Below are 72,089 nucleotides of genomic sequence, written 5' to 3'. Positions count from 1 at the left end.
TCTTTTACAGGGAGTGCAGTGGAGGTGACGCTGAAATCATTAAGTATTTGGTTATATCATCGCTAGTCTCACTGAACTCTTCTGAACTCTATATGTCATGTGTGGTCTGGCGTCTCCTTACCAGCAACAGGTCCCAGGTTCAAACTGGTCAATTCCCTAAAAAAACACGCTCAGAGCGTCGTTGCACGAAAGTGGTAGGGAGACACGATATAGAACAAACAGACACCACGCAGAACGTTAGAGAATGGTGACCTGCCAGGATGGAAAAATACCATGACTGAAGGTCTACCACATGCCTAACTAGGTCAGAAAAGTATCCTGTTAAAAAATTTTTGTAATAAATTTTTTTTTCTTAAGGCATACATATTTGAAAACAGTAGCTGCAGCAATAAAAAGTGAGACATTCTAGCAGAGGCAATTGCATAATTAAGTTATGAATTTTAATATTGTTAGAATTAAGTTTTCTCCTCAATGCAAACGCACAGGTGGCGGATACATCGTTGAGAAGTTGGTTCTGACCCAACAAGTAAGTGAATGGATTGTCAAGTCGTGCGTGCAAAAAGTTTATGAAACGCGTGAGATAGTATGAGCGCATGTTGACGCGAAGTAGGGCGCGTGAATTGCTTTTAAAACAGAAAATAAGGGATTCGGAAAGATTAGCAATGGCAGATCGAGACCTTGACCGAATTGAGGTAGAGACCTAGCATTAAAACGGGCAGAGAATAGAGGACAGTAAAACAGACGATGCAGTATCGCGAGAAATAGGACATATAACCCACCATAACGAGGATAATGTACGTCAAGGTATAGAAAACGTAAGTCAGCATACGACAGAGGAGCAGGAAAGTAGAGAGACAGTCGATGAGCATTCTAACTTGCGTCTTGAATACGTAGAACCCATAGTACAAGTAATCAGAGGTCCCTCACCACACAGTACAAGGAATGCGAGCAGAAACGTGTCACAACACAGTTCAATGCAATCGGTTGCAAACCAACACTTGGGCGAAAACACAGAGCGTAGGACGTCGGAAGAAAACGCAATAGGACCCACCAATCTGGCAGAGTTATTACAACAAATTACGGAAACCATGACAAGGCAAAATAAAGACATAGCGAACCAAATTCAAATTCAGAATGCAGACACCACGAGACAAATGCGTGAGATTAAAGAACAAAACAAAAAAAAATTAGTTACACCTAAGTCATATTGAAGACGAGGCAAAAGAATCTCGAGAAGTGATAGGGAACTTAATAACAGGTCACAATCAATTGAGAACAGACATTGACAAGGTACAAGCGGACGTACAAACAATGCGTAATGACATTCAGGACGAGATCAAAACATTACGATAAACACCCAGCGAGAAGTCAAGAAACTAGAGAAACAGATAAACGAAATTACTAGACAAGGAGCAGGTACAGCGCGTGAAGTTGTTGAAAACAGTGTTTTACACAAACGTATCACAAAAGCAGCGCTGAAAAGATATGATAACCGCACAGTCAAAATAGAAGCGCAAACGAAGCGACAATTTCAGAAATTGCGAGCAGAGTTGTTGCAAACCATTGAAGAGCGTAGTGAACAGGATCGAACAAGCACAGAGTCTGCAACCACATCCGTATCTGTAACAGCACCGGAAAAACAAGCAATTAACGAAGATATACTGTATATTCCAATCACAGGCGGAAAGTAACATACGTGAAATCAGACAGCTGCACAGCAACAAACACATTTAGAAACTCTCGATGAACAAACGTCATCACAAACACACGCTGAACCACAATGTATGTTTCAAGACTGTTTGGATCGTGCAATGAAGCAGCAAGGTTAGCCAGAGGAGATACCGGTCCAATACCTGACAATGGAAAGCCAGGTCGCGAAAAGTACAGTGCAATGCATTCAGCTACACGTTCATAACCGATGGAATAAAATTATTGCGTACCACTCCAACGATACTACGCAAGGATAGGCGAAAGCTACAGTGGACAATATCCAATGGATCTACCACAACCGGGAAGAACGACGGGAGATATGATCAGAAACAAAAGTGGTGAAGAATCGCGAATTTCATATAGAACTATGACGAAGTACGACAACGATCATTTCCTCAGGGTCAGAAAATTTCAACACTTTCGAGAAGGAAACTCATTACATCCACGAACTTTTATTGATCAATTTCGAGTAGGATTACCAGAACACTGGACGCTAGCACACAAATTAGACTTTATATGTGCACACATGTCAGGAACAGTCGCAGAAACCATGCAGAATGTTGCAGCAACATGCCGATCGTACGAAGATTTCAGAGCAAAGTTTCTCTCACGACACTGGTCCATCGAAGCACAGAACAGAGTGAAGTACGAATTATTACAGAACCCATATTTTGAAAATTCAGGAGAGATGAATCCCGTGAAATATTTCGAATTAATGGCAAAGAAAAATCGATGCTCAGATGTACCATACAGTGACTGAGAGTTGATTAAATTATGCGCGATGAAGCTACCATTGAAATACCAGCAATCATTAGTAGGTCGCGGAGGCAATGACGTCGAAGCATTTAAAGGTATTCTAAGGGAACTAGAGTTCATATTTTCGGAAGATGACGCAAGGAAAAGACGAAGCGCACGTGAAAACGAAAGCAAAAAGCAGTGGAATCCACAAGACACAGTACGAAGAAACAATAATTACGAACCATGTGATAACGTCGCACCAAGAAACGACAACAGAATGCAACAAAGAACCGGTTTTGGATTTAGAAGAGAATATGGCAATAACTGTAATTCACCCAGGAACGGCAACAACTATTACAGAGGGAATAATGACAACCGGAACGGGTACTGGAGAACCAATAGACCGACAAATTATCAACAAAGAAACCACTATCAACAAGCTGAACAAGAAAAGAGAATACAGATAGAAGAGGTGAGGTAAGACCACCAAACCCCGATAAACGTTCGAATTGACAGCTAAGCGCCCATGCCAAAGAGAATGACGCACCGACCCAGGACAATTGCAGCACCTTGAACAGACAAGTAAAAATCTTATCACGAGAAGAGAAGAAGGAAGAAACAAATCCGCAGGGACCAGATGAAAATGAAGACAAGAAAATAACAATATCGTGTTGGGACGAAATTAATTGGGAGAATACTGACGAGGAAGATGAATTACCAGAGGCATGCACAACGAATGATGGAGGAAAGGACGAAGTAATGAGTATTGCAGAGCTATTTGAGATGGAAACCAGTGAAAGCGAATTCAATGAGGATAATGCGCAGTCGACAGAAGTTGAAAGTAAGTTACGAGTGGGCACATAACCCAACGTATATAATAAAGGAAGTTATGAAACGATAATTAGAGCATTTAGATGCGATTATGTGGAAGTAGCGACGAAGAAGGAGAAGGTAGACGAGGATGAGGAAAAAGTAGAGGATGTTGAAGAAAGCGTAAATGAAGGAAGAAATAGAGAAGAGGAAATAAAAGAGAGAGAAGTAGCAGTCGAAGCTTATCCTACAGAAATTTCGAATTCACAAGGGAAATTCCTAAAAAAGACTCATGTATGATTCAGTGGAGGATTCGTTGATGCAGGAAGAAGAAGAACAGAACCAACCCTTTCAAATTCAACCAATTGTGAAGGCCATGGTAAAGCATATCCCTGTCAATATTGTAACTGATAGCGGAAGTGAACTGACTGCGATCTCAGAAAATTTATTCATGAAGTGTAATGCCATTGAGGAATTGCCAGTTCTGAAAACATGTAAGATTAAAGTAAGAGGTCCTATTAGAAATAATGCTGCGGAAGTTACGAGACAAACAAGGTTAACTCTTTCGTGTCAAGGTCAAAAGATCGAAGCCAACTTCGTGATTATACCAAAACTAACTGTAGATTTGATTATAGGTGCAGATTTTTGAAATGAGAGACGAGCGATAATAGATATGTCGAAAGGTAGCGTAACATTCGGGAATGTCACACTTCTCTTTGAGCAAAAGCTAGAATTAGAAGAAATACCAGTTATAAACAAACAATTAAGAATGACACGAGATAAAGAGGATGAAGAATTAGAATGGTATGCACAAAAGGGGGAATCGCCTCAACTCATGTTAGAAGTCTATAAAGAAATTGACGAAAAATTGCAAGAAGTACAAGGTATTTCGGAACACAGTAAAACAGAATCAGAGGGTATTTTACGAGATAAAGCAGAGGTATTTTTACCCAAGACTGGCAGTATTAAACACTTTCAGTACAAGTTTGAAGATTAATTTTATTACTGGTAAATAATCAGCACAATATTTCAAGATTATGTTGCAGATAAGATCGTCAGGAGAAAGAAGAATGAAGAGAGAGTAAGGTGGGAAAAAGAAAGTAGTTTCAATAAAAACAAAAACAAAAATTACACCAATAGTACCATAGATTGAGGTGAAGGGATGAAATGTAGATAGTCTAACAGCATGAAATACTAAAATGCTATACACCACAACACTACACAAAAAATAAAAAAACGGATTTGAGGATTTTTGTAGAAGTTAAGACTTAAAATATCTTAGAATTGTAACATGGAAAGGGCACCGAAATTTGTGAAGCTTTTTAAGAAGGCGTAAAACAATGTAGGTACTAGACATATGTTAGATGATTATAAGTAAAACTTTTTGTAAGAACCATTGTAAAAACTCCATCAAAGACCAGATGCAATGACCCACAAGTTGCAATGAGAGAAGTATCAAGAAAGAAAAGGACGTAATTAGCAAGACACGATTCCTACAAGGCAGAAGTTTCGAGAAAAAGGAAAGGACAGCGAGACCAACAGAAGGCCCTTGTATCGGAAGTGGGCCGCAAATTTGCCCGCTAGGTGGAACCCTGCTGGGACAGAACATGGAACCCTGCAGAGACACGACAGGACACCGAACACCAGAAGGGACCGGTGTAGGGACTGACAAGCAAACACCGGACTTTCACCGCTCGTAAGCTCCGAACAACCCCACTCAGCGTAGCGAGCAAAAAACTGCCCGACGAGAAGACGGCTTGGGCAAGCCACCACTGGCAAAAAATATGTGTAAAAGTCACACTACTGCTATTAAACAGCACGCTGATGCATGAAACTGAAGAAAACTTCCACAAAGTAAAAATGACACGCCTAAACAATTTATCAAACTGTTACTAAGAGGAGAACTTCAAAGCGACTAGTTATCAATAAATATTTCCATATCCTGCCCAGAGAAGAACGAAGAAGCAAGTAAGAAGCAAAGAAAAAGTAGGAAGAACAGAAGTTGAAGAATCGCAAGATTGAGACCAAGAAAGAAGATGGGTGAAGAATAGACGACATAACTTCCCAAATCCCTATCCTATTGTAAACTAGTCATCTGCGAAGTATTGGAATGAAAAACGACCGATTTCAGCGACACATAACGATGACTTTCACGCATACGAAGCCAGTAAACCACGAGATTCTGCACTTACAGCTCCATTCCATTATGGGACCTCCACAGCAGCAACACACACTTGCAAAGCCAACAAGGAACGATGGACGAAGCTGTACATCAAATACTTGCCCACATCCATCCCGCTCAAGTCCATCACCTTCGTTTAAAAAACATTCGCCAACCTCATGCTTAAACATTCATAGGATTGTGTGAATGTGTGAAATCATATTATGTGATGTAGGAATTGTGCAAAAGAAACGGGTGAAAAACTAAATAAGTTAAGCACACCAGACAGCTAATAAACTAAAAAATTGCAGTCACTGAATATGGACTTAAGTAAATAGTAGACTATCGATAAAAATAAGTTATTAGTTCTGAAATGGACAGTATATAAACAACAAAAGTAAGTCGTAATAAACACTAAAACTATATGCCACTTATTTTCTCCTTATAAAAATAAAAGAATAACTGTATTTTAAGTCTTTTCTCCTTATAAGAACAAAGAATAAAAAATTATCTTGTTGGATGTTCTCCCTTTTTTTAGTATTTGTACCATTTGTTAGAATAATATCTCAATACTTGTGTTTGTATATTTCTTTGTCAAAGCAATTCTTGGAAATAATTCTTATTTGTTAGTGTAACAATGTTGAAATGAGTGTCTAGAAACAAAAACATTTTACTTGTACATGATATTTAGAAAATGTGTTAGGACTAGATTTCACTTCCAGAATGAGATTTTCACTCTGCAGCGGAGTGTGTGCTGATATGAAACTTCCTGGCAGATTAAAACTGTGTGCCCAACCGAGACTCGAACTCGGGACCTTTGCCTTTCGCGGGCAAGTGCTCTACCGTCTGAGCTACCGAAGCATGACTCACGCCCGGTACTCACAGCTTTACGTCTGCCGGTACCTCGTCTCCTACCTTCCAAACTTTACAGAAGCTCTCCTGCGAACCTAGCAGAACTAGCACTCCTGAAAGAAAGGATATTGCGGAGACATGGCTTAGCCACAGCCTGGGGGATGTTTCCAGAATGAGATTTACACTCTGCAGCGGAGTGTGCGCTGATATGAAACTTCCTGGCAGATTAAAACTGTGTGTCCGACCGAGACTCGAACTCGGGACCTTTGCCTTTCGCGGGCAAGTGCTCTACCATCTGAGCTACCGAAGCACGACTCACGCCCAGTACTCACAGCTTTACTTCTGCCAGTACCTCGTCTCCTACCTTCCAAACTTTACAGAAGCTCTCCTGCGAACGTAGCAGAACTAACACTCCTGAAAGAAAGGATATTGCAGAGACGTGGCTTAGCCACAGCCTGGGGAATGTTTCCAAAATGAGATTTTCACTCTGCAGCTGAGTGTGCGCTGATATGAAACTTCCTGGCAGATTAAAACTGAGTGCCCGACAGAGACTCGAACCTGGGACCTTTGCCTTTCGCGGGCAAGTGCTCTACCATCTGAGCTACCGAAGCACGACTCACAGTTTTAATCTGCCAGGAAGTTTCATATCAGCGCACACTCAGCTGCAGAGTGAAAATCTCATTCTGGAAACATCCCCCAGGCTGTGGCTAAGCCATGTATCCACAATACCATTTCTTTCAGGAGTGCTAGTTCTGCTAGGTTCGCAGGAGAGCTTATGTAAAGTTTGGAAGGTAGGAGACGAGGTACTGGCAGAAGTAAAGCTGTGAGTACCAGGCGTGAGTCGTGCTTCGGTAGCTCAGATGGTAGAGCACTTGCCCGCGAAAGGCCAAGGTCCCGAGTTCGAGTCTCGGTCGGGCACACAGTTTTAATCTGATAGGAAGTTTCATTTTAGATTTTACTTAATTACTACATTTATAAAAACAATATTTTTAAGAAAATCGATGTGCAGACTCCTCACTTTCGATAACAAACTTCTTAAAAAACAAACTTCAAAAATTAATTAAAGAAAGAAAATAATTTAAAAAAATAAATAATTATAAGAGAATAAAAATATTCTTCCCTTGTCAATATAAACACATTTTTGATAATAATGTGGAAGAATATAAAAATATAAAGTAATAATACAAACTAGCATAGAACAAAATAATGTGGCTAAACAGTAGGCAACAAAATTTAGAGAACGGAATAATGTTTAACAGTCTTAGACAACGATTCAATCATTGCCTAACTTCAGTACAAAAATTAAGTTCGAAGGATGGTGATATGTAAGGTGTCAGGCAAATCCAACACCTTCCATGAAAACCCTGTCATGATAAGCAAATCCAGTAGTAAGTCACATAGCTCCGAATAAATCGTGACATTATATTAACCAAAGTAATACGAGTAACGAGTGAGCAAATGAAATACCACAGACTAACTCAAGAATGCCTAAATGCATGTCATACCTTCCCAGCATGAGACAGGCGCAGTTCCGAGGGGTGAAACGAGAACAGAAGCCGAGAGCAGAACTGTGTTAAATGAGAAGGCCCTACGTTAAGGAAAGGACACCCACGACGTCAGCTAACCGCTAGGACCACCCCCCAGTGCATGTTAAGAGCTAGAGCCCTCCAGAAGAACAGTATAGATCTTACGATAACACTAAAAGGACCGCCCGCATCTCGTGGTCGTGCGGTAGCGTTCTCGCTTCCCACGCCCGGGTTCCCGGGTTCGATTCCCGGCGGGGTCAGGGATTTTCTCTGCCTCGTGATGGCTGGGTGTTGTGTGCTGTCCTTAGGTTAGTTAGGTTTAAGTAGTTCTAAGTTCTAGGGGACTGATGACCATAGATGTTAAGTCCCATAGTGCTCAGAGCCATTTTTGAACACTAAAAGGACCATCCCCGCCCCCCCTCACCCCAAGCTGAAAGTTTTAGCGTGAGACTTTTCCGCGTCTCTGTTACGTCAGGACCACCCCCAGCCCATGTTAAAAGCTAGAGCCCTCCAGAAGAACAGTATAGATCTTACGATAACACAAAAAGGCCACACCAGTTTTAAGTTTTAGCGTAAGACTTTTTCGTGTCTCTGTTACGTCAGGACCACCCCTCAGCCCATGTTAAAAGATAGAGCCCTCCAGAAGAACCGTATAGATCTTATGATAACGCTAAAAGGACCACACCTGCTGCAAGTTTTAGTGTTTGACTTTTTCGCATCTCTGTTACATTGCAAACTTTAAAAACTTTGCCCCACCACGAAAAGTATAATGTTTCTCATTGGATAGATAGAATTTTTGTAGGCGGAGCTTAAGGTTAACATTGAGACCCTGATTGGTCAAATGAAAACACAGCCAGATAGTTTTTGTAAACCAACTTCGGTAAATTGTAGTAAGGAGAAGTTAGGAGAGAGTTGCTTCCGAGACGGCGAGGTGAGCGGAGCTGTGCTGCCCGTCGCCCCCTGACGAACACCGACAAGGTAAAGAACGCACGCCATGCCGCGCAACAGCGCTAAAGACTTTACTCAGAACTGCAGAAGTGTCATCTGTTACATCCCTGTTTTGCATAATACTTGAGTCGATCGTCTATTAAAGTTGGTGTTGGTGTTCACATTTGCCGCTTGAAGTAAAATATCTGAAACACGATGATTTTCCTGTTATATAGTTATTGAGAAGCCACAAACGCCACTGTAATTTACGACAAGTTAGATAAGTAATTAAAGGTAATTGAGGGTCATTGTAGACCATTTTGATAGTTTTCTCTTTTGTGAAACTTAATTTAAACCTATATTATAGATGTGATATGGCACAGATCATCCTTCGATCCATTGTAGAACGTGGAAACCCATTCAGGGAATATTCGTTCACATTTTTGTTGAACGCAGTTGGTTTTTACCATCCTGTTTTAAAACATTTCCTTTTATCAATAGTGCAATTTATAAACAATATTTTGTGAGTAGAATAAAATTTCCAATGGTAAACTTAACTGCTTTTTCGACGTTATTTTACCAGCTAACTAAAAATAGGAAACCCTTCAACCCCTTCCACTAAATTTAGTTAGTATTAAGATTCTTTTACAGGGAGTGCAGAGAAGCTGACGCTGAAATCATTAAGTATTTGGTTATATCATCGCTAGTCTCATTGAACTCTTCTGAACTCTACATGTCATGTGTGGTCTGGCGTCTCCTTGCCAGCAACAGGTTCCAGGTTCAAACTAGTCAATTCCCTAATAAACACGCTCAGAGCGTCGTTGCGCGAAAGTGGTAGGGAGACACGATATAGAACAAACAGACACCACGCAGAATGTTATAAATTTAACAATTTTCTTAATAAAGAAGCATCCAGAGACGCCTTGTTTTGAACTTGTTCTGGAATATAATAAAATTGCTGGATGTACTTCACCCCAAAACGAGTGTGAAATTTAGAGCATGATCTTAACAAGTGCACATCACGCAGATGTGGTACTGTTTCTTTCTATGAAATTATTATGATTAAATACTATTGAAACAGCAGATATGTTTATAAATACAATTAAAATTTGTAGGTGGGGCAGTCTACTCTAATTTAGGCTGACAAAGTATGTCGAAACAAGAAATATGAATGCACATAGGAAAAATATTACATATTGGAGGCAGTACATTACATTTGTTTTCCCCACTTTTGTACAAAACAATGTTACGTATTTTAGTAGCCGAAACTAAGTAAACAAATTTCGCAGAAGTTATTCCGTAACCATAAACAACAAATTAACTTCAGTAGATCGTTTTTTATGGAAAGAAAAACAAGTGAAGCAAAAGAATCCAAAATCGGAGTGATGAGCAATGGAGTTTGAACAGAAAACGAAGCATTAGCAGACAACATATTATATTGTTGATAAGTAATGTTTACATTCCTGTCCTCTACCACAGTAGAAAATTAGGATGTTCACATGTTCTGCTGTATAGGATAAGTTAATAGAGGCTCAATGATACACGTGTGTGTACTATCGCATTCTCTGAGTAAACCTATTGAACTACGAAGAACTGTTAATTCACTTGAGTTCCGCCGGCAATATCTCGTGAAACGTATAATACCAGTGTATAACTCAGCGGAAAAATGCTCCCGTCAGAAAACACAAAAGGCGAATAGGTAATTGTTTAAAAGACTGTCAAGAAAGTGGGGAACGAGATGCCTTCCTTGGCATGTGAACATATTCCCGCTCTTTTAACACATAATATTCTAAGTCGTTTTACCCAGTTTCTCTTTCTAGTGAAGCCTTCATTCTCATCATCTCCCTTTCACTGTCGCTCTCTATGATTCTCTCATAGACTCATTTGTCTTCTTTTGATTTACAGTATATCCTACTGCTTCTGTCTAGTCTATCAGTTACACTGCATCCTTTCGTCTTTCTTTGCCACTGCAACTGTCTTCTCACTTCCTCAGCAGCTCAAAAATTTTGATGCAACCAAATTATTTTTTCCCCTATACCACCGTATTTAAAATTTTCGTCTGTCCCGAAATGCGTCCTCTCCTTCTCCTATAGCTACAGCTACGTGTTAAAGTTCGCTGGTCTAGGAGGGTCCAGATACCCCCCCCCACCCCCCACCCCGCCTCCTCACTCGCCCCACCAGCCAAGCCTGTGTGTGTTGTCCACCCGGCTCTGTTTTTTATTTATACTGTCTTCTCTCTCTTTCCCTCCCACTAATTCTGTGTTTGTGCACCTTTCTTCCTCTTTTACTGACAATCTGACTCATTAACCATAAACCATAAATATGTATCCCTTTTTCTTTTAAAGAAATTTCCGCCATTCGACTGTTAATTGTTCACTTGTTTTACACAGTCATCATTTCGGCTTTATACCCATTCTCAAGTTTATTTTGAAATGTTAAAATTTGTCTGACCTATCTGCACGTGCCGTCGTCGAAAAGACATATTTCTGGTCATATAAGATACGTTGTTACATTGCAGGGCATTAGAACATATCGAAGATACAATCATGAGTGACATTGTGCACAGTGAAAAACCATAGTTGGTCTATAAAACCAGAAATATATTTTCTCGACGATGACGAGTCACAGACATGTCAGATAATTTAAACGCTTCAACATGCTTTTTAGAATCCCTATCAAGCCGAAATTATTGTTTTGTAAAATAAATGAACAAACAAGCAAATAAGGGAAATTTTTTCAAAAAATTCTACATGAATGTGGCACCCCACAAAGAAAAGGTCATTGATATCTCCTCTCTCTTTTGCTACATCCATATCCCTTCCTCTTTCAATGACAGTTTCTCTCTCCCGCCATCACTCTCATCTTTCTTACGCCATCACTACCTCTCTGCTTTCAAGACAAAGAAAGCACAAATGTTTTCGCATGTCAAAATTTTTGGTAAGGTACGTGGTCTAAGGTAGCTTGTTCGCCAATTTTCGGTCCCTCTTTTCAAGAGGGACATATTGGCTTTCTTGTTCTCTGACAGGAGCATTTTCCACTGGTTCGCTTCTTTTGCTTGTTACAGTAGTGTATGAAGCTTGTATAAAACGAATCCGATACATCAGAGAAATTTTGAAAGACTAGTTACATACTTCGACACATTTATATTCTTTTACACTTATAAATAAGAAATAAGTACGCATAACATAAGGCTGACATACAATAGTTTGATTCATATTTTCACTCAATACTTGCTGATCGACTGCAATTCACCGAAAATACCCAGCTTATGATTTTTCTCATAAAAGATAAAAATGTAGTCCCAAATATTCAACAGAATTTTCAGTGTTTCCTGTTTTACATAACTTTAGGCTGTCATTCTCTTTCAGGTATATTAAGACTAGTTTTAGCCTATTTTTTGTTGCTGCAGTACCACTTTGGGCATATCTGTATAGGCGTGAAATACCCATGATATGGAGACAGCGAACTATAAAGTGTTATTGGTGAAAAAATACTTACTAAAAACATAGTCTGGTGACCTCAGAGTCCTTCGATGGTCCTAAGCTCCTTGTCATGCGCCCACAACGTCTACTGAAACTACATTTACGGTTATTGCTTGCATATTTTACAACAGCATCATAGTAATTGAAAAAAAAAATTCGACATTCCCCGAGCATATTATCTTAATAACGTATGGTAAAATTTTCGATCTCTATGAATAGGAACTGTAGAGGTGTCCATCCCAACAATGCGTACTTTCAAAAGGAATCGCACATGAGGAAATTGTGCTTTTATAGTCCACCTGAGGTCCACGCTAGACCACACCTAAACCAAACGATTGCAAAACTTCCCTGGCCTGGAGAAGACATGTAATATTTAAATTTTGACTCTGTGCTATAGGACAGCTACTGTATCGCATTTTTTTTCGGTTGGTATACAAGTTGTCGCTAAGCCGAGATATATCCGACACATTTGAGCCCTTGTTTCTGTGATCAATAGAACCCCAAGTATGACCCCCCGACAAATTGCAGTTTCAGTCGCGATTTTGAAACACATAAGTGCCGCGCACACATTGCTTGGATCGACGGTTTTATAAGAAATTATATTTATTCTACATTCTTTCTCAATGAATATTTGTTTGTGTGTCTTCAGTATTCCCCTGAATCGTGTTATGTTTAAATCATGTCAAACTTCCTTTAAAATAAAAATAAATTTGATTTACTATGTTTGGAAATGGGGTGCAGTCATACATTTTGCCCTGGGCCCAGTCCTGTCTCTCAGCGGCAGTGATTGAGGCTGTGGAATTGCTTTCTTAAAGAATCCCAAGCGGAGTCTCTACAGGTCAATCTTTTGAGTGTTCAGCTAATACAGAAAGTGGATCTGAAGTTGCATCCGTACACGGTACAGATCGTTCATCAACTTTAGTGTAATGCTCTGCTAATGCGTAGAGAATACGGTGAACGCTTGTTGACAAACCTGCACGATAACGACAACTTCATTAATCCTCAGTCGGTGTTGAGGGATATGAGGATATCCCCTCCAAAATTCCAATGCTCGTAACGTCAGAATGTTACGTACTGCGGACTTCCGCTTCTTGGTAGCTTTCATTCAGATTGTTATGAGCAATTGTACTGAGCAGTCATTGTTTTGAGGTGCTGTTATTTTGACTTGGTAAGTAGAATAACTTGCTTGGGGTATGACGCGACCCTACAAAAAAGTTTACGTGACCAACTCAGTAATTTTTAACACATCGCATTTCTTACAAATATATAGCTCAGCGGGGTTAACAAGCCCAGAGTGGGGGTTTCTGATGCAGATTTTCAGACTGTTATCACTCAGTTCTTACATTAGGTGGATGATATTGAATACATTGATGCTGAAAGGTTGCCAACGAAGGTGATCCTGACTACTGGACACCATTAACGTGGAAACCAAGTCGGCAGCTGGAAATGTTATAATGCCAAAGTTATACCGCGAAGCGTAGTTTAGCTGAAGAAGAATTGAGTGTAAAATACAAAATAAATATTATAGAAACATCTCCAGCTGTCTTATAGCGCAGAATATGCTGCTGAGGACTGAATGTATTAAAGACCTGATCATGGTGCTTGTGGAAAATATTTAATTAGAGTGCCAAATAAATCTTTCCTTAAGGAATGAGCAGATCATGAGTGTACGTTAGATGACGGGATTGATATATGCCAGAGAATGCTGGTGTGAAGTCTCATTAGAAAGCGGACACTGTCTACAGAGAAAAATCCGTTTGATTCAAAGAACTGATGTAAAGGAAACATTTGTTTAAACGAAGTAGTGTCAGATTATTTGGCCCGATTTAAAAAAAACGAAAAAATGGGGAAGGGTGTTTTTCGATAAGATTTTCAGAAGAATGTAGTATGTATTTTCTCGTTTTTATAAGCACCGTTTCCCCAAATTCCACATGATTTTAATACTGACAAGCCACTTTGCTTTTTGCGGATATTTTAACAGCATAAGAGCGAAACTTCTCTGAAGCCAGTTTAATCGAACGAAATTTTTCGCTTCAAGGCCTGTAAGGTGTCAGGCAAATCCTGACATGATAAGCAAATCCAATAGTATGTCACATAGCTCCTAATAAATCTTGACATTAAATTAACCAAAGTAAAACGAGTAACGAGTGAGCAAATGGAATACCACAGACTAAGACAAGAATGCCTAAATGCATGTCATACCTTCCCACCGTGAGACTGGTGCAGTTCCGAGTGGAGAAACGAGAACAGAAGCCGAGAGCAGAACCGTGTTAAGCTGGAAGGCCCTCCGATAAGGGACGGACACCCACGTCGCCAGCTAACAGCTAGGACCACACACCACCCGCAAGTTTTAGCGTGAGACTTTTTCGCGTCTCTGTTACGTCAGGACCACCCCCCAGCCCATGTTAAAAGATAGAGCCCTCCAGAAGAACAGTATAGATCTTACGATAACACTAAATGGACCACACCTGCTGCAAGTTTTAGCGTGAGACTTTTTCGCGTCTCTGTTACGTTGCAAACTTTAAAAACACTGCCCCACCACGAAAAGTATAACGTTTCTCATTGTATAGACAGAATTTTTGTAGGCAGAGCTTAAGGTTAACATTGAGACCCTGATTGGTCAGATGAAAACACAGCCAGATAGTTTTTGTAAACCAACTTCGGTAAATTGTAGTAAGGAGAAGTTAGGACAGAGTTGCTTCCGAGACGGTGAGGTAAGCGGAGCTGTGCTGCCTGCCGCCCCCTGACCAACACCGACAATGTAATGAACACACGCAATGCCGCATAACAGCGCATAAAGCTTCACTCAGAACTGCAGAAGTCTCGTCTGTTACAACCCCTTTTTGCGTAATACTAGTGTCGATCGTCAATTAAAGCTCATGGTGTTCACATTTGCCACTTGAAGTAAAAAATCTGAAACGCGATGATTTATCTGTTATATAGCTATTGAGAAGCCACATCAGTCACTGTAATTTACGACAAGTTAGATAAGTAATTAAAGATAATTGAGGGTCACTGTAGACCATTTTGATAGTTTTCTCTTTTGTGAAACTTAATTTAAACCTAGATTATAGATGTGATATGGCATAGGTCATCCTTCAAGCCATTGTAGAACTTGGAAACCCATTCAGGGAATATTCGTTCACATTTTTGTTGAACGCAGTTGGTTTTTACCACTCTGTATTAAAACATTTCCTTTTATCAATAGTGCAATTTATAAACTAGTCAATTCCCTAAACAAACACGCTCAGAGCGTCGTTGCGCGAAAGTGGTAGGGAGACACGATATAGAAAAAAACAGACACCACGCAGAATGTTAGAGGCCACCTGTCAAATTTAATACCATGGAAATATTTGAAACTGGTAGTTGGTTTGAGGCGTATTAAGCTATTCATCTGGTTTAAAGCAGAACCAGTTTAGTGTGTCGATAAAAATTTCATCATTATAATCCGACAGGAATAAAGGTGATCTCGCCTCTGGCAAATGACACTGTGCATAATCTCCTTTCCTTAAAGGATATATCCAGTTTTCTTTCCTCTCTCATGGTCAAGATCAACCATTTCTCTCTAAATTCAAGTAGTCATTAGTTATGCGTCTGTTGACATATACAAGGGAAAATAAATCCCAAAAACACGCACACAGAGTCTGAAGCTGTAAAGGCCAACAACAACCTGGCTTGTGTCGGACGGACTGTCAGCCAGGCTAGCGAATCGCTGTGCTGAAATGAGCGGCGGCGAGCTCCAAAGTGCTGACGAGAGAGGAGCCGGGTAATTCCCCGGCGCCGGCCATGAGTCAGCGGCCAGCGGGAGGTACCTGCGCCAACTTTACGCCGTCTGCCACCTGCTGCCTAATGGTCAACCGCCGGTGGGACGCGCGAGATAAATACAGCAGCACCTCGGCCGGCCTTATCTGCAGATAAACGGGTTAATGGGCTGAGGTCGGCGCAGATAGCGCGCAGTGCGCATGAGCGTTCTCCCCACACCGCCGGGCGCACAGTGTTCTGTAGCCGAGCAAGGGAAGGCGCGTGCTGCGGCATCAACAACGGCTTCTCAGCCTACGTAACTGGAGAGAGGACGCCTTAATGCGTCATCAGACAGGAACGAGACATCGAGCATGAAGAGTGACTGACGCATCTCCTCGTACTAGAGCAGAGAGTTTGAAAATCGTCGATACATGTTTGGTTTATACAGCCCTCCACGCTAGTCTATAGGATGCAAGACTCCTGTTTTCTGCGTAACAAGTACATACTGCATCCATTCAAACATGCTTTTTTTCATATTGCTTTGTGTCTTCCACTCTTGCTTTCTCTCTACAATTTTTCTCACCCATTCTGGTCTTACACTAATGGTTCGTAGAACAGTATTTCTTTCTTCTGAGAACTTTTCAAATTAAATGTTATTAAAACCATCTCATTTTCACTAGGAATGCGTAAACTAGATATTCGTTATCATTTCTGAGGTGACTTACGTGCCTCATATATATTCTAAAAACGTATGAATTACTGTTACTACTGTAGATTTTCTTGAAAACGATTTGAATAGATCAGCTACTATAAGAATGTTCTTATATTTGTTCTGAATTAGTAATTAACATTGTAATTTCAGGGGTGTCACTAATTTGTAACTAGTACTCTGCAGTCAATTATGGCAGTTTAATTACGGATTTCATTGGATTCGTCATTTGTGTGGTCATATTCTCTAGTTGCTTTACAATTTTTAGAGTCTTTTTGTTCCCTTTATACAACTACAAGAAAATCCTTGTTTTTCTCATCAGAAGACTTTACCTTTACTGAAGTAAAAATCGTCAGTGAATATATTTAAAGATATTTGCAATTTGATTTGTTTCCTAAATCGAAAAGCAGTTCGTCAACATGTTGTTGGGTTTTACTTACGTTACTTTCTACTTAGTTTTCCGCCTACATCAGGAAATTCCGTCAGCCAGCACGATTTTGGTTCCTTTCCTCGTTAGGCAATAGCTAATTCTGATCTAATTTTACGCTACTTTGCAGAACTATGCATGTTTCGTGCTTAACACGGCACAAATTCGTAAACCAGTGTTCACTGTTTTGTTGTATATTTCCAAGCGTGTATCGTATTTTGTAGTGTTGCCAACATTCCCACTAAAAAATGCGATACACACAAGTATACAAATAAATGGTAAACAGTGGTTTCCGTCATTGTGTTGTGATGAACGTCAAAATGCATAATTCTGCAGAGGAGCGTAAATTTAGATAACAATCGCCAGTACATAACGAAGAAAGGACATACAAACGTGAAAACAGACGGCATTTTCTCATGCAGGAGAAAAAAATCAGAAATTGAAGTAAGTAAAAACTAACACTTGTCAGCGATCTGTTTTTCGATCTAGGAAACAAATCAGGTTATAAATACCTTTAATTGCATATCACTGATGATACACTACGTCAATAAAGTGAAACGCGTCTGGGGGAGAAAATTAAGTTCTTTCTTGTAGTTGCAACGACGGAACAAATATGCACTCAGAAGTTTTTATTGGATTCGATGTTTATTAGCCAACTCTTAATTACGAGTCTGGTGTTTGCGAATGAATCATCATTAAGAATTTGCCACGGGGACAGTAATTTATAACTATTAAGTGAGCCCTAGACAAACACTCGTAAAATTTACGAGTGCAGTCGTGGTTCCCACCAATCTGGACACTTGAGCGACACGCGACACGTGCTCTTCAGTACCTTCATGATAAACATCGTTCTTACCGAAGACTAAATTATTTATTTTCTGACTCCAGTGGTTTGTTGGAATCTGTTTCACATTAAAGCAACGCTCTTCTTCCTTTAGTGCCCCATGGTTAAGTGTATTCTGAAATAAAATGCTCAATTACTATTGGCGAGCTCGATTTCTCACTTGTGATTATTTTATAAGCCTTAGATAACGCAACATCAAGCTGGCTCACCGAAAGTTAGACTTCATGGCACCTATGTATAATATTCAGTAGCTAACCTAAATTTATTTTTGTTAACAAAACAGATAAAATTGTCAGATAACTTGTTCCTTAATGTGTACTACTTGTTCTGGCGCGAATTGAATTTTCTCTCTTCTATGCATCCGTAACCGAACTGAAAATTCATTCATGCTTTAGCATCTGTCCAGTCAACCGATAGCTTCTTCTAATAGCGTTTCTCCTGAATTCCATTTGTATTTCTTCATTTGTTGTCCAATCTACCCAACTATTCTTCAGCATTTATCAGCGGTACCACAATTCAAAACCTTACATTATGTTCTCGTCTGAATTATATGTCGTCGACGTTTCATTTCTGTACACATGTGTAATCTTACCGCTGCTTACCGTAGATATCGATATCATTCTCCATTTCGTAGCATGAACGTAACTGTTGTTTTGAAACTTTTTTTATAGGCTACTTTTACGGTCTCTGGAGAAAAAATGTTAGTCAGTTACTGTTCAGTAACTCAACTTTATTGACGCGGTCAGAGTAATCTCATCTTCAGAATATCATAGGAGGTAGGGAGCTCCATAGACACAGTCCAGCTTCATGAACTAGTATCCAGTATCAGAGTAACAGCTGTGCTCGCTGCTGATATCATTAACAATAAAATCGGATCAGAACAGTGTAAGAAAGGACTCATGCCGAAATATCGGCTATATATATCCCAACTAGAACGAGTACATAAGCAGTTATATAAATGTTACCAACCTACAAATATCTGCGTAATGTGGCAGAGATTAACAGACGTGAGCGGGTTTCGACATTATGCACATAGTGTACATTAAAGAATTTAGGGTAACCTGTGGCACTGTCTAATCAGGGGCGGTTTAAGAACATTTTATTACTCTAGCGACATATTTTGTGCTCTCCCCACCTCATTTTCCCAGTAAAGCGACATATCATTTCTCGGACTCTTCGTAAGGCATTTAAAAGCAAATCTAAGTCTTGTAAGAACGGAAATGGGTTGTTCTAGCAACCCACCGTACAAATTCTGTGATAGTGTTGCCTCTTGCAATCCTCTTAACTTGATGCCTCTTGCGTCCACTTGTGTCGCTTGGGCCGTAAGCCAGTGTTATGTCTAGTAGAAGAAGAAAAAATCAATACGCTGTTTTAGCAAATTAATTTTATTTTTGTGGAGATTGAAAGGATGAAAAACAATACGATAACAATTTCTAAACATTGAAAGGAGCAGAGATGGCGTCCAAATCTTATACGTCCTAAGACCATATTATTACATAACAAAATACTATTTAGGAATAAGTTCCAAAGCATTGTGGACACCTTTGGTGCCGACCGGTGTGGCGGTGTGGCCGAGCGTTTCTAGGCGCTTCAGTCTGGAACCGCGCTACCGCTACCGTCGCATGTTCGAATCCTGCCTCGGGCATGGATGTGTGTGATGTCCTTAGGTTAGTTAGGTTTAAGCAGTTCTAAGTTCTAGGGGACTTATGACCTTGGAGGGCTTCACATATTAAACAAGAATAAAATATCTTATATTAATGTGACAGCGACGGCTAACTACCCCCAACTACTGAATCAAAAGCGATATTGTAAATAACTTGTATTTATTGTAAATTATCTCACGATAGAAATTAGATCATATTGAACAAATCATGAACGAAAACAAATTAAACAAATTGTACACTGTTCTTAGATATACTACACTGGTAAGTTTGGCCCTCAACTCTTAATGTTAAGTTGATGCGAAGTTAGATTTAATTATTCCCCTGGATAAGCAAATGGTAAATGCGATCTGACTGCGTTCCTATAATCTCTTTTGTGTCTGAAATAATACGTACTTCGGACACCACCACCAAGAAACAAACCAAACAATATGCAAAAAGACAAATAACCAATAACGAATCGTAAGCAAAACTGCACGGATGCTCAGTGGATGGCAAGAACACGATCCAACAACTACTTCTGAACTTTACTGCCGCTGCTGCAAGTTTTACAATACCGTCTACCAGTGTGCTGGCACCGTCCATACTGCTGGGGCGACGATTGCAGCTATGAAGTCGCTGAATTAGGATAAATCTCTCAAATATCTTGAGCAGAATAAACTACTCAGAAACTGCTAATATAACAAGAGCTATATTTCCTCTAAATGGTATACAACGCTTTCAAGACTGGCTCAACAACCTTTAAGGCACAGCCCAGTGTGTCTTGTACTAACGTGCAATACCAGTATGATAGCTCTGTGCACTGGTTGACTACGTTCAATGGTGACTGCCAGCTTATAAGGCGGAATCAACTGCAATTGTACTAGTAGTCAATGCAATGCCTATCGTGGACGCTGATGTCCTACTGTGCTGCAGACTCTAGATCACACACAGCACAGTCTTCAGAATCTAAGTCCCTATCTCAGAGCTACTGAACTTTGCGACTGTCCGCTTTCACGGCACAAGACGCTCTCCCACCTGTCGCTCTCTGCACGATGCTCTTGCGACATCTTGCCGCTGAACTCTAAATCAGCCAATCCCGACGCTACAAAGGCCTCCCACATCTCCCTTGCGGAGCGATACAATTTCTCCACCTATCCAAAATCTCTCTGTTCAAACAGCGGGCGTTGACTCTCAGCGTTTCCCGCACTTTCTTATGAACTGCCAAATCAGAGCTCAGCCCATTTGCCGTTAAAACAGCGTGCGACCGGGCGGCGCCAGCGCGTCCGTTGTACGCTCTTTGTCTGCTCGACATTTCCCCCCTCTCTCTGACCTAGCACCCGGCGGCGTTCCTTTTCATGCTTGCAGGTCAGTGGCCGCATCCCCTGGGACCCCCGGCCCATGCACAATGCTCGACGGCGCTCGCCGGCCTTCGCCTCCCCGGCTGTGCCCGACCACTCCTCGCCTCCACTGGCAAATTTACTTTACTTACACCTACAGCATGCAACTAAATATTATCATTACCAAAGCCCGTATTATTTCAGACATGTGTTTAATCATCACGTATCTCTCTTTCTAATCCACCTAATAAGACTAATTAACCATTATATGGGTGTATTTACTTCAAACGTGCAGAATAGTCTGCGAAATGAACGTCACCAATGAAAGCTACCTTTCAACCTCAGCTGCTAAGTCCCATAGTGCTCTGAGCCATTTGAATCATATGAACACCTTTGGTGACAAAGATAAACAGGAAAATATATGTAAAATCTCCAGTCGTCACAGGACTCTTAATGATATATCTAACAAAAATCATTACTTTCAAAAGTAGTATCTTGTTGAACTGTCGTGGAAAGTGAGAGGTGGCATGAGCCCCCTCTCATATTTCTATCTTACGATTTTCCTTTCTAATTGCATGTGGTGGAAAGTTGCTATTCCTTCACACGCGGACTTCCCATGCAGTGTCTCTCGTCACCCGGGTGGTCCGGTGACAAGCGGGCTCTGCTGATTTTGAAAGGGTAAGCCGACGGGTGTGAGGGAGTCGAGAGAATGCTTTCCAGACGCCGACATTGTCAAGAGACACGCCTGCAGATGCCTGAAGTAGCGGCTGGGCTAGAGGTTCCGTTACTTCGCAGAAACTTAGCGGAAACACTTTCTGGCGGGCTACCAGCGAGGCGTGGGAATGACTTGTGTACCCTGGCAGTTGTGGCGGGAAAATTCCCGTGCTTTCGGCAAAATCGTAACTGTGATTGGCTTACTCAGGGCATAGCTCCGTGACGTAGCAAAATCGGCGCAGAAATTGGCGCCAAGAATCTCCATTGGTGGAATGGTAGTGCTCCGGCAATAGAGTGGAATTTTCCGCCGGTTTTCGAGTTGCTGATTGGAACGGTTAACCACAACCACTGTCGTGGGGGCGGGAATGTTCTTTGTTCGGTTTGTATGGGTGCTCTTGTGGGGTAGTCGGCTCTCGCCTTTCGATCGGAGTAGGTTACAAGACTGAGCTCTCGCTGCTCTGGTCAGCCTGCTTCCGTTGGCTGTCTAATATACTGCTTGATGAAGTTGCTGAAGTTTCGACTTCAACGTAACTTTCCGAGTACAGTTGGAAATTGAGCGTTCTGCGTACAAGAGGCCTATGTTGTCTGTCTTGAGCAGTTTTGGCTAAAGTTGACTGTATTGGAGTTACTGTGTGACTTCGCTTGTTAAAATCAATCTCTGTACCGTCAGTGATTGTGTGGCGAGCCTTCTTCGTCTCCCTCAGAGGCGCATTTGTATTGCTAAGAAGTCTTTAGTCTGGAACAACCAGACCAGGACAATTTGTTTCGGGCTATACTCGCGACATTATCATCACCACGACGGGACGTCGAAGCAACCAGCGATCGCTTCCAGTACGCCAGATCGTGTCCTTGGAGCTAAGAAGACAGTTTGGTAATGTATGTCCGCAGCACCGGCAGATAGGGATTTTCCTAGGTGATAATCAGAGCTAAGCAGAGCGCGCCTGTTCGTCTTTCTCTAACTTTGTTCTGTCTTGGGTGTTCATCGTCTAAGTTCTCACTAATGTAGCAGCAATTAATGTTGGGTTAGCTGTGTGTCTCTCTTCAGATTTGAGTGGCAAGGAATTGGCTCCACATACCACTTCGTCATAATCCTCACAATCTAGTTTAGGGACAACTTCACCTTCATAGCGTTTGTTTGAGTATCCAATTTGAGCCAATTTGATGTATTGTAAATGTTTCATGTGTTTTTGTTTGTTATTTTGTGTTTAGTCTTAATAAATCATATTGTTATTTTGGACAGAACTTTCATTCTGTTAATCGGTAGAGCAACCCTATCATTTCTCACTACGTTAATGAAACCTTCCTTTATGTAAGTTATTTATCAAATTAAATTATTGCAGGTGCCAAACTCTTTTCTACTCCACTGGCAGGGTTGATTACAGTCAGTTCGCGTTTTTTTTTTTTAAATCCATGTGCAACAGCAATAGTCGGAGTTAGAATAGGGGGGGCTTAGAGCATCATTTACATATGTAGATTCTAGAAGAATTTAGTGTTAAATACACTGCTAGCCCCGGCACCTCGCATAAAATGGCGACCCTTAGCCTCGGATCTTTCCTGTCAATCGCTGATAAGCAAGTATTATTAGTAGTAGGGACACTCAGAATTTTTTTTGCTTAATTTTTAATTGATTAATACCCGAGTTTTTTTTTCTGGTAGTTCCACGTTTAGTTTTAAGTAGCGGCGCATGATTACAGTTTTTGTTTTCAGTGTATATATTCTTTTGTTCATTGTTTTTGTGTTCCTTTGTGGTGTGTCCGTATCACATCACACTTTGTCGGGTTTGTTTGCGGTTTCTGTACCACAACAAATCGTGCGTATAATTACAGCGTTGGAGAGGCGTTGTTGAAATTTTATGTCTATGTGTAAAAATATATGGAGTAGGTTAATTTTATTGTGCATTTTAGATAAATTTGTTTTTCATGAATGATAACGAGAAGTAAGGCACGGCTATTATCGAGCGAAGCTAAAACAAAAGAGGATACATAATGGATAAGGGGCATTTTACTGACGGGAATAGGTTCGGAGATGAGATGGGCACATTTTTAGCAGGACAGAACGCCAGGGTCATTGATGAGGAAGGTGATTTGGACGCGATCTCAGAGCAGCGTTGCGGCCGTGATTATGATAGTCAAGTAGAGGATGAAACAGAGACAGGCACATAGGTCGAGAGGGTAGCAGAAGTTTATAATCAAACGAACGAGAGCAGACAGGGGCTAGCTCGGCCACGTCAGAGCTCTAGCGCCCAGGTGTTCAGAGTTACATCTCCCACGTTTGAAGAGGATCAAAAAGATGACGTAAACCCAATACTGAGCTTCCTACTATCAATGAAATAAGAAGCTGACGAACAACGTAAGAAGGAGAAGGAAGAAGATGAGAAACAACGTAAGAAGGAGAAGGAAGAAGCTGACGAACAACGTAAGAGGGAGAAGGAAGAAGAGGAGAAACAAAGTAAGAAGGAGAAGGAAGAAGCCGACGAACAGCGTAAGAGGGAGAAGGAAGAAGAGGAGAAACAACGTAAGAAGGAGAAGGAAGAAGCTGACGAACAGCGTAAGAAGGACACTGAGGCAATAATTTCGCATATAGGGGAAATTCGTGGGGAATAACTAACAATAAAGAAAGAATGTGGAGAAGTAAAACAAATGTCAATGGCTGCACAAAAAGTAGCAGGCCTGGCCAAAACGGCAGCAATAGGGGCAATGAAAGTTGTGGAAGCAACTTCTAAACTCGCAGGGCGCTTGCGACGTACAACACAGTCCCACTCAAAATCCCTAGCATTCTTAAAAACTCAAGGTAATATCGCGGTTGCGAACACCACGAAACGAATGGAAGAAGTAGAGAGTTGGATAGCAAAGCTAGAGCAAAACGGGCACACGAGCACTGCGCGTTCGGATACCAATGATGGAATATACAGAATTGTGTCTCCGAGGAAAAGCCCGCCGTGCTCCAGCCCAATGACCGAGTGCGGAACTAACAAAGCACACGCAGAAACAGCCAGTAATAGCTCCAATAATTATAGCCCACGTAGGAGAGGGAATTCTGAGTGCCACTTCCACTGTGATACAGAGGTAGCACATCACAGTTATCCGCAAGATAGAACAGGACACTCAGCAGACGTACAAGTACCGGAAACGAGTGACAACACCAGTGCGAGGATCAGACAGGATTTTGATCACAATCACTTCCTGTCGATGCTAAAATTCCAGAAGTTCAAAGAAAATGGAGGGTCGATGCATCCGAAGAGCTGGGTGATGCAGTTTACAAATTCATTACCGGCATCATGGCCAACCCAGGCAAAATTAGAATTCATGTGTGGACACATCGAAGGCCAAGCCGTGGAAAAGATGCGGGGTGTGGCAGTGAAGTGAAGTGTCGGACTTATCAGGAATTTGTTGGTGCATTCCTTCGGACCTACTGGTCAAAGGAAACTCAAGACAGGATTAAAGAGGAAATAATATTTTGTCCTGAACTGGAAGTGTCCGGGCATAGGAGCGCAAACAAATTTCTTGATGATTTACTCAAGAAGAATCAATTTTTAGATAGTCCATATAGCAACGGAGAAATAATTAAATTTTGATTTTCCAAATTGCCAGTTAGGTACCAACAGACACTTGTCGGGAAGTGTGGATCTGACATAGAAGCATTCAAGAGTCTATTGCGCGAACTCGAAGTAGTCTTTGATAAACAAGACGCAAAGGACAGGAAGAAGGGGTAAAGTAACAAATACCACGGGCCAGGAAGGGAAGACGACAACAGATCGCATAATCGCACTGGTCAGTTAGGAAACCAGGGTTACGGAAGTCAAGGTTACGCTATTCAAGGTTATGGAAACCAAAGACACGGAAACCAGAACGTCAGGGAGCAGGGTCAATCTAGACAAGGAATCTGGGATAGGAGGAATAACGAACGGCAAAGCGACCGTAATTGGAGAGAGCGAAACCAAGGACAACAGTGGAACCAGGAGATTGAAACTAGACCCGCAAATCCTAATGCACGTCAGAGGAGGAGGAGCTTAACAAGGGATTGACGCCAGACTAGTGCGAACACAGGCCGCCGGAATTTCGCAAGTAATCTCGGACCTGGCCAACTACGGATGATACATTACGAAGATTTATCAGAAATCCTACTCGAGGAACATAAAGCAACTCCTCGACAAGATCGGCAGCCTCTTATCGCAGTAGCAATAGCTGAAAAGAGTATGAATGCAATAATAGATAGTGGAAGCTACATAACAGCAATATCTGAGGCAGCATACAAGAGGTGCTCTCAGGAGATGGACTGGCCTGTCCTATCGGTTAAGAAAACCAAAATAAAAGGGGCATTAGCGGGTAAATGTACGGAGGTCACCCAACAAACAAGACTGGAATTCTCCTGCCAAGGACACAAAATAGAGTCTAACTTCTGGATCGTGCCAAATCTGGCGATCGACATGATAATAGGAACGGACTTCCTAAATGAACATGAAGCGATAATTGATCTAGGACGAGGTGTGGTGGTTTTGAGGAAAGGGAATCCCGTCCACATTAAGTTCGACGACCAGCTGATCCCAGCTCAACTACCGTCTAACTGTGTACGGATAAACTATGCGTGTCTGAAAGACAGAAAGGAAGAACAGGTCGACGTTGCGGATAGGGGAGAGTACACGGATGAGCATGAAGTCGGAATAATGGGAGAAATAAAGGAGAAAATAGGAGAAAAAGTGGAAGCAATAAAGATTATAAGGTGCGACCACCGCAAAGAACTTCATAAATTACTAGTAGAACATGCGGAGGTCTTCCTTCCCAAGACAGGATCAATAAAGAACTTCCAATATGAATTTCGTGTACATCCGCACAACCAGTTTCGTGTGCCACCCTATCCAATCCCCTTGGCATATCGACAGAAAGTAGCAGCTGAAATTACGCGAATGCTGAGTGAAGGAATAACAGAAGCTACGGCTTCAGCCTATAATAACCCGTTAAGAGTAGTCGAGAAGGCAGATGGTAGTATTCGTTTAGCCTTGGACTCGCGACAAATTAATACCATAATAGAACCCGAAACAGACAGACCGGAACGATTAGAGGAACTCTTACAAAACTTCCATGGAATATCAGTCTTCTCATCAGTTGATCTAAAATCGAGTTTCTGGCAGATCGAGCTCCATCCAAATTGCAGACAGTACACAGCCTTTTTAGCATTTGGAAGATGTTACCGGTTTCGTCGTCTCCCATTTGGTTTGAACATTACGTCTGCCGCATTCATTCGGGGGCTGGACGGCATACTAAGCGATAATTTGAAACGTCATGTCACCAGCTATGTGGACGATTTGCTGATCGCGGAGAAATCTTGGGGAGAGCACAATGCGGTCCTCAGTGAACTCCTTGCGACATTCAAGGAATACGGAGTGACTATCAATATCGAAAAATCGAATTTTGGGACGTCCTCTGTCAAATTTCTAGGACATATCATCACGGGTGAATGCATTGCGCCAAATCCCGAAAAGATCGAAGCGATTGAAAAGTTTCCCATTCCTACGACAAAGAAGCAGTTATGGGGGGGTTCTTGGGGATCATAAATTTTTACAACCGCTTCATTCATGTCAAAACTCAGAGCAGTCCTAGGTTGCATCAACTTGCAGGAAAGAAGATTTCTTGGGAATGGGATGAGGCGGCCGAATCCGAATGGAAAGCATTGAAATTCGCATTATTACAAGCACCCATCCTCTCACACCCAAATTTAGCAGAAGAGCTTTGCATAGTCACGGACAGTTCATACTCAGGTCTGGGTGTCATGGTGTTCCAAGACTATGTACATGAAGGAAACAGGGTGTGGAAGACAATTGCGTTTGGTAGCAGAGTACTAGCCAAGAGTGAGACGAATTACTCAGTAACCGAGTTAGAGGCGCTGCCTATTGTATGGGCGTTTGAAAAATTCAGATACCTTCTGTTTGGTCGCAAGACGAGGGTCTACACAGACCACAAGGCACTCGAGTTCCTGATGACTGCAAAGCTTAATGGTTCAAATGGCTCTGAGCACTATGGGACTCAACTGCTGTGGTCATAAGTCCCCTAGAACTTAGAACTACTTAAACCTAACTAACCTAAGGACATCACACACATCCATGCCCGAGGCAGGATTCGAACCTGCGACCGTAGCGGTCGTGCGGTTCCAGACTATAACGCCTTTAACCGCTCGGCCACTCCGGCCGGCCTGCAAAGCTTAATCACAGGCGGCTCATTAGGTGGGCATCATATCTGCAGCAGTACAACTTTTCGATAGAATATATCCCCGGCAGTCAGAACATTATTGCAGACGCCTTATCACGGGCACCGATCGGATTTGAGCACAACATGGAAGAAGATCTGGAGGAAAATCGCTACTACCTTTTCCATATGCAGAAAGTAGCCTTTGAAAATTTTATTACCTGTGTATGCAGGACATCAAGAAGGAGCAAGACAAGGACCCTGCCCTAGTGTTATTGAAACAGAAATGGATAGACAGAAGACACACCACCATCAGGCAGTTCTACCTCTTGCGGAAAGGCATAATTTTCCACCGAAATTATGCCAATGACACTGAATGGGGGGTATGCATCCCTGAACACCTAATAAACAAGGTTATATGGCATACTCACCTCAGCTATGGACACTTCGGACCACGCAAGTGCAATCTCAAGCTAAGGACCATGTGTTACTTTCGAAACATGGAGCGTCGAATTCGGAGGGTACTGTCGGTGTGTAAAGACTGCCAAAAGGCTAAGCACACCACTGTGAGCATGCAGGCACCATTATACCCAATCGTACCGACCAAATTAAGACAATTAGCAGCAACAGATTTATTGGGACCTTTGCCAAGAACAAGAAGAGGATATACTTACGTATTAGTGTTTGTTGAACTAACGTCCAAATACGCTACCTTTACGCCACTGAAGAGGGCGGCAGGACGAACTGTATCACGAGCCCTAATCCGGGATTTCCTACCACAGGTTGGTCATGTGAGGAAAATTATTTCTGATAACGGGCCATAGTTTAAGTCAAAAACATGGAAGGAGACGTTGCGTGGATGTAAAATTGATCCCATTTTTATATCTTCACACCATCCGAGCTCAAATGCTGCAGACGGGTTATTAAGGAACTCGGAAACTTGTGCCGGTTGTACTGTAACAAACAGCACACGACGTGGGACGTTTTCCTTAAAGACTTCCAGGAGGTGATCAATGAGGCACCCCATGGGATAACAAAATTGGCACCCATTACAGTACTGAAAAACCGGATTCCTAAGGACTTGATAACCGAGGTCGTAAACTTCCCACCAACGACGCGAACGCAGCACCAAGCCATAGTGGATTTGGCTCTCAAGAGGATACGGGCTGCAGCAGAGGTCAGGAAGAGACGTACCGACAGGGGAGCTCGTCTACGACACTTCCAAATTGGACAAAGGGTGCTCGTGAAGTCTTTCCGACTTTCTAACAAACAAAAAATGAAATGCCAAAAATTCTATATTGTTTACAACGGCCCATTCTGTATAAAGAGAGCAGCTCACCACAATGCTTATGAATTGGAGACGCTGAAAGGAAAGAAGTCCATAGGACTCCACCACATCTCTCACATAAAGGAGTTCGTGGAATAGTAGTAGCGTAAGTGGTGTAGATAGTAGAATGGGCAAATACATGAACCTTGCTATAGTAGTAGTGTAAGTGGTGTACATAGTAGTATAGGCAAATATATGAACCTTTCTTTGGGGAACAATAATCATTGCATTAATAGATTAAGACTGTTAAATTATTAACACGCTGCATTGTCTCACATAAGAATTTACTGCTGCTATCCTTTTTTTGTTTCTGTTCGCGACTTCCAATGTCGATGGAGTAGGAGACACTACCTTTCCATGAGCAATGTTTTAGTCCTTTCCTGTCTGGTGTCCATGTTGAGGGATAATGATGAGTGAGGAGATGTCGCACAAACGGGCGCATACAAGAACGTGCTCTTAGAAGCGTTCTGAGAAGTCGTGATACCCTCCATAGCGGTCACAACCAGTTCGTGAGACGTTCATACCAATGCTTGCAGGCACGCGTCAGTGCACTGCAAGATTGTGGTATATTGCGTGATTTCGAGGATGAACATGGGCAGTATAGTTTTGACAGTGATGCGCCAGCATCGTTGTCTTGTAAGTCGGGGTGAACCTGTGAGCGTTTGACTCCAATGGTGCCCTAGGGCCTAGACGGTAGAAATGCGGGCATAAAGCCTACCATGCCAATGTGCTGGTTGGGGATTTAGCGTGCTGCTTGTGACTGTCACAGATGAATAACCAAGGAATTATACTTGGAAATTCGTGACATACTGTGTAGCTGATGTGTGGTGGGCGACGGAATCCTCAACAGGAACCAGTCCTGGCGTGGTCATATTACATTGCCTCTGGAAAGGTGTGCTTTGATCGCGAAAACCGCATAACATAGAGAAAGAAGTTGCAACTATAAATTTATTGTCTTGTATAGCCATGGCTAACCCAGTCTCTGGAGTTTCAGTGAGGCGTAGTGAGAACTCGGAGGCCATGTCGTACGGCGCGCACATCAGTGTCGTCAATAGCGGCGAGCAGCGAGACATCTCAGCGTGACAGGAATTATGTAAGAGTGTTGTACAAGGTAAAAAAAATAGAGAGTACCATATACTAGGATAAGTTAAACTTTAGGATTTAACAATAACAAGATCCTTAATATTGTGGTGGTTTTCTACCACAAGTGTTTGGCGTGCGCCTGTTGGGATTCTATTTTTCAGGTCACCAAACCACAGACCCGAGATGGAGTGACGATGGGCGAGCGAAAGTAGAATAGTTACATGTTCTTTATAGCACAGTAAAACTTAGACCTGCATAACAACATAATTTAAGTAAAAGACATAAAATGTAGATCGTTGGCAAATGGTAGTTAATTCTTGAGCATGTCTACTGTCGATCGATATAATTAATAGTAATATTAGTGCGGGCCCGCACATTTAGTTATTCATCCAATATAGCGTCACACACCATGTACAGTAGTGAGATCGGTCTCTACACTAAATATCAAGATAAATTATTTCCATGTCTAGATTAGATACACCAAGATTTTGTTATAATGGTAGCCGTAGATTGATAACTATAAAATTAAAATAAGAGTGTCTGAAATGACAGACCATCAACGTATCATTGAGTAAATTTATTATAAGATAGAAGGTCATGGGAAAAAGTTAGGCATAAGATAGTTGTCAGAACTGTGCAGATGACGGGAATCATGGCAATGCAGAGGCCAGGCGGAGCATAAACAATAGGTCATCGGCTACCTGCAAGAAGGAGAGCGTCAGCGCGCCACCTGACGTGAAGGGCGCGAGAGCATCCGGTCCTACAAGCTGACAGTCACCGGGCCGTATACCTGAGGGATTAGGCGGCAGACAGCCCTCGCCGGGCCACAAGCGAAAGTGAGGCTGGCCGTTGACACTGACACACGACCCACACGCGACAGCCAGCTGGTTCTCCGGACGCGGCAGCCGTTTGTAGGGATTCCCTGCAGCAGACCATGTTGTCGTGAGTACACGAAGAAGATCACATATGGTGTCATAACCAGCGTCTCATGTGCCTCAGGACAGAAAGGGACGCTATATACTCACCTGTTTGGGTTTATACAACTCACTAGCATTGGCCGATCTGCATACACAAAGCAGTATCGTGCCACAAACTCTAACAAATGAATTGTCTCATTTCTAACTTCTCCTCTCTATTAGAGAGCAGTTGTAGCAATCGTCGCTTCTAGTTCGATCCTGTAATGATGACCTCACACACTTGTGGAGTCACTCCACGTGCCATCATCCCTCGTCGAACTGCAATATTGGGAAACGTAAAGTACTGTTCAGCGAGAGAAGAGACCTAGACTAGTGATGTATCCCAACAAGTAGACCTCAGAGACCATTAATCGACGTGAGGAGAGCCTATCACTGTGTCTTCCTACCGTACTGCCGTGATCATATCCGTGGGTCTTGCTGCAATCTCAACAGAGTACTCCAGATGCTCCAGCACACCCTATTGCTGTTGCAACAACATAGCAACAACACCTGACGTTTAGCCCTATGTGATGTCAGTACTGTGGAATTTGTGAAGTGCTTCGAATATTTCTAGCAATGTGATTAAGTGCCTCATTCTCAGCACAGTCGTGAACATTGTGCAATGTGGAAGCACAACTTGACACCCCATGAACCTTGTTTTTTTTCTTAAATTTCTTTCTCTTGTTTTTGTAATGTATGTTATACCTTGTATGTGTTTGTGTTTTACACTGTAATTCTTATGTAAGTGATAGAGTAGGGCGCACAAATTACAAATTTCTGTGTTGTTCTTCACACCATTTTTTTTGTTTGTATTTTGTATTTATTGTTGTGTGTATGCAAACAGTGTGCCTGAAGTCCCCATAAACTGAAGCAGATACCACCACTGTCATTGTGAATGGACCATCAGTTCAGGGAACATTTTGTAAAGGTTATTCTTGGTGCAGGGAGACAGAATGAATCGGAGGTTGTAATTAAATTCTGAAAGCTCACAAAGAAATTGTTAACTTAAAAAGTATCATGTGTGGGTGAGTTCAGGTTAGTTTAATGATTCAAATTGTTGTAACATCTTGGGCGTTTAATTGCGGAGCACTCCAACTCTGATTGTAAAGAATAAATTGCTCCATATTTGGCGCAGTTCCAAGTGGAGAAACGAGAACAGAAGCCGAGAGCAGAACAGTGTTAAGCTGGAAGGCCCTACAATAAGGGACGGACACCCACGTCGCCAGCTAACCGCTAGGACCACACACCACCCGCAAGTTTTAGCGTGAAACTTTTTCGCGTCTCTGTTACGTCAGGACCACCCCCCAGCCCATGTTAAAAGATAGAGCCCTCCAGAAGAACAGTATAGATCTTACGATAACACTAAATGGACCACACCTGCTGCAAGTTTTAGCGTGAGACTTTTTCGCGTCTCTGTTACGTTGCAAACTTTAAAAACATTGCCCCACCACGAAAAGTATAACGTTTCGCATTGGATAGACAGAATTTTTGTAGGCGGAGCTTAAGGTTAACATTGAGAACCTGATTGGTCAGATGAGAACACAGCCAGATAGTTTTGTAAACCAACTTCGGTAAATTGTAGTAAGGAGAAGTTAGGACAGAGTTGCTTCCGAGACGGTGAGGTAAGCGGAGCTGTGCTGCCTGCCGCCCACTGACGAACACCGACAATGTAATGAACGCAATCGATGCCGCATAACAGCGCATAAAGCTTCACTCAGAACTGCAGAAGTCTCATCTGTTACACCCCCTTTTTGCGTAATACTAGTGTCGATCGTCAATTAAAGCTCATGGTGTTCACATTTGCCACTTGAAGTAAAAAATCTGAAACGTGATGATTTTTCTGTTATATAGCTATTGAGAAGCCACATCAGTCACTGTAATTTACGACAAGTTAGATAAGTAATTAAAGATAATTGAGGGTCTCTGTAGACCATTTTGACAGTTTTCTCTTTTGTGAAACTTAATTTAAACCTAGATTATAGATGTGATATGGCATAGGTCTTCCTTCGAGCCATTGTAGAACTTGGAAACCCATTCAGGGAATATTCGTTCAGATTTTTGTTGAACGCAGTTGGTTTTTACCATCCTGTATTAAAACATTTCCTTTTATCAATAGTGCAATTTATAAACAATGTTTTGTGAGTAGAATAAAATTTCCAATGGTAAACTTAACTGCTTTTTCGACGTTATTTTACCAGCTAACTAAAAATAGGAAAGCCTTGAACCCCTTCCACTAAATTTAGTTAGTATTAAGATTCTTTTACAGGGAGTGCAGTGGAGCGGATGAATAGAATGAATAATAGAATGTTTGTATCTATAGAAGTTAACACCGAATATTTTATTAACAAGAGAACACTTTGAAATTTGATGAGTAGAGGAAGAGAGAAAGACGAGGGCTTTGTTAGTAATGGGGCTCTCACCAATCCAGTGCTGTGTTAATCGTTGCCAGATCTCCACAGCTTCGTCACCGCATTATCCCTCCTCCTTCGACCTCCCCTTTCCTTGTCGGTGAATTGCCTTACATACAAGTAGTAGGTTCTTAGCTTCTTGGCTGAGGCGTACTACCACATGATTGTAAGATTTAACGGACCCTCAGCAGATAATTTATTATCCTTTTTGCAGTAGTGTATTATGTAATTAACTTATCCTTACTTTCCGAATATCCCTAGTAATTCCGTGTCACAGGCGGCACAGTTTCGGTAGTCAATCCGATACCTAAGCCCAATGGACTTAAGACTGATTTTCTGAGTGTGCCCTTGAGCTAAGCGGTGACACAGGTAAATCGCATGTCACGAAGTTGCACAGAGATGGTTTTGATTTGAATCCCCACAAGCCTTTCAGATGTGTCGGTTAAGTTCCACAGAGTACTATCTTAAAAGGTTTAACCTCCTCTACAGTATTAGCCTGCGTATCCGGTATCATTTGATGGCTTCTGTGATACGAACTGACGTCCAGTGGAGCGAAGCAACTTGCCGTGATTATTTTAAGTTTTATTGATTGTAATGTTGGTATTTCAAAAATAGACAGTCGTGTTATCATCATATCTCTTCGAAGTATCCATAAGGAAGTGTAGTTCAGTATTACACAGTCACTAGCCCTCACGCCTCCTCTTGTGCTCCCCGTTGTGCTAATAAAAGAAGAAAATATTTATAAAATAGTTCTGCATGGTAAACTAAGAGCATTAGCTGATCAGTTTAGGTATTATTAGTCTTATTATTAATGCATTTAATCCTGCTACTGAGCTAGAATGGTTTTAATACTTTAATGTTTTAAACTGCTGATTTAAAAGCTTACGGCTAGTTACACATCGACAGAAGAGAGCCAGTCAAATGAAATCACTTTTCTACATGATAACCACTCTTTTTTTTGGTGACTGATTTCGTGCCAATATTTACTCCATGTTCACATGCATTAATTAGCTCTGCCTTGTGACTATTTTACAGGTAAACTATTTATTTTCTCTAATTGCATTATCGAACTGTATCTGACTGTATCTAACCATTCGAACAGTTGTGCCCATGAGTGGAAATGATAACTGAACAGCCTTCCCAACTGCTATGATGAAAGTGTCTCATAGTTGTTTGTGCACGAACTCATATAAACGTCTTTCCTGTTACACTCGTTGATCTCGTGTTTTCAAGACAGCATGGTCAGACTGGTTGAACTTGAGCAATTGATTAAAGTTTAACCATCTTTGCTATTACTGATGAAGTCTGCATTAGTAAACATTCAAATGAAGGTTTGTGAAATTTCTTAAATGGCAGTTTTCTTTGGCCTAATACGTTCAGCTCACCCTATCCTCACTATCAGTGTCAGATGGTAGCAGAGCGTATACAGATTTCTATTATCCTTTATTGCAGACTGGGCACGTGGAAATATATAGTTGTTACTTATAACATCATACGAAATATGAATGTAAACCAACTCAAGTATGGCTTGTGGCCATTAAACGGCAGTCCATTTTATACGTTTCATACGGCCGAAAAACAAACATACTCATTCAACGAATGAGGACAAAACAAGAAATTTTATGCATATCCTCTTCATATATATCCTATATATAGTCACCAGTGCTGACGATGTAAAATCTATATAGCGTATCGACTGTTCAGTTTTACTCTGTTACATACGATAAGGTGCTTACATTCAGTCCACCGTGGCTCGGAGTGTATGAATTGCATGTTTCTGAAATGCATATCATGGAACACCAGAACCACTTGAAACTGGCTGCGTCCCGAAATCAGTGGTGGATTAATGTACCACACGCAATCGCCAGGCGGAAGTGTTAACTTCTCGTATTTACACTGCCTTACAGAAGAACTGAAGCACACATGGGAAAGAGGAGACTGAAAGGAATTTTTCGGGTTGATACGATAATTATCTAATGTTATTTCAGTGGTTGGGAAATGTAATCAAATTTAGAAGGAACTTGTGGGTATGATGTCCCATTACCTCTGGTCTGAATGCGTGCACTGATTCGGTTGGGACGGGCTTCATAAAACCGTTACATCATCTCCCAAAGCAGGCTGTCACATACCTGATGCAAGTGGTCCTTGATATCAAAAATCCCAGCTCTAGGATGGAGCGTCCGTCCGAGCTAATCAAACCGATTTGTACTGAGGACAGGATTTGTATATACATTTGTATTGAGATAATTGAGATTTGTATTGAGATAATTGTATTAAGGTAATTCAGCATACTGCTGACCGCTCAAAGGAGTATGTACCGTGCGAGGACGAGCATTGTCCTGATGAAAAGTTGCACTACGATAATGTCGAATGAATGGTAACACACGGGAACGCAAGATTTCCATGACGTGCCATTGCGCTGACTGAATTGTCTCAATCACTACCAACCGTGAAGTCATGCCTAACAGCTCCTTACATGACACCAAGTGTAACACCGCAGTGCCTCTACAAAAGATCGGAAGAATGGGACGTCTGCCAAGGTCGCTTCCATGTTCCGAAGTAACTAGTGCACGTGCCTAATATCGTGTATGTTCCCCGCGAGCACCCAGAAGTGCCGCAACACGACGTGGCATGGATTCGACTAATGTCTGAAGTAGTGCTGGAGGCAACTGACACCATAAATCCTGCAGGGCTGTAGATAAATCCGTAGGCGTAAGGGAGGTGGACATCTCGGCTGAACAAGACGTTGCAAGGTATCCCAGATACGCTCAATAATGTTCACGTCTTTGGATTTTGGTGGCCAGGGGAAGTGTTTAAATGTAGAAGAGTGTTTCCGGAGCCACTATGTGCCAATTCTGGACATGTGGGGTGTCACAGTGTCGTGCTGGAAGTGCCGAAGTCCGTCGGAATGCACAATGGACATGAATGGATGCATGTGATCAAACACGATGCTTACGTACGTTTCACCTACCAGACTCGTATCTAAACGTTTCAGGGGTCCCCATATCACTCCAACTGCTCACGCCCCGCACCGTTACAGTCTCCACCACCTTGAACAGTCCCTTGCTGACATGCGGGGTCCATGGATTCATGAGCCTGTCTCCAACCCGTATATGTCCTTCTGCCCAGTACAATTTGAAACGACATTCGTCCGAAACATGTCTCCAGTCATCATCAGGCGAATGTATAAAATGGATTGACGGACCCAGGAGAGGAGTAAAGCTTTTGTGTTGTGTATTAATCAAGGGTACACGAGTGGGGCTTCGGCTCAGAAATCCCATATAGATGATGCTTCGTTGAATGGTTCCCACGCTGACACTTGTTGATGGCCTAGCATTGAACTCTCCAGCAATATTATGAATGTTACACTTCTGTCACGTTGAACAATACTCTTCAGTTGTCTTTGGTCCCGTTCTAGCGACTATTACACCACGTACAGACTCACTGAAATCTTGTTAACCTGCCAAGTGGCAGCAGTAACGGATCTAGCATCTACGTCAGACACTTGTTGTCTTATTTGAATTATCATATTTGAATACGCATGCCGATACCAGTTCTATTGGTGCTTCATTATATATATATATATATATATATATATATATATATATATATATGATTATTATTGGTGTTTTGCCCTTAAAGAGCGCATTTGGAATAAACTACATGGCCAGTTCCTTTTGCTGCCTTCCTTGCTGCCCAAACTTCCATCATTCGCTCGCTGTGTTTTTGTTTCCGGTCCTCTGTCCATGCTTCTTGTCGGCTTCGTGTCTTCGGCTTCATCTTGATTGCCTTTTTTGTTGCCCATATTTCTTTCATCTTCCGGCTGTGATCTTGCTTCCGTTCTTCGGCCCATTTTACGCCTGTTCGTTTGTCACATTGTATCTCATGTATTTTACTTTTCTTAATGATGTTTCTGAATTTTATTCTGTCGTTTATTGTGTCTGGTTGGTTTAGGTCGTTTTTTACCACTGCCACCCATTTGTTGTTTCTAGTGGTTACCCAGTTTAAGATCTGTTTGGTCAGTCTGTGATGGCAATCTGTGTAGGTGTCCATAGAATTGTAGCCTGCGTTTTCTGATCTTTTCTGTGATTGTCTCCGTTTGTTTGTATAGTTCCTCTGTAGGTTTCGTGATCCATATTCCATTGTTGTTAGTTGCGCCAAATATTTTCCTAAGTATTTTCCGTTCTACTTTTTCTAGTTGTCTGATACATGTATGCCCTAGGATTAGTGTGGTCTCTGCTGCATATAGTGCCTCGGGGAGCACCACCGTGTCGTATTGGCGTAATTTGGCTCTTTGTGAGATACACTTCTTGTTGTAATGATTCCACACTACTTTGTATGCCTTGTCCAGTTTAGTTTTTCTTTCTTCGTTTGGGTCTCTGTTATGTCCACTCATTTGTAGTGTTTCACCAAGGTATTGGAAGTTTGCCGTTTTGTAAATCGTGCCATACTTTGTGTTCAGAGATGAGAGTTTCTTTGTGCTCATAAACTGTGTCTTTTCGTAAAAGATCTGTAGTCCAGTTTTGGAAGCAATTTCGTGCTGTTTTTCAATTGCTTCTTTTGTTTCTATTATACCTTTCGTGACTATCGCCAAATCGTCTGCAAAAGCCAGGCATTTAATTTGTAGGTTTCCTAAGGTTATCCCCTGCTGTGATGTTTCCCATTCTTTTATTACCTTATCTAACACCAGATTGAAATGGAGAGGTGAGAGGCCATCGCATTGTCGGACACCTGTGCGAATTTCAAAGGGCTCTGATAGTTCCCACAGAACTTTACTTTGGAGGTCGTGTTGGTTAAAGTTTGCTCTATGATAGCCCGTGTTTTGTTGTCTACTTTGTATTCTGCTAGAATTTTGAAGAGAGTTTTCCGGTCGATAGAGTCGTACGCCTTTTACAAGTCGACAAAGGTAATTATCAGGTTCTGTTTGTGTTGTAAAATCATTTTCAGGCTCCAAATTTGTTCCGCACAAGACCGCCCTTTACGGAAGCCTGCTTGTTATTCCCCAATCAAGTGATCGGTCTGGCATTCTAGTCTGTTCAGTAAAGCTTTAGAGAGGATCTTGTAAGTGACCGGTAGTAGGGTATTCCTCTGTAGTTGTTCGGGTCAGTCTTGTCACCTTTTTTGTGTAGTGGGTGTATCAGGGCAGTTTTCAAGTCGACAGGAATTTTCATGGTCTTCCAGATATCTTCCAAGATCGTGTGGATGTCTTTGGTAAGTTCTGGGTCTTGTAACTTCGAGAATTCCGCGATGATGCCGTCTTCTCCTGGTGCTCTACGATTCTTGAGTGACTTGATTATTTCTTTAACATCTAGAGCTGGAGGTTCACTATCTGGATTGTACGTGCTCGTTTCTGTCATCATTTCTTCCAAAGGCGGGTCCGTGTTGAGCAGTTTTTCAAAGTACTTTGCCAGAATGTCACAATTGTTTTTGGTATTGGTTTCTAGGGTTCCATCCGGTCTTCTGAAGCACAAGTTGGGTGGTTGATATCCAGTCATATTTTCTCTGAACGTTCTGTAGAAGTTTCTTGTATTGTTCTTCATGAAGTCCGATTCGATTTCCATCAGTCGCCGTTTATCATACTGTTGTTTTTCACTGCGAATGATTTTGCTTGATTGCTTCTGTGTTTTCAGGTAGTTCATCTAATTCTCTTGGGATTTATGGCTACTAAATTTTTTCCATGCTCTGATTCGTTGGTCAATAGCTTGGTCACATGTGTGGTTCCACCAACGGTGTTTCCTTGGGCGTGGTGCTTGTGCTAGTTTCATGGACTCTCGGATTCTTTCTGAAAGTTGTGTCCAGTCTGTCGTTTTCTCCATTTTAATTTTTTCTAATATTTGTGTCTGGTTTAAAGTAAGGTATTCTGGATCTGGTCTAACAATTTTGTTCTTCTGGAGCTTTTTCTTGGGGAAAAGACGAATCCTGATCTATAGTAGGTGGTGGTCTGAGTCGAAGTAGCCTTTACGTGTGTCTATGTTCTATATTTCTTTTTGTGAGTCTTTCTGGACTATTACGTGGTCGATTTGTAGTTCTTGCTTTCCGCTGGGGAATTTCCATGTGGTAAGTTTCCGTATTGGTTTCTTGAATTTTGTTGACGATATATATTGTAGGCGATAAACTAGTGACGCCATTTTGTCAGTATTATAGGTGGAAATGATTCACAGTTTAAATTGTTCAGTTGAACGAATAACAGACATATTACGGCTAACTTGGATCATGTTTTCACTCTCTAATCATTTACGTACCCGCCGATAGCATCGAAGAAGTTCTGGGCGTTTTTTTTTTTTTTTATTTTACGCGTGGCGGTTTGTACAGAATATCGGTTGTTCTGCTTTATTCTGTGACATACGATAAGGCGCTTGAAGTACGTGTAATGCAGTAATGAGTGTATGAATTTCATATTTTTGAAATGAAGTCACTGCTAAATATGCACAGTTGTTTATTTAAATTGGCTACGTCGCATAAAACCTGATACAGCAGGTGAAGAATGCATGACGAATTTCAGGATTATTTCCGTCTTCAGGAATCTAAAACAGAAATAGAACAAACGAACTGGTTTACAAAAATCCATGGCAATAACTATTTAGATAGCATTAACTAAATAAAATTAAACAAAAGTACAGTCACAATCCATTCCTACGTGCTCAAGTGCAAAGGTAGTACAAGGGCAAGAGCACGAGTTAACAGTTGTGTACCAGTACGTAACATAAGGTGACAGACTACGCACGTGCCCATAAAACAGGGATAAGAAGAGAATATTGCCACTGGGTGGCAGCAGGGTAAACATGATGGAGCCGTGTCATATCCATTACGATAATAAACTGCACAAAAAGACGAAAGTAATAGTTCTACATCAGTGCACATAGAATTATTGCAATGAAATGAGCTATTTCTGTGGGTTCAAAGACGTAGCTAGATCATTGGCCAGTAATCGTAAGAATGTAAAGCTTATTGTGAAACGATATGCCGGCCGGAGTGGCCGAGCGGTTAAAGGCGCTACAGTCTGGAACCGCACGACCGCTACGGTCGCAGGTTCGAATCCTGCCTCGGGCATGGATGTGTGTGATGTCCTTAGGTTAGTTAGGTTTAAGTAGTTCTAAGTTGTAGGGGACTTATGACCACAGCAGTTGAGTCCCATAGTGCTCAGAGCCATTTGAACCACTTTTTTTTTGAAACGATATGAAGCCAACATTAATAATCTGCTGTGGTATGGAAATGCCGAGTGGATAGGGCCTCCCGTCGGGTGGACCATTCGCCTGGTGCAAATCTTTCCAGTTGACGCCACTTGGGCGACTTGCGTGTTGACGAGGACAACATGAGGTTGATGATGATGATAAGGACAACACAACACCCAGTCTCTGAGCGGAGAAAATCTCCGACCTAGCCGGGAATCGAACCCAGGCCGTTAGGCATGACATTCCTTCGCGCTGACCACTCAGCTACCAGGGGCGGACATCTGCTGTGGTAATACCTGAATATAAAGCGGAACAAAACCATTACATTTGCAATATAACAAACGTAAGAATGTGCGAATAAAATATCCAAATGTAGTTTTGGTCTAAAATATTATACTGTGCATTTAAAGTAAGAAATAAATAGCGAATGAAATGGCGTGTAGTCGATGGAGACGTTTGGAGATAGGTGGAAGAAGGGGAAGTAAGGAGGGTAAAAAGATAGAGATCAGAGCAAATGAGGCGAGGTCTTGGAAATAAGGGTGCTGGGTAAAAGAGGGCGTGGGGAAGGGGGGGGCTGGTGACTCGAAGTGAGCGGTCGAGAAAAGCAGAGAGTAGTGGAAGAGGGGTTCTTCCTATCCCAGTTTTATCGAAAGTCGGTTAGTAGTTGTGACATTTGGTTCAAATGGTTCAAATGGCTCTGAGCACGATGGGACTCAACTGCTGTGGTTATCAGTCCCCTAGAACTTAGAACTACTTAAACCTAACTAACCTAAGGACATCACACACATCCATGCCCGAGGCAGGATTCGAACCTGCGACCGTAGCAGTCGCACGGTTCCGGAGTTGTGACATTTCATGTTACGTGCACAAAGGGTAAAACTCTGGTCCTTATACGACCTTTACACGTGGATAGGTGGGAATGGATTGTGTTTACACTTTTGTTTAGTTATTACTGCCTAAAACGTTATTTTAACATATTTTTGTATACCAATTTGTTTGTCATATTTGTATTTTTGATTTTTTTTATATGAAAACAATTCCAAAAGGCGTCATGCATACTTTGTGATCAATAAAGTCATTCTACACCTGCTGTATGACCTTTTTACGCGACCTACGTAGCTTGTCTACAGATCTGCGCATGTTTTCTAGAATAGTCGCTACCCTCTATGTGATTTTACGTCACACCACCATTACAGTTCGTGGTATTGCAGAACCACTTTAGACACCGGCTGCAGGCCGTAATCGATAATTCCGTAACATACAACAGGCAATCGTCTGGCGAAACTGTTAGCGTCCCACATAAACAATGCGACTATTACTCAGCATAGAGTTTCTACAGTGTCACAGCTAAACGCTGAATAACGGATCTCGTGCTGTCGGAGTATCTGCTAGGTAAATAATCACCCACGTGACCGGAAATGTCGCTCGGACTGTGTGGGAGACAGTTCATAATTCAGTTCTGACGCTCGCGACTCCGGTATTACCACTCATGGCCCTCGCCTCTGCGCGCCGTCAGAATCTGCATATAATTCGCTGGGGGAAAACAGTCGTTAGCGAGTCGGGGAGTCGCACGGCAGTTTAAGAAGCCATTTACGTGCGGGCCCGCTGCGGCCCGCCCTCGCGTGGCGTGGCGTGCCGGCTGACGGGAGCGCGCCCTTGTTAAACGCCCCTAAATCGCCGCCGCTTTACTGCACGTCAGAGGCGCACGCCACGGAATTCCTGCGGAACTGATGGCGGAGCTGCCTCCCCCTGGCCACCTACCATCTCTTCCTGCCTGCAGGGCAGTCCGTTTATAAAAGCGACGCGACGGATGGGGGCGGCGCCGCTGACCGCGGCGCCCTGTTTATCTCGCAGGTGCGCGACGCCCGGAAGCTCGGGGAAGCGGCGGCGGTGGCGGCGGCGTGCGATCATCGCTTGTCACGTGCTGCGCGGGGGGAGCGACGCCACGCCAGGCGCCGCGCCCGCTGTCGGCGAGGGCGGGTGTGGGAGGGCGGGGGTAGGCGAGGCGGCGGTGGCTGACACCGGCTGACACGGGCATTCCCCCGCTCCTCGGCCGTCCACCTGTTTACGAGGCCACGGCGTCGTCCCGCGAGGCAGCGCCGGCGGCTGTGGCGGCGGCGGCGGCGGTGGCGGGAGCGCTGGAGGCGGCATTTGCATCCGAATAGCGCGGCAGCCGTACCTTCGGTGCCCGGGCACCGCATGAACGTGGTTTCTTTTCCTCGGCGTACGACGCAAACACGTCTGAGAGTTCCGTGATTGTAAAAAAAGAAATTGTTGGTACGTAGCGCCGCAATACCGGCGCTACTTACTTCCGTACAGGTCGAGGACTGCTGTGCAAAGATTACATAAAGCAGTGTGAGATTTAAAAATTAGAGTAACGATAAAACACAAAGCACGTCTTAGAAAATGTACTTACTCACACTGACTCAGACTTCAGCAGAAACCACTGTTTTAGAACGACCCAACTGCTGTATGCTAATACGCGGGCGCCCTGAAAAGTAATGCCACCAAAATATTTTACGTGAGGACCCTTAAAGAGTTTTAAATAAAAGAAACGTTATTAACATTGTGCCGGCCGGTGTGGCCGAGGGGTTCTATGCGCTTCAGTCCGGAACCGCGTGACCGCTACGGTCGCAGGTTCGAATAATGCCTCGGGCATGGATGTGTCTGATGCCCTTAGGTTAGTTAGGTTTAAGTAGTTCTACGTTCTAGGTGACTGATGACCTCAGATGTTAAGTCCCATGGTGCTCAGAGCCGTTTGAACCAGTAACATTGTACATCTTTAACCTTCTTCATATCTGCACCTTTCTGTCCGTAGATGCATCCCAATTGTAACGTGCAACGTGGCGGTGTTTAACGAAACTATGGCGGTGCGTCAGAAACAGCGTGCTATAATCGGGGTTCGCCTTAGGAGAGTTCGTCCCCACATGGCGCACCATCTTAATTACCATAACAATGCCAGACCACTGACTAACGCTGTGACATCTGCAACAATCCGTTCGCTGTCGTAGATCGTCCTCCATGGATAGTTTGATAGTGAGGAATCAGTGCTAGCAGCGAGAGGGTTGTGACTACGCCAATGAAGATCAACCTTTTACAGTGACTGTATCAAGAAACTGGTCTGTCGTTGGATGAAATAGGTTCGTCGCCAGGGTGACAGTATTGAGAAACAAATATGTACACAGGAAGAATAAAAATACAGATTGTTAATAACGTTTGTCAAACTGTTATGTACATAGATCCGGGTAGTCAGCGCGTACATAACTTTCCCAATAGAGCGCACCCCGCTAAGCACAACAGCGCAGGCGCAGCCCTCGTCTGTCTCCGCACTACGAGATGGCGCTGTCTTAGAGACGGACCAAATTCTGCTTCCGCCGATCCGAGTATTAATATGTAACGCAGCCAATGAGATTGCTGCTAACGTAGAACCTTTTCTCCTCGCGGATCACACTCGCTCAGTGATACCTGAACGCTCGAGGTATTATAACGAGTGTACAGACCTCCGATTAGTCAGTCTGCATTAGTCTGCATTAGTCTATAGTCAAGTTTCAGTCTGCGCCTGATACGATTATCATATTCCTGTACATAGCCATGAAGAGAAATGTATAGACATTTTGTCAAGTATCAGAGATATGTGAGAATAAGATTAACGTACCAAGGCCCAAGGAACTTCAGATTGTCAGTTGTAAACAGCATCCAGAATCAAGTTACGTAATGTCTATATTTTTTATTATTTTAATAAATGTGTGTGAAACTTAATCAAGTTCTGTTTAAAGTTGGTCACCGTCAATCTGCTACTCTAAGCGTGCAAGTGTCATTTCTGTCGTCTGACCTAACGGCAGAAGATAAACACGCCACGATAAGACCACGAGACATATTGCTTACACTCGCCTACTTCGTTGGAGCTACAAGTGAAATAATCTGATGGTGTGTGTACCGAAGGTCTTACAGTACGCACACCACATTGGCGACGAGGTACTAAGGAAACAGATGATTTCAGCACAATTACGGATGACCACGTGTGTGCGTGAAATAAAACAGAATTACAGTGGCCTTCGGGAAGATATATACTTGATTGTTCACCCGCTCCCTTGCAGCTAAAATATCATTATTGCAGTATTCTAGTCACACTTGGAATTTTCAGATACCCATGGACCTCACGGCGCAGATCGTAAATCTCATGGCACAAATACAACAGACGCAACAGGCGTTGCTCACAAGAGTGGAGCGTTTGGAGTCGCAGCCTGCCGTAGCGTCTCCGCTACAAATTAAATTTCCGCCACCACCTTTCGCAGTTTACAACAGCAAGGAAGAAGCGTGGCCGGACTATGCAGGACGCCTGGAACAGCACTTCCTCACACACCAGATAGCAGGTGATGTAGAATAAAGATCTTATTTTTGACAAATTGGGGCGCAGCTATCTACAACCTTCTCTTAAAACTGAGTCCGACTTGTGAACCGACAAATTTGTCATTCCCAGCTATTAAAGACTTGCTCGAAAAATACTTAGACAAGCAAACGCATGTCGCTGCTGCAAGGCATAAATTTTACTTATGGAAGAAAAAGGCACAGCAGACATACACGGAATGGATTACACAGTTGCAAGGATTAACTAGGAACTGCAAATTATTTGTGAAAACGAAAAGTGTAAAAAGTCCTATGCAGACTTTTTAATACGTGATATACTCATAATGCATTCACTAGACGAGAAATTAAGGAAAGAGCTCCTTAGTTTAATCAATGCGTCCTTGCAAGATTGTTTACTAATCATTCGAGCATACGAACAGAGCCAAGCTTCTGTGAGTGTGGCACAAGACGACTGCTGTGACGAGTTCGCGACACAGGCGCGCGAAACGGGGCGACGCGGCCCGCGTACCCAAGGCCGTAAACAGGACAGCAAGGCTAGGCTCACGCGATCTAAGAACGGATCGCACACCCAAACTAAAGGACTAAAGTTGGAATCATGTCTTAAATGTGAAATCAATCATCACAGAGACAATTGTTACAATCATAACGGACATAGTGACTTTTGCAAACGAAAAGGGCACAAATCAGAAGTGTGTAATAAGAAAAGTGTACTGTCTACAAATAAGTTTAGCAACACGAAAGTGCTTAATTTTGAGAAGTATACCTCCAATGCGTGTGACGATATTAATGGGCAAGACTACATTCACGTTTCAAAAGTTAAACATAAAGTTAATGCTATTGTACAAAACAGGAACAAGTCTTTGTATGTCACATTACTGGAGAACAAAATACCTATCAAATTCCAGATACACACAGGATCGAAACGACTAGGTTCTCCTAAATTGCAGAATTTTGAAAGCTCACTGTACAGCTACAGTAATGAAAAAATTCCAGTCAAAGGTGCACTGACGACGGGAGTAACTTACAAACAGTTTACCAAGACAGCTATTTTAGCAGTAGTTAACACCCATAAGGCATCAACCTTGCTGGGTCTGGATCTCTTTAACGAATTAGGCTTTACAATCCATGAAGCGAAACAGGTCACACATGAAGTTCAGAAAGGCAAATTACAAACAGTGTTGCAGAAGTACGACGATATTTTTTCCTCCGCAACAGGCAGTGTCACAGATTACCAGGCACACATTACGCTGACACCGAATGGAGTGCCGAAGTTTTGCAAAGCTAGAACTCTCTCTTACGCAATGAAAGAACGCGTAAAACAAGAACTTGGCCGTTATAAGGCAATCGTATTATCGAACCAGTCACATGTAGCGCCTGGGCAACACCAATCGTTGTACTAGAAAAGCCAAATGCATCATTACGTATCTGTGGAGATTTCAAGACTACTGTCAATTCACAGTGCATTAGAGACATACCCGATTCCGAAACCGGAAGAACTGATGTATAAATTAGCAGGGGGTGTGTATTTCGCCTAACTGGATTTAAAGGAAGCATATCTGCAGACAAAGATACATAAAAGTTTATGGTCATAAATACTCCATTTGGATTGTTCAGATACAAGCGCTTACCATTTGGTATCGCTAGCGCACCAAGCCTCTTTCAACGTTACTTGGAACAATTAATTAGGAACTGTCCGAATGCAGTTAACTATCTCGATGACATAATCGTCTCGGGAAAATCTCCACAAGTTTTACTAGATAACCTGGAAGAACTGTTCAAGGTTCTCAGAAAGGCCAATCTCAGGTGCATCAAGGACAAATGTATATTTTTTGTCAAGAAAATTCAGTATTTAGGACATATATTGTCAAGTAACGGAATCAGTCCGACACCACAGAATATAGAAGCAATTCAGAAATTGCCAGCTCCGACAGACTTAAAGCAACTAAGAGCTTTATTAGGCCAAATTAATTATTACCGGAAATTCATACCGAAAGTAGCTGAAATTTCCGAACCGTTACACAGATTGCTTCGCAAAGCAGTCGCGTGGAATTGGTCCAAAGAATGCCAGCACGCATCCGACAAACTGAAACAAAGTTTAGTAGACGCAAAATGTCTTACGACATATGACCCGCAAAAGTTGATCACTATTGGGGTGGACTCGTCAGATTACGGGATCGGTGCATTCATGTCCCATAAACAACAAGGAATTGAACGACCGATTGCATACGCGTCGAAAACTTTAAATTCATGTCAACGAAACTATAGACCAGTAGAAAAAGAGGCACTAGCAATTATCTTTCCCGTGAAGAAGTTTCATGACTACATATACGGACGAAAATTTATTCTGCTCACAGACCATAAGCCATTGGTGACAATATTCGGACCACATAATAGTGTATCCACTAAGACAGCACAGCGTTTACGACGTTGGGCGTTGCTTCTGTCTAATTACAACTACGAGATCTTATATAGATCGACGGCAAAACATGCCAACGCCGATGTACTTTCACGTCTACCGCCGGGTCAAGATGAACATTTTGACAAATCAGAGGACGTATGTTTTCAGATAGACGTAATCAGTGAGGACGTCGTGGAAAGTTTCCCCGTCAGTGCCACCTTCATAGCTAAGTTAGCGCCCCAAGATCCAGTTTTATCAAAGATAAAGCAGTATATTCTTACAGAATGGCCAACCGATGCCGGCCGAAGTGGCCGCGCGGTTCTGGCGCTGCAGTCTGGAACCGCGAGACCGCTACGGTCGCAGGTTCGAATCCTGCCTCGGGCATGGATGTGTGTGATGTCCTTAGGTTGGTTAGGTTTAACTAGTTCTAAGTTCTAGGAGACTAATGACCTCAGCAGTTGAGTCCCATAGTGCTCAGAGCCATTTTTAGCCAACCGATAAGAACATGTTAGCTCAGCCAGAAATGAAAACTTTTTGGAACATGAGACATGCTCTCACAGTGCACAAAGGCGTCATGTTAGTTCACAGTGAAACGGGAAAAACAAGAGTAGTTATACCTAAAGCTCTCAGGAATACAGTGTTAAAAATGTTACACCAATGTCATTGGGGCATAGTACGCACGAAACGAATGGCCAGAGAACATTGCTACTGGAAGAATATTGATAAAGAAATTGAAACAATGCTTTCTAACTATAAATTATGTCAGACGCATCAATCAGCTCCGACAAGACGATATTTTTCGTGGCCACAGGCAACGGTACCTTGGTCAAGATTGCATATTGACTATGCAGGTCCTTTTCTTGGAACTTCTTGGTTAATTGTTACTGATGCAATTTCAAAATTCCCTTTTGTACTACAAATGCGTAAAACTTCTTCAGCGACAACAATTCAAGCGTTTTCAAAGTTCTTTCCCATTGAAGGATTGCCTTAAACCATAGTGACCGATAACGGCACACAATTTACGTCGCAAGAATCCCAGTCATTCTGTCAGATGAACGGAATTGCACATTACAGGACGGCACCATTTCACCCTGAGGCTAATGGACTCGCCGAACGATTCGTACGAACGTTCAAGGCACACATGACAAAGCTGGTGCAACAGTACAACAAAGAACTTCCTTACTAATTTTTCTGTCGTAATGCCGAGCTACTTCCCACGAGGCACAGTCACCAGCAGAAAAACTGCATGGGCGACAACACAGGACTTTGATGTGTCTCCTAAAACCCACAATTCATCCAGAAAATGATCAACGAACGTCGACAGGACGATGATTCAACGTAAACGAAAAAGTCCTCGTAACTGCCTACAGTCGAGGAAAGCGTACTTGGACACAAGGAATCATTGTAGAATGCATTCGAAATGTCATGTACAGAATAATAACGCAAAGCGGCATAGTTATTCGCCACACTAATCAATTACGGCAGCAAAGACAGCAATCACATATAGGCACAACTCCTAGGCTGTTTCATCTTGCACACTCAGAAGCAGATGTCAACCACGAGCAGCTCGCAGGATTCCAGACGCCGTCACCGGCAGCCGACGCCGCCGCCGCCGCAGCCAACGCAGCCACCGCCGACGACGCCGACGCAGCACCTTCAGGGGCAGCCGACTATACCAGCCGTCCACAGCCGACATCCCCAGAGAAGATGGACGTCGAAGAAGAAATAGATTTACGCTATGACCAATGTACCGATGTTGAAATGCAATTATGTAACAAAATTTTTACTTCTCCGGTTCCCTGTTCCGTAGGTTTTGAGTGGGTTTTCCTAGCGGACCGCGGGTGAATGCCACGGGGAGCAACATGTGTGCACCCACAGACATACATACGCCGGAAAGCAAGGAAGCAGAAAAAAAGGCTTTTCAAGCACACTTTAAAAGCTGTTTTCTCTTCCCCCGGAAGGGAAGGATGTTTTGTACATAGTTCCGCGTAGTCAGCACGTATACAACTTTCCCAATAGAGCGCGCCCCGCTAAGCACAACAGCTCAGGCGCAGCGCTCGTCCGTTTCCGCACTACGAGATGGCGCTTTCTTTGAGACGGACCAAATTCTGCTTTCGCCAATCCGAGTATTAATATGTACGCAGCCAATGAGATTGCTGCTAACGTAGAACCTTATCTCCTCGCGGATCACACTCGCGCAGTGATACCTGAACTCTCGAGGTATTATAACGAGTGTACAGACCTCCGATTAGTCAGTCTGAAATAGTCTGCATTAGTCTATAGTCAAGTTTCAGTCTGCGCCTAATAAGATTATCATATTCCTGTACATAGCCATGAAGAGAAATGTATAGACACTTTGTCAAGTATCAGAGATATGTGAGAATAAGATTAACATACCAAGACCCAAGGAACTTCAGATTGTCAGTTGTAAACAGAATCCAGAATCAAGTTACGTAATGTCTACATTTTTTATTATTTTAATAAATGTGTGTGAAACTTAATCAAGTTCTGTTTAAAGTTGGTCACCGTCAATCTGCCACTCTAAGCGTGTAAGTGGCATTTCTATCGTCTGACCTAACGGCAGAAGATAAACACGCCACGATAAGACCACGAGGCATATTTCTGACACTCGCCTACTTCGTTAGAGCGACAAGTGAAATAATAATCTGATGGTGTGTGTACCGAAGGTCTTACAGTACGCACACCACACAAACATATGAATTACACGTCCATCAGGTTGCAAAAGCCGTTTGGTACACTGACGTAGCTCTCGACACCTACAAGGGTGTCTTCATCTGAATGAAATTTTGAGAAACATCAAAATTACGTTTGGAGATAGCAATGGTCAGTGTTTAGAGCAGCTACGCTCAAGTCAAATATAAAATAAAATACTTTCATGCCTTTGGCACGTATTCCTAACTGGGATGCAGCCGTCTGATGTTACTAGCTAGGCATACATGCCAAAGGCTGGAACGTGTTTTATTTTATTTTTGACTTGAGCATAGCAGCTCTATACTGTGACCATTGCTTTCTCGCAATATTTCATTGTCATGAAGACACCCATGGAGAAGTCGAAACCTAGCTCAGCGTATCAAACAGTTATTTGCAACCGACTGGCAGTGTAATTCCTACGGTTGCTAAGAAACAGCCATGTTTAAAACTGTAAGAATAACGTTTGTTTTAGATAAAAAAACAAACTTTAAGAGCATTCACACAAACGTTCAGTGACATTACTGTTCAGTACGTCTTCCTAATCTCGTATAGTCTGTAGGAATAATCAATGTGGCTGAATTCACAAACGCACGTACCTACATACAGCAGTGAACGACTCGGAAGTAGTCGACTCGTATTATGGTGTAAAAAAAATTCGTCCCCAATATATGGATTTAGAAATGATGGTACATAGCCCCTTATTATGAGACACTACGCCGATATCCTCTGATAAGTTTCCAACCTCAACACAGTGTCAAATAAGCTATTGCAGGTGTTTTGTTCCTCAGAAGGAGAATGTAGCTCATCAAACCTCCGGGACGCATTTGAAAGGAGAATTTATGGATGAACACCGTATAGATTCTCTTACCATAGACATAGAAACGGTGCTGTCATCTCAGTCTCTTTATATGCTTGGCAATGCCAAGTGACATCTCCAAGCATGCTATTAAAACGTGAGTCGCAGTGAATCCCACTCACTTACTGCTTTGAGAAGCCCTTGGAGAAAGGACGAGGAGGAATACGTGTTAACTACCAAAAGATACTATTTTCAACCCCGTCAGTCTTTTAAACCTTCCTGGATGGATGGACTGATAAATCACTCTGTTTTCAAAGTTCTTCAGCGAACTAGGGAATCAACACCTGTTCGCGTTAGCTATTTTAGCCTTATAGCATTCCGCTAGTTATGGGGCTTGTGGGACACGCAGGGTGTGTCAGTGATGCTCTGTTTCTTTCCAAATTTTCTGCACCATATTTGGCTTTAAGTAAAGTTACTAATTCCTCCAAACTTGTCGAGGACGTTACTGTGGAAATGTTTGAACAGGCAGACACTTTAACTCTTGCTGACATCTTCTGAGTACAGAATGGTATCTTCCTTGACCTTACTAATGTTGTCTGGAGTTAGGCATTGTGGGTGTAAAAATTTTTTACAGTTACAATATATAAAATTGCACGTGGATGTGGCATTTACATATTAAATAAGAGTAATCTCAATACAATTACAATAAAAATGACATCACAATGCTGTAATCAAACTGGAAGGATTGTATGCAGCCGAAATCTTGTTCATCAGCAACAATGGCATAGGTGAAAGGTTAGAGATGAAGGAATGGAAGTTATTAAGAAAAATCCTTGGTTCCAGATTCCACAACAACAAACTAATTCACACCAAAAATGAAACCCTTTACCAAATTACGAAAAGCTCCCAGGCACAATGAGGAAAAGAAAATTTTAGTTTTATGGACACAGCTTCAGAATGAACCCAAACAGACTAGCAAAAACTTTTTTGGCTACTTCCGCAAAAAAAGAGGAATGAAATACGTTTAAGAAAACGGGGAAAGATTTATGGAACTCCAAGTCACAGAAAAATTGCTCACAGAGAAAACAGCCAAAAATTAACCCAAGACAAGAAAGAGAAATTTCAAGTCAAAATGAGAACCAAACGAACATTCCAAATCTGTGAAGAAGAAAGAAAAGCCAGATGAGAAAGAATGGTACAATACTGGTCTAATAGAAAGGTACAGAAGATTAAACATTTATTGATTTAACATACTCCAAGGTAGGGCAAAACGAAAGAAGATGAATAACAATGAATAATCTACCCTCAGGCTGCAAATATGGTCTGATAACTTTTATATTCCATGATCGATGACGAGACTTAACCTTCATATGTGCCTTAGCATGCATGTGATGAATGTTAAGTATTAGTTTCTCAGATCACTGCAGACTCTCTATCGAATTGCAGATGCGCACTGTACAAGGATGTCCTTGGATGGCGTTATGTTCCTCTTCTGGTCAAACAAACTATTGTTCACGATACTTGTTAAATGATTTGTACTATCCAAAATTCCCACAACTGATCGACCAAACGCACTCAACTGTAATTCAAATACCTTCACTGGCACAGAATGTCACCAGCTGAAGGTGATTTTCCTTGCTCCTGTTTACTAATCTGCCTCTTTCCCCTGCAGTTGCTAAAATTTCCTCTCACTCCATCTTGACAATGCGTTGTTTTTACTATTCCTCCCACAACTGTCAGCAGGAGGCCATACGCAGAAGTTAAAAAGGAGGCATTCATTGCAAGCATTCTTTCGCTTTGCAAACTACATATCGTTCATTCCACATTGGCGTCCCACGTCCTGTGGAAGCATCCAGTTGTCTCCCTAAACCCTTCGTTTGATAAAATATCTCCTTCTTACAGTTGCACAATGTGTTTCAATCCGCGTGCCTTCCACTGCTCTCAACTGTAGAGTTAATGTATGCAGGACGTCAAGAATTTGTACTGCCATGGAATATAGTCCTTAAGATTCACCGAGATCTGCCTCTTCCTAGCTTGCGTATTCCATATGGGCGGCAGGAGACCCAGCAGCGGTCAAGACCAGTCCTCCGTGGCTTGGCAACGTGGAATCCTAAGACTATACATTATAGCACTGAGTTAATGTTTCACCATTTAGCAGCTTTCGATCATATTTCGTTTACAGCTAAAATTCAATACTTGTTTTGCGTTGGCATTTTCGGTTGCATTTTACTAGTTTTCATGTGTAGATTGTATTTTGGTGAGGCAGCCTTAGTCCGTAAGAAGATGCACCGACGTGTTTCTAGAGGATAGTGAACTTGGTGTTCCGGACTTTGGTTTATTCCTAAAGTAGCTGAGTACCCGACGGTTCCTAGCTGTGTATCTTTTCCAGTTTTCTATTAGTCCATTTCCTCCTTTCGCCTCCCTCTGTCCATCCCCTTCTTAACCCCCCTCTGTCCGTCTGATTCACACCCTCTCTCTGTCTCCTGCACACATCCACTCTCTGTCCATCTCCTCCAGCCCTCCTCTCTTTCCACCTGCTCTTCCCACATGTGCCAATCTACTCCTTCCACCTCTGTCCATCCCCTCCACCTGATATCTAGTTCTGTATCTTCCTACCGCCTGTATTTATCCATATTCTCCTCCGATATCGCTGTCACTCTCCTCCTCCCTTCTGTCTGTCCATTCCTCTTCCTTCGTTTCTCTTTCCATCTCCCCCTCTCCTCTCTCTCTCTGTCCATAGTCCTCTTCCCTTTCTGTGCCTATTTTCTCCTCCCTGTCTCTCTGTCCTTCTTGTTCTCCCCAACACTCTGCCTATCTCTTTCTCCCCCATCTCTGTCCACCTCCTCCTCTTTCCTTCCTCGGTCCTTCTCCTCCTGTCCCCTCTCTTTGTCCACATACATCTCCCCCTCTCTCTGTCCATCTCCTCCTCCTCCTCCTCCATCTGTGTCCACTTCCTCCTTACCCCTTGCTCTCTGTTCATCTACTCTCCACCTTATCATGCTCACCGCAATATGAGGCTAGTGGTTCTTGTAACCACAGTATTTCTTTCCAGAGCGTAATTAATACGTGTACGAAATTTGGTGGAAGTCGTTCCGCGTGATCTTTTACCTGTGGCTTTGCCTACAAACCCACATGTCAAATATGATTTACATATATTTAACATATTTAACACATATTTGTGTACTTACTTCACCTGCATCTACGGCGAATTTTGCCCTTCTGTTTTATTTTCACGCATTTAAATGTTTATAGTAGTGTATCTCCTCAAATTTGTGCTTTAGACTGATGTAACTTCTCAGATGTATCGTGTAGTATATGTCGCAATGATCTACGAAATGTGCTGTGCACAAGTTAGTATTAATGAAATGATATATGAAAACGTCATGTATGATACGGCTGTTTTTCGCGCGTCTCATTGTTTATGACATCGTTTGTTCTGAGCTATTTGTCATACATTGATATATTTTTCTGCGTGCGTTCAGGGGGAAATGTACATACTGCTTGTGAAACGTCTTGGCAACAGAGTTAGTAGTAAAGAAATAATAAATTGAAGCTTCATAGGTGATGCCGTTGAACTGTGTATCGCACAATGACGTTTTATTGTACGTAGATGCAGCGGCATATATCTAGATTCGCTGTGAAAAGTGCTACGAATAGAGTTAATAGCAACGAAGCAATAAATGGAAAAGTCTTGCATGATACGGCTGTTTCTCACGCATATAGTTGTCTTTGATGTCATGTCTCCTAAGCTGTGTGTCCTCTGATGATACGATTTTGCTGGTACATATATCGGTATATGTGAATACAGCCTGCAAAATGTATCGCGAATATCGCTGACAGTAAAGGAGTAGTAAATTAATATGTCATAGTTCATACGCCAGTTTTAGTGCTTGAAGAGCGGAAATGTAAGCCACAACCTTTTTTCCTAATTTTTGTGGATCGTCAGCGAGAGAGTCTCGTTAAGGTTTTTAATTACGTGTTAAGTTAGTTGTAAGTAACTAAATGCTGTTATTCTCAGATACGGGATGAATTAACTACGGGCATTCTTGTTTAGTGCTCTAAACTGCCTTTTCACACCCACAGTCATTCCGTTGACGGGTAGGTGGTTCTTGTCCCTACAGCGCTTCGCTCAAGACAGTACCAAGTTTGGGTGAAATCGTTCCAATGATGTAGGAAGGGATGTGGAATATGCATACATACGTCATACGTTTTTATAGTACGCGTAGATTAAATACATGTTTCTCCTTTCTTTCGGAATTCACATGATTTTAATGTGTTCATTCATGCTTTCTTCTTGACCATTATCGGGAGCCATGCAACGTTGGACTTTGGTTAGTCGAAACTCGCCTCAGTCGTTGAAATAAAACTATCATCGCCTTCAACGATGGCACTTAGTTACCTCGTACTCACCGCTTTGGAATATTTTATCCGTGTTGGGGTGTATCCGATGAGTGGCGAAACAAGTCATAGTAGCAGACCTTGCCACGTGCACCTAGACAGCAGTACTGTGCTTCATCATGCCGTACATAAAAGTAAGGACGTACGGAGTACCGACACGTGTAACACATTTCTCCTTGTCTTGCAGATAACATTTCTGCTCTGCTCTGCCATTGCTCCTGTGGCTGTAATTATAATACTTGGACACCCACAGTTTGCTAACAGATCTACTACTGAATCCTAGCATGCTAATTTTCGATAGCTGGATCTGTAGCCTCTGTCACGCTCCACCCTCCGTGTCAACCGAGTAGATACAGCCAACTACATCTGTAATACATCTCTCATGTTCATGAATTTGTGTTACTACTTATTTTAAAGCGGACCACGTAGATAAGGCTTTGTCATTATTCTTGTTGTCTACGTTCCATTTATCTAAGCAGTTCATGTGTGCCTTACAGTAAGATTGATCGCAATCGTATGCTTTAAGAATCAGTAAATAGCCATCATTTGTGACCACTCACCCACGATCTTTTACTCAAATCTCATATAGAGGGCGACCGGTATGTAATGTCTTGTCTCACTTTATATTTTTTTAATTAGTCATGTAATCACCTTCATTACTAATAACCTTTTGCCATCTAGCGGTAAAAATAAATTAATTTTTGAGAAAAATAATCAGATATGGAATTTTAGACATCACTCTCGTTTTGAAATTATTACTATTTGTATTAAGTTGTAAACACTTTGATAAATGGAAATCAATGGGGCAATATCGTAAGAGTATGGTTGGTGAGGCAGTACCTCCCACCTTAACTCATGAATTTTTCCCAGCGGTCTTCCTTCTCAGTACGGCTCTGCATTATGATGCGGAATAGCTCCTTTCCTGTTGACAGTCACACATTTCAATTAAAGAAAGATTTACTCGAACTATTTGTTCGCAGTTAAGATCAGCATTCACAGCTTGTCTAGGTGTCAGATCTTCAAAATGAACGATCACGCGAATACCTCACGAAACACAGAAATCTCATTTTTGGTGTCAACCTGGCTTACCTGTAGTACTTGGTGGCGATTCATTCGAAGAGATGACACCTTTTTCATTTCAGAGTGTCATAGAGGACCCATTTTTCTTCTCCAGTGAACATCCTATCGAGAAACACTTCCGTCTTGTGGCGCTGAAGCATTAAGTTTCATGTGGTGGATCGGTTAGGTTTGTTTGCCTTTATATGTTTGCTTCAAATTATCTCGTATGGTCAAACACGCTTGGTTAATACTGTTTGACAGTTCCTTGATTCTCTGACACGGATTTGCTTTCACTTTAGCTATTAACATCTCACTGTCTAATTGTTTTGGTCTTCCTTATCGATAAGAGTCAGGAAGATCAAAATTACCAGATTTGAATTTAGAACACTACCTTGTGCAGTTGCGAACGTGCAACGTACTCGAAGATACATGGCCAATCCTTTTGGTCGAAGCCGTAGCGTTACAACACTTCGTTACGTTATAAGTATGTGGGCGTGTATTCGTCCACCGACGCCTGGTATTGGGGAGAGGTGAATTTATTGCAGGGCTGCGCACTAGCTGCCCCAGGGAGCAGGGCGCGCCGTGGCCACCCTGGATAGTTGACGTGTTTTGGCCAGTTAAGGACAGAGACGAGCAGCGTCACCGCAAACGGGTATATTTGGACGGCTTTCATTCGCACGTCCTTTGCGCCGCAGATAATGCTCCAGGGAATTGTGGAATGTAATACGATTTTAAACATGACTAAGTTAGAGCTCTTTGAACTTCGATGGTAAGTCACATTTTAAAGCGAATCTGGATACATCTGCCTCGTCAGAAGAATGAGACACATCCAGTGACATAACAATACTTCAGTATCTTTAAACCAACAGAAGTTAGTATTTCACAACTAATAAATATTCATTCAATGAACCTCTGAATTAACAACTTCTAATCGCTTCATGCGATTTCAACAAACGATATCTCAGATGATAGTACGGCACTAAGGGTCTCATCCCTGAAAGCTAAGATCATTATTCATTTAATTTATTGATTTAAGACGTCTTTTATATCGTTTTCATTATGAAAATGTTTGTCAGAACACGGTGTTGAACACATTTACACATCAAATGATCAGATGAGTACCTCATATTTTGTCATACTTGTGGTTTCATTCAATGAACAGTTTACCATTTTACAAGTAACTTTATTCAAATGTAGACCGCAGTGCTATTAATAAGCACTGCTAATTTAAAAGTCGTCAATCACTTGTGTTAGCGAACATCATATTTCAAATGGGAACCAAATAAGACTTTCCGTCAAGCAGGCATAAATAATTGTTTAAATAATATTTAACGACAGTTCGCTGTCATTTAACGTGAGTGAACTTGCGGAAGGATATCACCTTATTTATTTATGAACAATGCTATATTTGTAATTATTATGAATGTTCTGAGTGTGAGCAAATATTTATAGTATCTCATTTATTTATTATATTGTGTAAATGTGCCAGTAAATTTAGTACGGGAAACTGGTCAATATGAACCAGATCATATCCGTAGCATGTAAGAACGATGTATGTTTGGTGGGGATGGCCTTCAGCCAATAGAAAAGCAGTCGGTTTGGTCGGATAGGTGATTTCTTCTAGGCGGTGGATAGCCGATATAATACTCTAGCTTTTGAAGGAACTTTATATTTCGAGAGGTCAGAATCTGCTCAAGAGTGAGATTTTTAACTTTTGCTGCTTGATTTACGGAATCCAGAAGAGACAGAGTGTGAGTTACTATTCTTTGCATAATGTGTGACAATTCGTAAATCATCATGTTATACTCTAAACTGTTTTGAGCTGATGAACAATTTGTGCGTTGTAATTACGAAATTGAGTTAGTTTTCCTGAATGTTTGATGACTATTTAGTTTGGGGATTTTACTACTACTCTCGTAAGGCTCTTAACGTAACTTCACTGCATTTGACAGGGGTATTTTCTGTCTGTATTTTAACTGACCATCGTAGCAACATTTCCCATTTATTTGAGATGTCATTTCTTGAATAGACATTATTCAACATAATTATCCGTCGTCTACATCAGTTACAGGCGTTAGAATAGAACCCTTGTCATTAAATTACTTTTTGAAATTGTTGTTTGTATTCCTGTATATATTATTATACTCGCAGTTATAGCCAATGCATAGACTATTTGACTGCAAGATCACAGCTAGAGGTTATTATTTGCAGCGAATTAGCTGTGGAGCATGGAAGCAGACGTACGCTGCTCGACTCTAGGACTACGTCGACTTATTCTTTTTAACCGGAGATGTGAATACCTCAAGCACCTAAAGAAGGAGTAATTGCAAATAAGGACGCAACTGATTTGCACGTGTGGGATGCAGGTTATGAGAGCCACTGCTCAGCAGCAATCGTTAGGTATCGCTTAATTTGGGGTTTTCTCGTCCAGGATATGAGTCTAATCCGTTTAGAGTTGCAATTATAATTCTAACACACTACGGTAATCTTTGTTCCAGGTCCCACATCTGTTACACTTTAAGCAGTTTACTTGGTGGGCTCTGAGCGTAGCATTTTGCAGCAGTTGCGTGTGTGAGAATCGGTAGCATATTTGCTGGGTGTGAACTTCAAGTAAGAAGAAGAAAGTTATGCAGAAGCGAGCTGAGTTCGAATGTGCGACAGCCAGCTGCAGCAGAGTCCTGGACGGCAGCATAGCGCAGTGGCGATCACGGCACGTGGGCTACCGGCGGCCACTTCAAGTTCATCAACATCGATCTCAGTGTCGGATAGACCTTAAACCGCCAGTGACAGAGCTACTCGAGTTCCAGCGGTTAGTAAGGCGAGTACACCGTTCGTTCTTTACAAATTTTTACGAGAGTCCAACAGGAGAGACTTATATTTGCAGATAACTGTGTAATTACTAGTTTATTTTTGTAATTTCTTGCGTGATTGAGTGCTTGCTTACTAGGCACAATCTTTTATTTTAATAACAGAGCAGCATACAGTACCGCCGTTATTGTCGAAACTTATATCGACCTTGTTATCATACAGGCTTTTGTTTGTTTTCGTTAGTACATTAGCGTCGGTTAGAAAGTCAGTGAGAGAGCACTCCGAATTCCTGCTGCTAATAAGCCGAATACACTGTTCGTTTATTACAGTTTTTTACGAGCTTCAGACACGAGCGACTTCAGTATTGGATATGAACTTTGATTGCTGTGTACAGATACGAGTTGAGTTGGTGACCCTTCGCTCACTGCTCCAGGCAGTGTTGGCTTTCATCACGCAGCTTAAGGCTGCTGCCAAGGGGCATCACTGTTGGGGGTCGGACGCGGGGCCAGCCGCGGTGGTCTAGTGGTTCTAGGCACTCAGTCCGGAACTGCGCGACTGCTACAGTCGCAGGTTCGAATCCTGCCTCGGGCATGGATGTGTGTGAAGTCTTTAGGTTAGTTAGGTTTAAGTAGTTCTAAGTTCTAGGGGACTGATGACCACAGATGTTAAGTCCCATAGTACTCAGAGCCATTTTTTTCGGACGCGGGATGCGAAGCACGTCGGGCCCATCCTTGGTGTCTCCTGATCTGTCCACTGCTGTGGCCTCCCCGGGTACTGCCTGCACAGAAGTTGATCCCTCACCCATGGTCGAGTGGGATATCATTCCTAAGTCTGGCAGGCAGCGAAAGACTTTCCAAGGGGCTGATATTAGGGCCTCCACAGTTAGTTTGATGATCAGGTTTTGGGGGCTACCCGTGGCTGATGAAAGTCTCTAAGCCAGATGTAGTCGTCCACCCTCTTCCAGAGGAAGCTTCTCGACCCACAAGGTCTGGACATTCACAGAGGATGGGTTTGCTGGTACTTGGAAGCTCCATCGCTGGGCGCATGACAGGGACCCTTAGGAGTATGGCTGCCAAGGAATGGAATGAAGCCAGTTGCGCACTCCATGTGCATATGAGGGAGAGTCACTTCGGATGTGGAAAGGGTGCACCGGATGTCATAAAGAGTAAAGGTATCAATGACATGTGTCGCTTTGGATTGGAGGAGATTCTCTCTGGTTTCGGGCGACTTGCGGAAATAGTAAAGACTTCCAGTTTTGCTTGCGAAATTAAGGCGGAGTTCACCATCTGCAGCATCGTCGATAGAACTGACTGTGGTCCACTGGCTCAGAGCCGAGTGTATGATCTAAATCAGAGGCTGAGGGGGGACTGTGACCGTGTAGGCTGTAGATTCCTTGACTTGCACCATCGGGTGGTGGGTTTCCGGGTTCCGCTTAATAGGTCATGAGTCCACTACATACAGGAAGCAGCTACACGGGTAGCGGGGCTGCGTGGATTGGACTGAGCAGCTTTTTAGAGGTTCTCAGGAAACTACAGAAAGGGCGTCCTTCTAAAAGGGAACAGGTAAAACATCGTGTTGTAGTTGTAATTTGTCGTAGATGTGTTGGGAAAGAACCAGAGCTCGAAGTACTAATAGAAAGCACTGAAGCTCTAATAGTTATAGGTACAGAAAGCAGGTTAAAGCCGGAAATATGTTCAGCCGAAATTTTTTCAGAAGGTGTAATAATGTTCAGAAATGATAGATTAAATACAGATGGTGGTGGAGAATTTATTGCTGTCAGAAGTAGTTTATCTTGTGCTGGAACTGAAGTAGATAGTTCGTGCAAAATAGTATGGGTAGTGGTTCTACTTGGCAAACGGACTTAACTATTAATTGATCGTTTTAACGAACCTCCCACCCCCCGACTCAGAAGATATAGTTGCTGAAAAGTTCAAGGAAAACTTGAGTCTTATTTCAAACAGGTACCCAACTCATGCAATTATAGTGGCGGTGGAATTCAATCTACCCTCGAATGGCTCCAAGCACTGTGGGACTTGACATCTCAGGTCATCAGTCCCCTAGACTTAGAACTACTTAAACCTAACTAACCTAAGGACATCACACCTCCATGAGAGAGGCTGGGATACAAAATGCGACAGTAGCAGCAGCACGGTTCCGGACTGAAGCCCCTAGAACACAGCGGCCGGCTCCATCTACCCTAGATATCCTGGAAAAATTATACGTTTAAAGCCGGCGGCAGGAATAAAATGACATCCGAAAGTGAACTGAACACTTTCTCAGAAATTTATTTTGAACAATTAGTTCATGAGCCCACTCCAAGGGTAAGTGGTTGCGAAAGTATTCCTGACCTCTTACCAACATATAATCCCGGACAAATAGGAAATATCGTAACGATTACAGGGATTAGCGACCAGAAGGCACTTGCTGAAGGTGAATACCGTAACACCTACAACCATCAAAAAGAAACTCAAAGTATACCTATTTAAAAAAGCTGATAAAAATGCTCTTAACGCTTCTTTAAGAGACATTCTTCACTTCTTCCGATCTGATCATGTAAGCGAAGAAAATATGTGGAATGATGTCAGAGAGCTAGTATCGACGGCAATTGAAAGATATATACCACAAAAATTAATAAGTGATGGTACTGAGCCCCCATGAGACACAAAACGGGTTAGATCGCTGTTGCAGAAGCAACGAAAAAAGAGCTATACCAAATTTGAAAGAACGAAAAATCCCCAAGATTTGCCACGTTTTGCAGAAGTTAGATGTATATATTTTAATGTGTGTTGCTTTGAATAATTTCCACAACGAAACTCTGTCTCGGAATCTGGCGGAAAATCTAAAGAGATTCTGGTTATACATAAAGCACACGTTATACATAAAGCACACCAGTGGCAAGACGCAATCAATACCTTCGTTGCGCGATAACAGCGGTGAAGTCACTGATGACAGTGCCACTAAAAATCACTTGTTAAACACGGTTTTGTGAAACTCCTTCACCAAAGAAAACAAAGTAAATAATCCTGACTTCCAATCAGGAACAACTGCCAAGATGAGAACTATGGAATTAGATATCCTTCTACATCTACATCCATACTCCGCAAGCCACCTGACGGTGTGTGGCGGAGGGTACCCTGAGTACCTCTATCGGTTCTCCCTTCTATTCCAGTCTCGTATCGTTCTTGGAAAGAAGGATTGTCGGTATGCTTCTGTGTGGGCTCTAATCTCTCTGATTTTATCCCCATGGTCTCTTCGCGAGATATACGTAGGAGGGAGCAATATACTGCTGGACTCTTCGGTGAAGGTATGTTCTCGAAATTTAACAAAAGCACGTACCGAGCTACTGAACGTCTCTCCCGCAGAGTCTTCCACTGGAGTTTACCTATCATCTCCGTAACGCTTTCGCGATTACTAAATGATCCTGTAATGAAGCGCGCTGCTCTCCGTTGGATCTTCTCTATCTCTTCTATCAACCCTATCTGGTTCGGATCCCACACTGCTGAGCAGAATTCAAGCAATGGGCGAACAAGCTTACTTTAACCTACTTCCTTTGTTTTCGGATTGCATTTCCTTAGGATTCTTCCAATGAATCTCAGTCTGGCATCTGCTTTACCGACGATCAACTTTATATGATCATTCCATTTTAAATCACACCTAATGCGTACTCCCAGATAATTTATGGAATTAACTGCTTCCAGTTGCTGACCTGCTATTTTGTAGGTAAATGATAAGGGATCTATCTTTCTATGTATTCGCAGCACATTACACTTGTCTACATTGAGATTCAATTGCCATTCCCTGCACCATGCGTCAATTCGCTGCAGATCCTCCTGCATTTGAGTACAATTTTCCATTGTTACAACCTCTCGATACACCACAGCATCATCTGCAAAAAGCTTCAGTGAACTTCCGATGTCATCCACAAGGTCATTTATGTATATTGTGAATAGCAACGGTCCTATGACACTACCCTGCGGCACACCTGAAATGACCCTTACTTCGGAAGACTTCTCTCCATTGAGAGACCATTGCGTTCTGTTATCTAGGAACTCTTCAATCCAATCACACAACTGGTCTGACAGTCCATACGCTCCTACTTTGCTCATCAAACGACTGTGGGGAACTGTATCGAACGCCTTGCGGAAGTCAAGAAACACAGCATCTACCTGTGAACCCGTGTCAATGGCCCTCTGAGTCTCGTGGACTAATAGCGCGAGCTGGGTTTCGCACGACCGTCTTTTACGAAACCCATGCTGATTCCTACAGAGTAGATTTCTAGTCTCCAAAAAAGTCATTATACTCGAACATTGTGGTGTAGCAAAGTAACTTAAATCACTTAATAAATGAAAGGCCTTCGGTCCAGATCGTATACCAGTCAGGTTCGTTTTAGAGTATGCTGACACAATAACTCCGTACTTACTAATTATATAAACTGCTTACTCACAGAAAGATCCGTACTATAGACTGGAAAATTGCTCAAGTCAAACCAATGACCAAAAAGGGAAGTGGGAGTAGTCGGCTGAATTGCAGGCCCATATCACTAACGTCGATTTGCAGAAGGGTTTTGGAACATATTCAGTTTTCGAACTTTACGAAGTACCTCGCAGAAAACGATCTGTTGACATATAGTCATCAAGGATCAGAAAATATCGTTCTTGTAAAACACAACTAGCCCTTTATACTCATTAAATAATGGGTGCTATCGACAGGGGATGTCAAACTGATTGCATATTTTTAGATTTCCAGAAGCTTTTCGACACTGTTCCTCACAAGCGTCTTCTAACCAAACTGTGTGCCAATGGAATACCGCCTTAGTTGTGGGACTGAATTCGAGATTTCCTGTCAGAAAGGTCACAGATCGTAGTAACAGATGAAGAGACATCGAGTAAAACAGAAGTAAGAAGTAATATTCTGTGTTCCCCAAGTAAGTGCTTTAGGCCCTCTGTTGTTCGTGATCTATATTAACGACATAGGAGACAATCTGAGAAGCCGTCTCCTTTTGTTTACAGATGATGTTGCCATTTACCGTCTTGTAAAGTCATCAGATGGCCAAAACGAATTGCAAAATCATTTAGATAAGGTACCTGTATGGCGCGAAAAGTGGCACTTGACTCTGAATAAAGAAAAGTTTGAAATTACTCATATTAGTACTAAATGAAAGCCGCTACATTTCGATTACGCGATAAGTCACACAAATCTCAAGGCTGTAAATTCAGCTAAATACTTAGGGATTACAATTACAAATAATCTAAACTGAATGTTTTGGGTAGAGCAAACCAGGACTGCGATACCCTGACAGAACACTTAGAAGAAGCAACAGATGTACCAAAGAGATTGCTTACACAACGCTTGTCGGCCCTATTATGGAGTACTACTGTACGGTGTGGGAACAGCATCAGAGGGAACAGACGGATGACATCGAAAAAGTTCAAAGAAGGGCAGCTTATTTTGTATTATCGCAAAATAGGGGAGATAGCGCCACAGACATGGTACGTGAATTGGAGTGGCTGTCATTAAAACAAAGGTGTTTTTCGTTGCGACAGGATCTTCTCATGAAATTTAAATCTCCATGTTTCTCCCCCGATTGCGAAAACACTCCGTAGGCACCCACCTATATAGGGAGAAATGATCATCACGATAAAATAAGAAAAATCACGGCTCGCACAGAAAAATTTGAGTGCTCGTTCTTCCCACGCGCCGTTCGATTGTGGAATGGTAGAGAGACAACTTGAAGGTATTTCACTGATCCCTCTGGCAGGTACTTTATTATGAATAGTATAGTAATCACGTAGACGTAGATGTAGACACTTCACTCAGGGGACGTATATCATAAGCAGCCAATACTAACGCCGACAACGATTACCTGCAGGGTCACTATCAGTGATCGACCCTCCAGTGACTAAGATGTCACCCAGCATATGTGGTTCAGGTAATGTTAGTGGGCCAATTAGTCTAACCCAACGTCTGAACGTGGTGACATCGATATGGACGATATTAGTTGAGAAAATTGTCTGAAATGGCAAGTGATTCAACCGAATGTTTAAGGGAAATTCTGACGAACTTGAACTCTATAATGGGGGTGTTGGGCACTCAGATAGGTTCCATAAAAACAGAGATAGGTTCAGTAAGGACAAGTGTAGCAGAAAGTGTAAAAGCTGGGGTGAACAAATCCGATATAGAAGGGATCACAGACTGGAAATCAGAGGTTATAAGGTCCGGAGATAGGTTCAGTAGAGACAAGTGTAGCAGAAAGTGTAAAAGCTGGCTTTAAGGAAAAACACGTTTCAAACTCGGAAATGGGTCAATGCGGGATTTTTGTGTACGTGAGCTCGCGAAGTTGACGTACATAAATCGTCCGCTGGGGAAGTTAACTGAAATCACGACACTCAAGAGAAGCTTACCGGAATTTTTACGATGGGTTCTTGTCGACATTCGAACAAATTCCGTTGATGAGTTTTTGGACTTTATTGAGAAGCTTGAATAGGCCATAAATTATGTGAAGCTAGCTGTCAAGGCGGCGTAGAAAGCTATATGTGAAGGCGTCGTGGCAGTAGTCTCGTCAGCTGATGATTACTTTAGTTATGTATCTGCCGACGTGGGTGATTTATTGTTAAATGGAACCTAAGGTGATGCTCAAGTGGCGAAATGTGAGGCGACTGATTTAGATATCTCAGAGAAAGGAATTGGTGGATTTATTTCTGATCGTGGAAGTGAACCAATGGCTCTTGATTAAAGCATGAATTGAATGAATGTGGAAGGAAGACTGTGAAAGTGATATATGAGATAGTGGATCAGAACGCAAAGTGTCGGAGAAATCTGAGAGGAGAGAAAACGTTACGGAGACAGAGGTAGTTCCGAATTTGGAGAAATTCGAGTGTACTTTGAATTATGATGTTGTGCTATTCAGTAACTCTTATACATAAAAAAAAGGTAGAAGCAGAAAGAGAGATTAGTGCTCTCTGCAAGGATATGTTACGAGCGCAAGATGACGATCCCGAACTGAAATATATGAAAATAAATTTTGGCATCAAGATACCCCGATACTATAAAATTCATTTAGGATTTATTTCGTAGGACAGACGAGAAAACTGAGCCGTGGAGACTAAGCTTCCGGGAAAACTATTTTGACCATCTGACAGACTACATCCACTTAAATTATGGGTATTACGCGGCAAAAGGTGTGTTGAATTCTTTGGGGTGTATATGCATATAAACAAGATAGCCGTACGGGTGTGCGCTCAATTTGCCTCTTGTGACAAATGCCAGCGAGTCAAATATTGCATTAACCCGCACCTGGGTAAATGCAAAGTATCATACCTAGCAAAGTTGGCGAGCTATTGGCGGCGGACTATTTCGGGCCACTCTCAACTGGTTGTGGTGATATGAAGTATATATTTTGGTTGTTAATGTATTATCAATGTTGATCAAATAGTATTTAATACGGAAAGCTAATAGCACAACTCCGATCGCCCACTGGGAAAGGATTTCTTTACTAAAGCAACAAAACCAGAGAGGCAGTTGTCTGATGATGGATAACTATTTATGTCTAAAGTGTGGAATGATTTCATGAATAGTGAAGGAACGAAATACATAAAGGTATCGGCATACCACCAGGCAAGTAACCCATGTGAACGCTATATGCGACAAATTGGCCGCCTGCGTAGTGTAGGGAAGCAGCCTACTCACGCCGTAGTAAATTCACATCAGTCTTTCCATTGTGTGCCAGCCAGTCCGCTGTAACTAGCTCTGACGTCATAAGTGTTGCGCAATACTTTTAAAATCGAGTAAATAACCTGAAACGGTTCTAGCGTGTCAGGAGTAATACTAAATTAATATGTGTTGAATATCAGTTCGATAACTTTAACCATTTTCGAAATTTGGACGTCTTTCTGTAAAAATCATTGGCGCAACAGAAAAGAGCTAGAGACTTAAAAATTTATATTTAGATTCCTTTTCCAAAATAATTTAATAGAAACAGTACTTTGGATCTCACAAATTAAATTTTTGTTGAAATTCATAAGTAGGCTAATAAATAAGGCTAGGATGTTTATATTTAAGTAGAATGGAGATCCGCTATAATCATAAAGATATGAGAAGTTTCAATTGAATAACTATAAAACTATAGCGATAGCGTATCTCCAAAGGGCAAGTTCAGAGCTCGTCTACTGCGTGTAGTGTAATTAAATTAATTCTCTCGCCCAAAATATTTAACTTAGCCACGTCAAACTATTATTGTGATTACTTACCTGTGTGCTGAATGCACATTTAAATTGAGAGCTTCATCTGCCATCAGCAAAGGAAGCGATGATTTATTCAATAACCTGAAGTGGTGCATTACTAGCCCAGCGGCTAGTCAGGAGAGCCGATTTGATCAGGCGTTCCCTTAGCCGTCCGCACCGCGGCTTTATATATAAGAACGCTGCGCGAGTGAAAAGGCCCTAGTTCTCTCCAGACGCTGAATAGCATACCATCTGTGTCAGGAGTCGCGCCGCGTCTGTATCATCGCTATAAACCGCCTTGGATGCCGTATTAAGTTACTCGGAATACGCGTGACCATGAAATCATTTTCGAGAGAAGTGTTAATTCTGGGATGACTTTAACTATCTATCTTCAGTTTGCGTATGTCGTATTTTCACGTGCCGCCGCGGGACAAACGTTCTACCATTATTTAGCGTGGCGTTTGATGAACATTATCATCAAATTATGGCGAGCATTCGCTTAAACATTTAATTTGAACAGTTATAGTTGCATCAGCGCATTAGACTCTGAACTGCTCTGTTAGTCAGATTGTGTGGATTCCTTTTTGTTGATCTGTGACTTTCAGAATATACTGAACAATTTTTAGAAAATCGTTTTTTGATTATGAATCCCAGACAATCTCCTAATTTCTCAGAGCTATAAGCTGTAGCTATAAGTGTATTTCTCAGATGAAGTGGGCACTAGGAATTCTAATTACAGGCTTCACGTTTTGCTAATCACTTTCTGGTTGCCAAAATTGTAGGTAGAGAGCCAGTGTTGAGAACGGCAAAACAACAGCATAAATAATAGGAACATTTATATAACAATAATTTCCACCAGCCGCCCCACATATGGTTAAACGGCAGGGAATTGCATCTTTTCTACATTACAATTCTACATTCCACATTTTAAACAACAATTATTCCACCCGCCGCCCCAAAGTAGAACGCATACAAGCAACAATCATTCTAAGTGTACGGAGTTTATCAAATCATCTAAAGACGGATTAAATAGTGTTAAAACTACAGAGTACTCGTCATTATAAATAATGACAGGAAGCAAGCCGAAGATTTTACTTACCCAGGTCGTGGATTTACCGCCAGGAGCCCGAGGTGGGTGACCGACCGACCTGGCGCGAGATATCTAGTAATGCGTCTAAGTACAGTGCATCTGTTATGTTGTTGGGATCTGCGTGTCTTGACGCTATATGCATGAGTGTCTGGTGGTTAATAACAATACCCAGGATGTAGAAGCAATGATTTTGTATGGTGCAGGATACCAATTGTTATTACTACAACGATATGGTATGGTGATAAAAAGTTTGTAGTAACATAACCTGGTTGGAGTTCCATTTCTCGGCAAAACATTCAACCTTTCCTCGACAATATCCGGTCAGTATAATTGAAGAAGTGTCTTTGGCGATAGTTTCATATTTAATGATCTGTACGCCACTTCGAAAGATTTAACTATCGCTGCAATATGTCTACAGCACGTTTTTAGATCTGTACAAAATAGTTTTCCTCTGAAAAGCTCGTAATTTGTCCGTCTGTCGAAAGTGGCATACAGTGGTCACACACCCGCAGTACAATTTGGCAGCTAAATTCGGTAAGAACCAATCAGACCATTTACATTAAGTACGATGACTTCAGAGTGTCACAAGACACCCTTTGTGGTGGGCATAGTAGTGTCTACAGACTGGCTGTAACAAGACGGTGCCAGAACAAAGTGTCTACGGAAAGTTCTGTGATGTCAGAAAACCACATGATGTTTTCTTTGTTCGAGTGTTCAGATATGACTTCAGGCAGAGCAGCCCACTCTGGTTCAGACAGGTAGGGTGGTGTCCCGCACCTACCATTGTGGCTTTTAGCATCTTCGTACCAGCAACTGTAGGATCGAAAATTCACCGAAAGTTCCACCCATTTTTCCCGTCTGTGGGACAGTGCAATCTTTCAGACAAGGAATACGCTTTGTGACTTATTTTTCTTTTCACCATCTGCTGTGGGTTCCCGAAATATGTCATTGACTTTGAGGTCCGTAATTGTTATGATTTTCCTATCTGTGCTTAGACACCATTGTGCTTCGAAAACCGACGGAAATAAAAAATAAGAGTCTCAACATACCTGACACTAGCAGTGAATATAAACTAAGCCCATTAAGCGTTTCAGAAAAGTTATGAATACCACAGCTGCTTAGAAATTTATCATTCCCTGACAGTACCTTCAAACAAGCAGCTAGAACTCTAAAAGTGGAGAGTGTGCTATTTAGAGTTGCAGGGATATTTATTTCTGTATATAGAGTTGTAGATTAATGAAGCGCTCTATGTAGAGTTTGTGTTTGCCTGTTACTAGTTGTGGGTGGTACTGTGAAAATTTTTCCAGCAGCATAACACCAGTTGTGTGACATGACCAGTTTAAAGCTGTATTGTTATCCTTAGGAATAAATAAGTATGTATGAAATACATTCCTGCAAACTGGTTGAACAAACAATATTCTGCAATGCCTTGTCTCCTGTAATTTGTTTAAACAATATTCCAATGCTTTAAAATGTTAATGCGACTGATGACATATTAGCCTATTGTCGTGATATCCTCTCAGCCAAACCCTGACTGAGCGATTTTCCCTGCCAATTTTAATGGTATGAGTGATGAGGGAGGGGGAGATGGGTGGGACATCCTCTGTTGGTGGAATTCTAACTTTTTAGATAAGTAAATAAACAGGGTAAAATTGTTTAAGGAAGTATTGTATTTCTCCTCTTGATTCGGTAGCTCAATACAGACTGCACGTGTTTCTTAACATTTCCAGTGGTGTGGGGGGAGTTGAGAGAAGAAATGGATGGATGAGGGCCAGCATTACCATAAATGTGATTGGGGGGAGGGAGGGACCTAGGTGCCAGCTGTGGAACGCCCATGATCTCATCAGGGTGATTGAGGTAACTAAATGATTAATGAATTATTTTAATCAATTAATTTTATATCAATCTGATATTAAAAATGCCCCAGAAGTCACCTTGGCCTGCTTCTATCACCAAATGTTTGGCTACAAAACCCTGTTTTTTTCAATGTGTCCCTGGTCAATGTCTAGGCTTTACGCCACCTATTTGGCAGAGTCTCTATGCCTATAGGGTACCACTCTACCGCAGCATCAATAAACTATCCATGATCCTCGTACTGCTTCCCATCGAGTGCAGCCTTCATTAGACCAGACAGATGGAAGTCACAAGGTGCGATATCCGAGCTGTAGGGTGGGTGAAGGAAAACAGTCCACTGAAATTCTATGAACTCGTCTTGGGTGCGTACATTTGCGTGAGTCCTTGCATTGTCATGGAGAAGGAGAAATTCGTTTTTATTTATGTGGATAGAATACGCTGAACTTGTTTGCTCAATATCCTGTGGATAGCACAATACACTTCCGAGTTGATTGTTGCATGACGAGAGAGGACATCAGACCGAATAACGCCTTCGGAGCCGCACAAGAACATAGCCACGACTTAAGTGGTAGCAGCTTTGAACGTTTTTCTCTGGAGGAGACGTTGCGTGGAGCCACTTCAAGGATTGCCAATTTTTGTCCGTTCGAAGTGATGAGCGGTTATTTCATCGACTGCGGCAATATTAGACGAAAACTTGTAACAATCAGCCTCGTAACGCGCAAGCAGTTCTTCACATATGGTCTTCCATTGCTGTTTAGGTCTTCTGTCAGGAGGCGACTAACCAAGCGGGGACACGCCTACGAGAATACTAACAAGGGAACCTCCCCATCGCACCCCCCTCAGATTTAGTTATAACTTGGCACAGGGATAGGCCTTGAAAAACTGAACAAAGATCAATCGAGAAAACAGGAAGAAGTTGTGTGGAACTATGAAAAAAAGAAGCAACATATACAAACTGAGTAGTCCATGCGCAAGATAGGCAACATAAAGGAAAATGTGAGCTCACGAGCGCCGTGGTCCCGTGATTTGCGTCAGCAGCTGCGGAACAAGAGGTCCTTGGTTCAAATCTTCTCTCCGGTGAAAGTTTTAATTTTTTATTTTCAGATAATTATCAAAGTTCAGGCACTCACACATAATCAACTTCGCTCTCCAAAATTCCAGGACATGTTCAGATTTGCTTGGACATATACAGAATTTGACGGTCTACGCACGGAAACATTTGAAAACGTAAAAAACATATGTTTTGACAGAGCACAGGGAAAACTGTGCGACTCTGAAACTGTTGCATTCATTTGATGCAGTTTATGTGACAAACTCTTATGTTTTCATCACTTTTTTAGGAGTGATTATCACATCCACAAGAAAACCTAAATCGGGCAAGGTAGAAGAATCTTTTTACCCATTCGCCAAGTGTGCAAGTTGGGTGGGTCGACAAGATATTCCTGTCATGTGACGCACATGCCGTCACCAGTGTCGTAAAGAATATATCAGACGTGTTTTCCTGTGGAGGAATCGGTTGACCTATGACCTTGCGATCAAATGTTCTCGGTTCCTATTGGAGAGGTACGTCCTTTCGTCTACTAATCGCACGGTTTTGCGGTGTGGTCGCAAAACACAGACACTAAACTTATTACAGTGAAC

Source organism: Schistocerca nitens, chromosome 8 (assembly GCF_023898315.1).
Source record: "Schistocerca nitens isolate TAMUIC-IGC-003100 chromosome 8, iqSchNite1.1, whole genome shotgun sequence".
Lineage (NCBI taxonomy): Eukaryota > Metazoa > Arthropoda > Insecta > Orthoptera > Acrididae > Schistocerca > Schistocerca nitens.
The sequence above is the reverse complement of the archived record's forward strand: the minus strand, read 5'-3'. Positions refer to the sequence as shown.